Raw genomic sequence first — 72,089 nt, 5'->3', positions numbered from 1 at the left:
TGGATACTTTTGTCATTATGCATTGTCCATCTTTATCTCTGATAATTTCCTTTGCTCTGAAGTCCACATCATTTGATACTAATATAGCTACATCATACACTATCGGAATAGAGCCTTGACTACCACAGAGAAATAGAAAATCAACTCTCCCATTGGTCTCCCCTGACACCACAGATAGGTAGGCTTCATTACTACAAGGTGTAATTAAAATGCCATGTTCCTATTCAGTCTTCTTTTTTATTTTATTATTTTCTATTTTATTTTAACTGACAAATAGTAATTGTATATATCATATTTATAGAACATATTGTGATGCTTTATGTTTACATTCTGGACTGATTTCATCAAACTAATATTTACTAAATTTTTGTAATGAATACACTTATACTCTACTATTAGTAATTTTGAAATATGCAATGTATTACTTTTTAAAACAGTCACTTTTCTGTGCAGTAAGTCAGTAGAGAGTAAGTATTCCTACTTCTCACTGAGAAGTTCAACCATCTGACATACATCTCCTCTTTTCCTATCTATTCTTCTGCTCCAGCCTGTTTTAAACAGCATTCAACTCTCTATTCCTATGAAATCAACATTTTTAGATTCCACACAAGTAAGATCATGACATTTTTGTCTTTTGGTGTCTGATTTATTTCACTTAGCATATTTTCCTCCAGATTCATCCATGTTTTGTAAATGACAGAGTTCCCTTCTTTTTAAAGACCACATAGTATTCCATTTTGTATTTAGTTCATTATTTTTTTATCCATTCATCCAGTGATAAATACCTCAAGTTTTGCATTCACATGTTGGTTATTGTGAAGTTCTGAAGTAAACGTGTGAATGTAGACCATTGGATCACATGATAATTCTCTTTATTGTTTTCTAAAGACTCACCATTCTGTTTTCCATAAAAGTAGTAACCTATATCCCATCACTAGTATACAAGGGCTACCTGTTCTTTGCATCCTTACCAATACTTGTTATCTTTCTTCTTTTTGATAACAGCTACACAGTTCAGGAAATAGGCTGGTAGCAAGTTACAGCCTGCTGAGGAGGTTTCCATTTCCATTTACAGACAAGGACAGGGGTAGAAGCATTTTTTCCTGTGGTAGAGTTGTTATTGCCTGAAGTTTTAGTCCTTCTAAGTCGCTCCATTATCTTTACCCTTAGCTCCAGACAGCAGCCTTTTATTGTAGCTTTTTGTTCACATTCAATGGTATTTCTGGGTTTCTAGTTTCTCCAGCAATAAATATAGAAATCAAAGGGCAAAAGTTAAAGCATGAACAAAAAGAAAAATAAATAATGGAAAAAATAAAACAGGAAATGCAGCCTGTGTTGTTCCTAGTTGTCTCTAGCTGGTCTTCTTTTTACCTTCTAGTTTATAGAATTTTCTTATAAAAATTTTACTTAATTTTAAGAGTATTCAGATTTAATCAGCAGGAAAAAATAGAAAAAATTGTTTTATTTCATCTTCTTGGAAATATAAGTCTCTGGAGAATTTTAAGTAATTCTTAAAATTTTAATTTTAAGTAATTCCTAAGACCTACCTGGACCATTTTATCAGATTTCACTGTGCATTTTTTAATCTCATGGTCAATTAATTAATGAGTTATTTTACAGCTTTCATTACTTCCAACTCAAGGTTTGAGTGCCTCTGCTTGAAGATCCAATTTATGCCTTGTAAGTTTCAGCAGCCAGCATCCTGAATCTGATGTACCACTAGAGTTGAGAGCTTCTGTACACATTCTAAGAACTCCATATATGTGAAAATTTTAATTCACTGAAGGCTTGTATTATCATTGATTTCAGTTTTCTAATATCAAAAAATCTTATATTTTCACGATTACTACTCTGTCCTTGTAAAATCTGTTGTTTTACAATTTAGTTGCACATGAATTGTTTGTAATTATGTATGTGGGGAGGGACAGAAATAAAGATTTAATTGCATATAATATCAGAAAATCCTATCAATGTGTATATGAATTTATAGGCAGAAACTCTGTATATATAGAAAAGAAAACTGATTTGTTCATATAAAGGAAATACAATTACAAACTTTATGAGATTCATCTTCCATTTATAAGATATTACTATATGCACATGTTATTATCTGCATCATTAATGTATGTCAGACTATTTTTTTCTTAAATTCTGTGTAATTGCACCAATAAATTTAATTTATATATTCTCTGTTACCCACGTACAATGGTAATCTGTTTTCAGTTTGAAAGAAATCAGAAGGACTTTTTTGCAGTGTTGTAGTTATACAATACTATTATACCTGCCTTTATTTTTAAACATATTTTAGGATAAAAGCCACACTTTAAATGAATTTGAAACATTGGTGGCTATTTGGAAAATAAAACTGAAGTATAATTTACACATAATAAAATTCACCCATTTTATCCATACAATGTTCTCATATTTTCTATGGGTTTTGACAAACAAAAGCAAACATGTAGCCACAACCACAATCAGCTTACAGAAGGGTTCTATCATCCCCCTCCCCTCCTCTGGCCTTTCTCTCTTGCTGTCTCTCTATAGCCAACTCTTCACTACATACCCTGGGTGGTCCTTCCTACTACCTTCCTTGGTAATAGGAGGCTTCCTATGATTAAAAATTCAAATCCTGCTCCCTTCTTGAAGGGGTAGAGGACTTTTTACAATTCTTTACCCCAGGTTCAATAGGTTGTTTCCTGTGGATTACAATGATAAAAGTTTTCTGTCCTTCTCCAGCAGTGTATGTTTTCTTTTTTTTTATTAGTTGCTCAAGACTACAATGATCTTGACATATCATACATTTGATTCAAATGGGGTATGAATTCTCATTTTTCAAGTGTACAGATTGCAAGATCACATTGATTATACAGCCACGTTTATGCATACAGCAATACTAGTGTCTGTTGTATTCTGCTGCCCTTCCTATCCCCCTCTCCCCTCCCCTGCCCTCCCATCACTTCTCTCTACCCAATCTACTGTGACACATTTCTCTCTCTTTTCCCCCTGACACCATCATATATGTAATTTTGTATAATGATGATTCTTCTTCTTCTTCCTCCTCCTCCTCTTCATCCTCCTCTGTCTTCTCCATCTTCTTCTCTTTTGTCTTATTGTTCTTTTTAGTTATACATGACAATATAGTATAATTTGACTTATTTATACAAACTTGGTGTACATCTTTTTCTAATTAGGATCCAAGTCTTGAGGTTGTAGGACATGATGTAGAGATGCACTGTGGTGTATCCATATATGAATTCTTTTCTCTGGGGAAGCTTCATCCCTGGGATGCTTTGCACTTTCCTGAACACTGGATGCTCCCTCCTTCTCAGACAAGGCTTTCTCCCTTATCTGGTCTGCCCTCTTTTTCTTGAGGTCCCAGGAACCTGCTAATGGATGCAAACTGTCCTGTGTCTGCAGTTTCCAGAAGTTCTAGACTCACAATTGTTCCCACTCTTCCTTCAGCAATTTGTTATACATTTTAGCTAAATTATTCTTTTTAGCTTGTGTGGAAGCCATGTTTTCCTCTGGGACTCTATTTAGGTAAGCTAGAGCTCACTTTCCTCTCTATTTGATAATATCTATCTTTCCTCATATTTTAAAACAGTGAGATGCCCCGTGACTCCAGGCCCCTATTAGGTCAATACATTAGGACAAAATAATCTAGCTTTATCTTCTTGATATAATCAGATTGTTAGGACAAGATCTGAGCTTACATTCCCTTAATATTAAGTGAAAAATGGAAGTGTCTTCTCATTTTAATATTGAAAACTAAGACACCAAACTACGACACACATTTGAGATTAAGTAATAACTTTGGTGTCAACTATACCATCAGATACTTTATGATCTGTGAATATCAGTATAATAAAGTTAACAATTAGTTTTGCTCAATCATACAAAAGTGAAATTTTAAGATGACAAAAATCCTGAAATTTATATATATATATATAAATTACTTGACCACGTTATTTTATCTTTATAGAAGAGGATTTGTTTTGGTTTCAGTTCTTAACATAGAGTTCATATTATGCCATGTTAAACATCATAGTCATATTCAATCTAAATTGCTAGCTATTCATTTGTAATGCATTGTTATGCAATACATAGGTTTGTAAATTATTTTATTATTGTATATAATAATTATTACTGAAAATAATATATTGTATTTTTGTAAATAATTGTATTAGCTATTCTCTTGCAACATATTGACATAGATATATTTCACTGTCACATAATAAAGCAGGCATATTTTACCAAATATTCCATGACTACTAACCTAAAAAATTATTATATTTTAAGGGTGTATTCACCTGGCTGATAAATTTTGCCCACCTGCCCAAAATTTCCTCTGTGAATGAACAAAATATACTGTTTTAATATTCCCTCAGAATGTCAAGCTATAGAATGACCCCTGAGGGTTCAACTTCCATCAAACATTTCACTTGGCAGATGTGATAGTTGAACAAATGGTAGTCCAAAAAATGTTAATTGTTAATGCCATGATATGATGCTACATTCAAATTATGAGTGCTAAACAAGGTATAATTTATGTCTGAGTTCTTTTTAGTCCTGGATGCATCAAAGGTATAGACATCAGTCTGATTTATGATGTTTTAGAAAGAAAAAAAAAGTCCTTAGGATTAAATATTTATATAACTGTCAAATTAGTTCTTATGTGTTACAACTGAATGTCATACACCTCACATGACTTTCTTAATTCATTTTATTATTTTCCTATTTCTCCAGCTATTCTGCCATGGTAGGCTAGCCATGTTTGGCTGATGTTTAATAACACGGGGTACACAATGCATATAATTAGATCAAGCATCCAACAGTTGGAGTTTTCAAATTAACTTATAATTACTTGCACTACAATTTACATCTTCTCAGTATTCTCCCTCCTTTGTCCTTTTCTCAATCATATCTCTTTCACAAACCATTTTATTTCTCCCTTCAGAAGGAAAAGCACTGCTCATCAGTATTAATTTTGCACCATAAGCTGTTGCGTAATTCTAATTTTAGAGCTGAATCTAAGTCTATTACTCAAAATATTTTAGAGATTGTCAAGTTTCTTATATATCTCTTATTCAGACCATCTCTTTAGCATTTATTGTGCTTTTCTCTAAAATTTTATCAACCTTTATTAATTATAATGAAATTATAATGTTAGCAAAATTTAGAATTTATTACATTGTAAATGATTTATTAGAAATATAAGAAAGAGAGAGGGAGAGAGGGTAAGAAGCAGGGGGTGAGAGAGGATATGAAACTTTCTGTCATGAATAAAAAGCTTATGGGGCAAAGTTTAAAAAGAAACTAAATAGAAGCTAAATGCAATCTTTGGGATTTTACAGTCACTGGCTGAAGATCAGACTGAAAATTGGCAATGGAATCTGCTGAGTTATTGCCTGAAACAGTCTTTGAAAAGCTTTGGCTCTGTATTTGGGCAGGCCTGGCTTGAATCAGAGCTCTCCCATTTCCTTGGGTAAGTTTTTCAGTGCCCCTGATCTCATGTGGATGCTGAGGAGAGTTTCGGCCACCACTCGTAAAATGACAGTATCAAATTCTAATATAGTCAATATTCCTTACAAAAATTTTAAGGAAAAAAATGAAAAATACAGCATATGTACTAGATAATATTTGTATGAGGATTAGACTTTCATTAGGTTTTTAGATATCATACTTGTTTTGAAAATGTTTGATCATATAATACATATTATTATAACAAAGATGTAGGAAAACATAAGGACTTTGATAATTAAATATGTAACTGTCACAGCGATTTTGAACACTGATATGTTCTGAATGTTTAAATTTCGGTTGCCTATTTTACAAAAGTAAGAACATACAATGAAGACACTTAAAAATTTAAAAGTAAAATTTGAAAGATTAAAAAGATTTAAAAGTAAAATCATATTTGAAGTTCAGAATTTAATCTCAATGTTATTAGATTATATGAACTTGTTGATCTGAAAATGGGAAAAGTACTGTGAATTAAAGCAAATAAATTCTGCACCAGAAGATAAAAGGAACTGATAGTGTATTAGCAGACCGACACTACTTCTGACAAAATCATAGCAAGGTCTCTCTACATCAAATTTGGCTCTACATAACAAGCAAAGCATATTATTTTATGTGCTCAAAAGAATGGTTAATAAAAAATTGAGCTATCTTGCATCTATCTTATGTGATTCTAAGAGAGTTTTGCTAACTATGAATTTAGAAATAATTGGCAAAAATTGGGTTAAGTATTTCAGGAAGAGACTACACCAACACAACATTCAGATACCTATAAAAAAGAATATGACTCAGCTCTGGCAAGCCTGGGTATCATCCACAAATCTGCCATTTAATGTGTTTCAAATCTTGAATATGAATCTTCCTTTCTGAAAATATGTTTTCTTATCTAAGTCTAGACTTCAGGGGAGTCACTCAGAATGCTTTTGTATGTTCTGTATGATATGTTCATAGAAATAGTCATCTATCCTTTATGGGTGTGGGTCTTATTTCATTACTCTTCATGCTAATAACAATTGCTTGATTGAAATAAATGCTTTCATAAGATTCAGTGCATACTGTAATAAAGAATATTCTTTTGTTTTAATCAGCATTGTTGTCACTGTGATCACCAATTTCATAACTCTGGGCCCAAGGTGAAGCAGAACACATGGAGGAAGGGAGTGGAGGAAAAAAGCAGCTCATGACTTCACAACCAGAAAGCAGAGACAGAGAGCTCCAGTCACTAATGACAAAATAAATCCCAAAGGCACAAACATAGTGGCTTACCTCCTCCAGCCACATCCAACCTACCTATAGTTACCACCCAATTAATCCATATCAGTGGATTAATTCACTGATTTGGTTACACCTCTCACAATCTAATCTTTTCACTTCTGAAAATTCTTGCGTTGCCTCAAACAGGTGCTTTTGGGGAACACTTTCGTATCTATGCCATAAAATTCAAATTTGTGTTTTTTTAGGAAAATTCAGGAGTGTATATTTATCAGTTTATTATTTCTACAAATTGGCTTCTTTTTATATAGAATGGTAGATCATATTACAATTATATTACTATTCACTATAAATTTCCTAAAACTTTATAATTAAAAATAGATTTGATATGCATAATATTCTGCTTAAGTATATTACATATTAAAGGTAAAATCACCTGTGATGCTGAAAATATTTAAAACTGTACTACTACTACTAATACTTTCTGTATGTGTGTGGGGATAATGAACTTAGTTGTGCTCTAACATTGAGCTACTTTTTTATTTTATGTATTTCTTTTGAGACAGGATTCTTCTAAATTGCCCAGACTGGCCTTGAATTTTCGATGGTCCTGCCTCAGGCTCTTGAGTAGCTGAAATTATAGATGGGAGACAACATTCCTTGCTCATAATACTATTTCTTAATTGCTTGAATTTTTTTAAATCAGCCATACACCCTTTCTAGTAGATAATAAGATTTTCTTTTCTTAAATATTTTGATCCATATTTTATGGTCATTTGACACATTGGTATGAGATCATTAATAATATATTTTTTTCTTTTTTTCAATTAGTTTTAATTAGTTATACATGATAGTAGAATGCACTATGATACCTCATACATAAATGGAGTATAATTTCTCATTTTTTCTGGTTATACATGATGTAGAATCATACCGGTTGTGCAGCCATATATGTTCATAGGGTAATAATGTCTGATTCATTCTACTATCCTTCCTACTCCCATACCCCTTCCCTTCCCTTCACTCCCCTCTCCCTAATCTAAAGGAACTCTATTATATCCTTTTTTTTTCTATTTTGGAGAATATTTTTGCAGCTAATCAACTTATCTAATTCTAAAAAAGTTAATTGAAAGTGTGTTTATTGTCATTATTTTACATTTATAGATTACTGTAGGGAGAATTAACATGTTGACAAAGTTGAATATTTCTATCCAAGAACATAGCATGTCTTAAGTCTTCATTTGCATTTAAATTTTTTTCTACATAATCCTTGCACATGTTCCTTTTAATTATCTTCTTGTTCCTTTTGTACATGAGATTTTCCCTCTGCCACATTCTAACTGGTTATTGTTCTATGTAATTAGATTATTTCCTAATATTAGCTCTGTAGCCAGCTTAAGCAAGCTTTCTTTTTGTTTATGGTAGGTTTTTGTTTTGATTCTATAGGATTTTTCAGGCAGACAGTACCATTCACAAAAATGATAATTCTACCTTCTGCTTTCAAGCTTTTAATCTAATTTTTTTCTCCTGCTTAATTATGTTGGCTAGTATTTCCAATACATTGTTAAATAATACTGGTAATAATGTATGATTTTATTTTCTGACTTTAATGACTTTCTTTTATGCTGGATTTTGACATCAATATTCATAGGTGAGATTGGGCTCTGGTTTTATTATTTTTGTTGGGTATTAATATCAGTGTTATATTTCTAAGAATATGTGTATTTTATTTTTTTTACTTTGTTCTGAAATAGTTCAAATAGCACTGAAATAATCTATCAAAAGTTTCACAGAAGCTGCCTAAGAAACTGTAAAGGAGTGTTATTACTTGGGGATTAGCTCATTAATAACATTTTCTAATTCCTCCATGAAAATTGGTCTGTTTAGATTTTTTTTCTATCTGACTAATTGTGACAATTTATATTTCCTAGAAATTAATAATTAATAATAATGTATAATTCTAGTTTAGTTTTTATAAAGTCATTAAGAAACAGCTTTGTTTTATAGTTATGTTGCCTTTTTTGTAGAAGTACTAATTCTCTTATAAACAACATTTCAACCTTCATCATAACTAGAATAGCTGAACATGCACTGACATTGCAAAATACAGCATGGAATTCAGTCAGTGCTTAATAACACTCTGCTTCATTCAGTTAAATCTGTGTATGAAATAAATATGATATCAAACACTGAATTCTTAATTCATAGTAAATTTTATTTTTTATTTCATATACAGTTAGGAGATACTTTTGAAGGGCATCACAAGAAAAAAAATCACTTTCAGGCACTTTCTTGTCTGTGTTCAAGGAACAAATTATTGCAGAAAGAAGATGCTCCATTATTACGAAGAAGTTCTGAGTTCAAATCCCAGTTGCTACTTTTATTAATTTTAGAAACACAATTATTATAAGACTATTTGAGGTTTAGCTGAGGTAAAAAATTATAAAGTGTTCGACAGTAGATAATATACAATGGATGGATGAAGTTCTGGATTATGAGGAGACTTTTAATTAGAGTCTAGAATTATAACTTTTATTTCTATTCCTTCTTCTGGTTGGATACATATTAGACAAAATACCACACACCATTATGTTTAATGTAATGTAATTGCAAGTCTCACCATCTGTACTTGTATCCTGAATTTGCCATTTATAAGAAGACAAGTTATGTAACATATTAGTGTCCAAGTCCCTTGTTCATAACATGGGAAACACATATGCACCTTTTTTAAAGAAGAGGTACTATTTCATGCTCTTAATATAATTAAAATAGTGTCTGATACATAATAAGCACTCAAAAATCAACTGTAATTACTATTTGAGAATTATGAATTTTTCATACTTGGGTGCTAATTCCTGATTTGTTTATGTGTTATTTTAAAATAAATTTAGAGCACAAATTTTTGTTAAATTTTGTTAGTGTAAAAATCCATTAAATCAATTACCCATCTAATTAACCAGATAGCAGCTTATCCTTAGAGAATGAAATGTGTATTGGTAGATACATTTTATAAGAATTCAATAATAAAATATAAGGATAATTACAATCTAATTAAGAGTGGGGTTAATCTCTATGAACAATAAATAAAGTTAAATAATTTGTTAATGCAATTTTCTGATGAAAAGAATTTCATATATTTGAATAGTGTAATAACTGCAATATTATATGCATACACACCTAAAGATTGAGATTATTCACCTACTTCTGTTAATTTTAGAATATATTACTTATATTTATAAATGCATGATTACTCAGGCAAGAAAAAAACTCAGTTACCTTGCTTAAAGCAAGGTAAATTTAAAAAAGTAAAATTACTTTTTTAGTAATTGAACTCTTTGAATGTTCAATTACTAAAAAGAACATTTTAAAAGATTACCTTTAGAACTAAGACATTATGATTTTTTTTATTATTTATAAATTGCATTCAACTCAAAGTTGTAGACAATAAGAATCTATTTAGTTTAGCTGTGGCTGGGAATAAAGGGGAGAGTGGGATGAGAAAGGATTGATCGGTGGCACTAAGCTATGACTAGATAGGAGTAAGAATTACTGACAGGTACAGTAGGGTGACTGTAGATAAAGATAATGTACTGTTTTTCAAAAAAAGTAGAAGAGAGAATTTTAATATTTTCACTCTAAAGAATAAATGTTTGCAGAAATAGATATGTTTACCTTAATTTGGATACTACATAAAGGACATATGTATCAAAACATCATATTACCCCATAAATATGTTCAATTTTATGAATCAGTAAAAATTAATCATTAAATAATTTATTCAAATAGAAAAACAGATATAATATGTTTCATTCAAATTTGCCATTGATCTGATCTGAGGTGGAAATGTCATTCAGATAGGAATTATTAGAGTTAAACAATGAAAGTTATTAACGTCCAATAACTTTAGGTACCTTCATAGAAATCTGAGGTACATTCTCACTTTTACCCTGTTTCACATTTGCTGTGTCTTAAAACTCCAAAGATACTGATCTGTATGAGATAGATGCAAAAAGGCTAGGTTCAATACCCATATGCTTTCCAAATCAGTAAGACATTAAGGAGATGAAAATACATTTTATTCAATGACAATAATATTCCATAAACCCTCAGAAAAAGGTGATGGCCTTCTAATGTAAGTAATCAGCTTTAAAATAATCCATAATTTATTACCAAATATACTGATAATAATTTTATGACTTAATTGGGCCATTGCTGACACCAATTACTGTGCTTCAGTGACTATCATATCTTCAGAACAACCTGGCTATAGACATATACAATAACAGATGTTAATGTACACATCAGGTTGGTTCATCTAAATTTCTTTTTCAGCTAGGAAAGGAAAAATACCTTGCAATCTAGAAACAACAAATTATTATGTTAATAAAATTTTTTTTACTCCCCAATTACAATTTTATTACTAAAATTGCATGTTATAGTTTGGATCTATAATGACTCTTCAAGCCTAATGAGTTGAGGTCTTGGTCTGCAGCTGCTGACACTGTCAGGAACTGGTGGGAACCTCAGGAGGTCAGGCCTATTGAAGGAAGTAAGTCACTGGGGATGTGCCCTTGAAGGCTACACTGGGAATGTTCCTTTTCCTCTCTTGCTTCTTGCTTTTCTTCCCAGGTGTCATGAGGTGAGCAGTTTTCCTCTACCACATGCTCTCTGCCCTGGTGTTCTGCCTCACCATAGGCCCAAATTAATATAACCAAGTGACCATGGACTGAAATCTAAATCTCTTAAACTGTGAGACAAAGAAATATTTCCTATTTTAAGTTGTTTATCCCAGGTATTTTTGCACAATGACTGCAAGTTGACTATCACATTACATATATCTAAATTTGACATGTACAGCTTTCTTGCACTAAACCAACCAAGAAATATGCATAATAATTGAGTTTCACAACCAAGTGTTTAAGCACTTGGCTATATTTATAAATGGTTTAAATAGATTAAAAATTTGACAAATAAAATTAATCTCAAAAATATCCAATTATATATTAAAATGATGCATAATTTGTCATTGAAATATCATTGTTATAATTTTGGAAAATAGAGAACATCTGAACTTTCAAATAAGAAATTGGTTTAGTATAGTATGATTTATCCAAATCTAGAGCATTAGTGAAATAGTATAGAAATATTCTATTTTAAAGTAACAATTTACAGCATAAACATTTTAAACATGTGGTATCATGGTAATACAAAGTTGTAAAATACTGTAAGCATTATATCCCTGTTTTGCAAAATATGGGAAGTAGACTCTACTTCCTACTACGTGGGCTGTTCCTGACTTATACCTTCCAAGCAGTTGCCTTGAGCAGAGTAGCTGAAAAGTCAACATTTCTGAGTAAATGAATAAATAAAACCAAAGCTAAATCCACAGTCTTAGGAGATTAAGCATTTTGCTTTTCAAGGTCATACAAAAGAGAAAGAACCATTTGATGACTATAATTATAAAGGGTAAGAATCTCTTGTAAAGGCCTTAAGATATGATTTCCATTTTGTTACTGTATAATTTTGCTGTCCTGTGAGATAATGTACACAAACAAATTGGTTGCTCTAACATAAAATACAACATATGCTACCTTGCAATGTAGAAATTCTAGCTGCCAGTGAGCTGATTCAACATTACAAAATTATTACATCACTTGCAAAACATAGACCATGCATGCCTAAACCATTTTCTTTTAGGAAGTTGCTTTTATATTTTGGCATAATACTTGAAATGGATGCATCTGGAAAAATTAGAATACTCCTTTATTTGACTAATGAAGAAAATGAAAGGATAATTAAATTCTTAATTACAGAGAAAAGATATAAAATTAGAATATGTCAGATACCCACCATAATAGGACCTGAAAGAAAACCACAGACCTTGCTCATGGGAGCAGAACTGGACCACTGAATGTGAACAAGATCAAGAGTAGATCAGGGAGTGTCCAAAGGTACAGATAAGGGAAGAGGTAGAACTACACAATTAGCAAGGAGATACTTTACCCCTCCTCCTTCAGTAGAAGAGAGAAGTCAAATAAGTTACAATCCCCCTCACAGAACAGAGGAAATAAATGGTTTTCCTTGACATGTATCTCAGTAGTTTGCCGTATAAAGAAAGCTCCGTCTTCCATGACCTTTTTATTCTTATTGTGCTGTTACAAATTAATTTTGCTTTAGCTTTTTGGAATAAAGTTTTGGAGAGAAATTAAAGTTAAAATAATGTTGAGAAAAAGTTGATTATATACACATCTTCAGATTTACACATAGTGATTTCTGTTCCTAAGAAGGCACTTGGAGTAAACATGTTATTAGAACAGATGGAAAGATAATATGGATTGGTGTTTTTATACTGAAATGCATTAAATAGCCAAAAGGTAATATTAATCCCTAAAGTAAATTTTCTGCCTCAGTAAATTTAATTACAACACTGTTCTGGGTCAAAGAATATGATTTTATTTCTATTCTTATTATTTTAAACGCTATACTAATAGTCTTTCTAGTTCACTTGTTTCTTGCTTATCCTATGTGCTCTGACTAGACCAGGGAGAGGAAAGGGGAAGAAGTACACGGAACTTCTTCCAAAGATTTGAAGATTGCTTTTCTTTGTTAAGTGAACACATGTTTTTGACACACCTACAAATGCTTCACTAGTTTAACTGCTAATTACAATACTTGTTGGGATGTTCTAGAAGAAATCAACCATGAGATAAATAAAAATTCAACTTCTCTTTTCCTACTGGTACTATGCTTTTTATTTTAATATGTCATATTTTTTCTATAGAAGTAGATGCAATATTTTCTATTTTCAGACAATATACAAATTCCTAATTTGTCATTTAACAAGTATTTTCTGAGTTCTTTCTGTTCTAGTCTTTCTCTTGTAACAAAAAAAATGCTCATAGACATTTGGTTTATACTATTTGATTAGTAATTATTTCAGTAGTATAAATATACTAATAAAATAATGACACAAAGGCAATTGTATTCATGTTTCACATAAACATTTAATTCCTACACACATGGATATATACATACAAACATGCATACACATGCATACACATTTCTTTGATAAGCTGTTGATATTCCATTAAATCACTAAATATGTAGAAAAAATTTTGAAAAGCAAATTTTTTTGAAATTCTATTGGTAGCAATGCAAAGAATATTAATAAGATTTTATGAAGCTGTCTTGATTTTTCATAAATATTTTGCTAGTTTTAAAAGGCAATTTGAAGGCGAGGGCAAGGCACAAGTTTACAACCCCCATCAACTTTAGAGGCTGAGGCAAGAGGATCATGAGTTTAAGGCCAGTCTGATAAACTTAGTGAAACCCTATCTCAAAATAAACTGAAGAGGGCTCCACTTCTAAAATCTTTTTATAGATTCCTGCCTCTGCTTATTGGGAAAATTAAACTAGTTGTTAACTTAATATTTGGAATGGAGCCTGGTGAACTTTCTATGTAGAAGTGCCTTCTAAGAACTAAAGACGACAGGATTTGATAGGACCCTCATGCCTTTAAAAGTTAGCAGAAAAACCGAGATGGACAATTAAACACTGTTGCATAGAAAGAGTGGTTTCCTGGTGCTGCTTGATAAAGCAGAGTCAGGAAGAGGATTTAAACAGGAAATCTTGGCAATTATAGATTCAAGTGAATTCCATTACTGAGAGTATTAGAGAATTAGAAATGGAGATGAAAGTAGCAGTAGTTCTGGGATTAGAAATCAGAATTGTTCTGGAAACTACAAGCACTGAGCTGTTTCCTACGAGCTAATCTAAGAAAAATACCTTAATTAATGATAAGATTTTAACATATGAACAATGAGAGGACCAAAAATAATACACAAATATGAATATCTGGATATTTCATTTGAAAACAGCTACAGAGCAAGAAACAACATTATAGGGACTGTGGGGAAAGAATATCAGAACAAATAAAAAGAGATCGTAAAGACATTCCCCAAAATGAACTATTATATAAAATGCAGATTTAAGTTCCAGGAGAGTTGTACTTTCCCAGTGAAAGAAAGCTGTGAGTATCAAATTGACTGAAATCAAAAGACAAAGAATTAAATTAAGATGCAAGAGATTAAGATAAAGTATTTTAGAGGGCATAAGAAAAAATAAACTGTTGGGAAGATATAATTAGAGATATGGGGGATAAAATTAATCAGAGTACAAAGGAAAAACAAAAAAAATGAAATGAAAAATTAAAAAGTAACTAATAACATTGAAAAGCCTGTGTGTAAAGATTAAAATAATTCACTATTTCTTTGGATGTTCTATTAAAAACTTCTGCCCTGTTTTTCCATCCTAGGAGTTACCTTATTATTCCTCTAAAACTAACCAGGAATCTTGCCTATCAAGCCTATGTTTTATTTTGTTGTGAATAACACACACACCCACAAACTGTACTTTCCTTGCATAAAGTTAAATCTTTGTTGCCTGATTTTTCTAATAAACTATTAACAGTTATGTTTACATGCTGGCTATAGCAAGTACACTCATACCTAGATACTTGGGAGTTAAGTAAGATGTCAGCACCAGTCATCCTAGATCACCTGTGTGTTGTGGACTCTGGATACAGCTTCTAAGAGATGTTTTTTTTTTTTTTGTTGTTGTTGTTGTTGTTTTGAGGACATCAAAGAGATGAAACCCTATGTTATTGATCTTACTGAAAAGTGAGGAAGTTAGCTATAAATTGAGATGATAAAAACTGTATTCAATGCCAGAAAAATTGAGAAGCCAGGAAATTAGAGATTGAGCAAAGCTAAAACAAAAGGAAGTCCAAGAATATTAAAAATCTAAGACATTAATTTCAGCTTAACCTGGATCTTTATAATCCTTCTTTAAGAGATTATGTATAATCAAATTACATCACAGCTATCATTACAAATGCTATATTAACATGTTTTAACTTCTGGTCCTGAAAAGTTACCAATTATAACCACTACATATTTTTAAATGATAATCTTTCCTGACTTTTTTTGTTTCCTCTTTTTTTCTAGATCATTTCCAAACTCCTCTGCTTCTTATCATCATGAGAACTAATTTGTTAATCTTTTCTTATCATTTTATATATTCCCTAGATAAATATATCCAAATTCATAATTTAAAATATCTGTATACTAATTATGTTCTACTCTGCATATGTAGTGATTCCTCTCCAATGGTCCTGCTATGTAGCTATTTCTGTCTAAATGTTCTACAAATAATTGAAACATAATGTGACAAAATTAAATTACCTCCTCATGAAGTTAGTTTTTTTAACACCTCCAATATTAACTAATGAGACTATAAAATGTACAAAAATTCTGAAATTGGAAATTTCACTTTTCCTCATAATACACATCCAACATAACCTAAAACCAGTTAATAATTGCTCAACTGTATCATATATTTTCTCAATATCTAAGACAGACTTCTTCCTTTTTAGTCTAGATTCCAACATTATCTTTCTCTTCAGTATTATCTTTTCTTTAAGTCTGTTGACTTCTTCAACTCAGCTCACAAACCATTTTTTACATATCTCATAAAAATTCCTGTAAATGCAGAACATGATCTCTACTGCCTATAACCAAGTAAAATCAATTCTTACTTATGAAAATATGATTTCATGAACTTAATCCATTCTGTTTCTGCCATTATTAACTAGCCACTCTGAACTCTATTTTAAGGCATGAATGCACGTTTGTGTGTGTGTGTGTGTGTGTGTGTGTGTGTGTGTACATTTATGCCTTTATACATTCATGCTTACTATATTCTCTCTTTGGAAATGCTAATTTGGCTTTTTCACCTGATCAATTCCTATTCATATTCCCAAGAGGTTGAGGTAAAAATTTGGAAAGTCTTTGAAAATCAACTGCTTGATAGCATCAATTGGAAAATTTACTAGTATAATATTATTCAAATGGTATTAAAATATCATGAATATAGAGAGTAAGTGGTGTGATTATAAATGACTTCTGTTCTCAATATCTACACAAATATGAGTCTGAGTATTTATTGGTACTGTTTTATTATTTTGCTCCCCTTTCTACCTCCAGACCAGTACAATCTGAGAAATAAAGAATTATACAAGAATCATAAGACTTTACACAAACTTATGCACATACAATTTATCCTTTTACCATGTGTTTCTTCAAAATGTAGAAAAAAACTAATGTGATTATGATACACAAAGTTACTTTGAATATAATATGCATTTAAATGCACACATGTTTCTTTTAAAAACATTGTAAGGATGTTTTCTCCAACATGACCAATTAGGGATGTAATCTGTGAAAAAGGAAATACTGGATTCATAAAGTTGGGAGGTTCACCTTGTTAGATCTTGGTAAGCAAAAGTTGAATAAGAGCACAAAAATGTATGACTTTAAATCAATTCCTTTCCATCACGTCAACCCAGAATTCTCTTCATTTTATCCTGATTTTTCTTCATAGAAATTATCACCATTTTACAAAGCTACTCTTGACCCATTTTTTATGTTTTCCTACTCCTACTATATTGTAAACTCAATAGAACTAGGAAACACGTCACCCCAGATTCTAGAATAGTATATTAGACAAAGTAGATGCTTAGTAAATGGGTGTGGTAAAAATATTTGAAAGAATGACAGTTTCCTCTTCACTGTTAATTACTCAAGAATAAGTATTTTAATTACACCCTTTTCTCCTTATAATAATTGTTCTTTCCATGTTGCAGACAATACAATATTACATGGCATGTAACTCAATGGATGAATTTCACAAAAACTTTTTTAAGATGAAAGTAGGCAATTGGGGAGTTGTAACTGAAGTTCATAGAAACTTGCATAGATGATAACAAATAGAACATACACATCAGGAGGAAAATGTGCATAGAAAAAAATCTGATTGGGGCAAACATGGTAAGTTCTAGAAACTAAGAACCCAGTTGTTTACATTCCATCAATAATTTCTTCCTTCTCAAAAGAACTAGTTTCCAAGAAGAAATTTCCTAATTGTTCCCTTCCCCTTCCTGGAGACAAAATATTTAATTAAGCAAGTTAAAAACTAAACAAGTAAACAAAAAAATTAACAGACAAAACCCACATAATGCTTTTCGTCGATTGCTATTTCCAGCAGGTGTCGGGAAGTGAACTTTGCAATTAGTATGCTTTCACCAGTATTCCTTTTATGATCTGTCATTAAAATCGTGTTTATTTTCTCCATGTGAACCAATGTACCAGAATATACTTCGATTCTGTTGATTGTGTCCTGTTTCTTTTTTTCACACAAATACTTGATCTCTAGCATATATCTCATTTTTATAGATTTGTGGATCCCTAATTTTGTGTTTGTCATGAGTACTAACCATAACCAATCCTCCATTTATTTACTTCGTTCATTATGACGTATATGTGACTTACTCAACTTCGTAAGGAAATATAAAAGAGAAATAGGTTGGATCAAGAATTCAGGAGAATTTTAGGAGGACCAATTATAGAAGAGTAGTCACCTAACTGCACTGTCATGTAGAAGGTGAAAGACCATCATTTACCACTGGAGGGGCTGCAGAAAATTGCCCATTATGAAGATCATGGCTAGCTTTTTCTCTTGGTTGCTTTCAGTTGAGCATCTTCTTTTCATCTTACCTGAGACTTTGGCCTGTCATAAGTTTTCCTGAAGCCTAGAATGGCATCTTTGACACAAAGCAGATCGCCAATGCACTGGGGTGAAAGCATCAGCTGTTGTGCCTGGTAAGAACTGTACAGTGGAGCAAGACTGCTAATATTTCCACCTAAGAACTTCCTTTCATTCTGAGACATTTTCAGCTGAGCATTGGACGTGTTCTAACTTAGCATTTTTAAAACAATACGATTAAAGTAAAAATGTAGCATGAAAATACATGAGTACCAATAGTAGGGGACAGGTTTAAGGGAGAGGAAATGTTGAGTAAATTTTGAAAGTCTTTCTGAAGAAGAGAGCAGGCCTAGAAATGCTGGTAGGATCTGAGTGGATGAGGAGGGCAAGTGCAAAATGGGTGATGATCAAAGGAGTTCCCATGACTTGGCCAACTCAAGAGATGTCTGGAGGGCCAGTGAGCAGACAGACCAGAGGACTGAATGGTTGTTCTCAGCTGCAAAGTCACAAGACATACTTTTGGAACTATGTTTGGACCAAATTGTAAGAGGCCACAAATGACATGATATTATAGTGAGTATTTAAAAGAAATCTGAGGGCTCAGTGGAAATGAACTAGAAAGAAAGCTATTTTATATAATCTAGTCCAAGGGATGACATGAAAATAAAAATGGTGATAATGGCATAAATTCATAATCACTCAGTTATTGGTTGTGTTTTTGCTTATAAATAATTTTTATTTCACTAAGGGTATTTTTTCTAGGTGTTAATTCTTTTATTTTAAATTATTTCTTTTTAATTGTAGAGGGAAACAATATTTTTATTTATTTTTATGGGGTGCTGCATTTCAACCCCAGTACCTAACACATGCAAGGCAAGTGATCTACTACTTAGCTACAACCCCAGTCCCAGGTGTTCATTCCTTTTTTTTTTTTCCAGCAGTCTTGCTCCATAAAAACGTTCTGGATCTATCACATTTTATAGGTATCCAAAATTTTGTGATGGACACATTTGTATTGGATGCAATGTGAAAACAAATAGTAAACTGCCAAATAGGAATCAGTGAGTTCTCAGAGCTTTCCCAGGAAGAGACAAAGTATAATACAAAACATACTCCCTTTAATAAAAATAAAAATCATTAACCATACAGTTTTTATTGATTTTCCACTTTGGTATTTATGCCAATGTAATTACAGCGATATTTTTCATTTTGGTATGGCATTCCAAAAAACTTTAAAGGCAAAATTATTTCAAAGAAATCGAGAAAATTGAAATAAAATTTCACAGAAATGTTGAACGATTTCTTTACTAAATAAAATTCTGAGACTTCAAAAAAAAGAACTGTACTATGTTGAACCACAGCTTTAGTTTGTACTGTATTATATATATAATTTTCTAATAATGTAATTTCTTTTTATCATGGTAAAAATTTACCACGTAAACTTTACTATTTTCATCATTCTTGAGGTATAAAATTCTGTGACTTTAATCATTTTCACATTATTTTATAAGCATACCTTCTGTCCAACTGCAGAAATTTTTCATATTGCCAAACTGAAACAACTCTGTACCCATTAATCATTGACTCTCCCTTTCTCACTTTCCTCAGTCCCTGGTAGCCACTTTTCTAGTTTCTGTTTCAATAAATAGCTATTTTATCTATGGGACTTATATAATATTCATCCTTATATAATTGGCTTATTTTAATTAACAAAATGTATTCAAGGTCATTATGTTGTACCAGGTGTCAAAAATCACTTCAGTGTCAATATACTTTAAAGTATTATGATATCAGCAGTGTCAAACATGACTGTATAATATTTTACTCAATCATAGTGGAATTTAGATTGCACTTGAAACACTTAAAGCAGAAATCAATAATTTTAAAAAAAGATGACCAGGCACTACCAATATCATTTTAGATAATAACCATTAAATATTATTTAAGATGAAGTTAATGTTATTCAAGATAAGTTATTTGCTGCAACACGGGAACCAATACCTTAGCATGACAGCCTCAAAGCCCTGGAGCAGCCCCTAGGTCTGGAGTTACAGATGGCCTTTCTCATTCTCTCTCTTCAATCCATGGGAGGTTCCTTTTCTTAATCTAAAATTCTCTTCTTGAATCTATTTTAGAATAATCTTTTCTACAGATGATCTGCAATAATATCTAAAGAAATAATGAGCACTACCCTGAATAAGATACAGAAATATACTGATTTTTTGATATGATTTTGTAAAACTATTTTTAACTATAATAAGCAAACAAATAATGAGATTAAAGGGAAATCACCTAAATACCTCACCAATGTCTACTCCCAGATGCAGCCAAAAATTACTGCAATAATTTTACACTTACTGGTCAAATTAGTTTTAATATGTCCAGAGAAATCACATACACATGCATATGTCAAATCCATACCATTGCCAATCTACCACACCTCCTTATGGAAACATGCTGATGGACAACATATGACAATTATAAGAAAAATATACTAAAAAAGGGAGACATATGTGCATTAGGTAAACTGGAAATGACTAAAATAGGACAGGTGTATCAGAAAAGACAGACAAGATATCTTCTGATAATTTCTACAATGATCCTGGTACCACATTCATAAGACTGTGCACAGGAGAGAAAATGTCATTTGGATTCAGAAGTAAAAAAAATTATGCATTAGAAAAAGAAAAGTTGATATGCTGTCTTAAACACTTAAATCTGTTATCATTAGTTAGCACAGGTTGAATAAATTAATTTTTCTTGAAGGTAATTTTTTTAAGTACTTATGCTCAAGTGTGGCATTACGATTTGCCACAGGTTTGCCACATATACATGTATGTTTTTTCAGAATTAAAGTGTCACTATGATGACAAATTTTATGGGTCAACTTGGCTAGGTTATTGTGCTGCACTGCTTAGTCAAAAACAGTTTAAGATGTTGCTGTGAATTAATTCTGTTAATTAATTCTGTTAAGGAAACCAGATTAACATAGTTTGTGGATACCTTCTATTATATATTTATTAAAAATTTTATTTTGAAGAGATGATCAATTAAATCAAATGCTCTATATAAACCTAAGAATAACTATAAATGTTTCCTCATTCTTTCATTCATTCAGCTATATTCAGAGATGTATTAATGTTAACCCCAGGGTTTTTTTTAAAAAAATACCTGCCACCTTGTCTTTGGGTGGGATGTGATCATTTAATTAGTGAATTGTTTTGAGTAGGTAGTGTTTTTTTTTAATGCTTAGCTGTTTTTTTTTATCATTCTACATATATGCCATATAAATACGACATATTTTCTAATAGCCTGATACCTTGCCACTATAGACACCACAGCAACTCCTCATGGTAGAATCAGAATTGGAGAGGAAATATCCATGTTCTGTTATTGAGAACACTGACTCACATATGAAAATTCTCAATCTTCCCAAGTCACATGAATACATGTCTTCTTTCCCATAAATCTCTCTTAATGACTAATCTTTCCTCTTGTTTTTATTTTAGTCTAGTTTATCAAAATATTTCATTTTCTGTTTTTATTTCTTATTTTCCTAATGCAAAATGATAATTTTGAAGATACCCAGAGGTATATTCTCTAAGATAGGACTTTTATTTAATTTTAATAGTATAATTCCAAGACTTGTTTTTGGAAAATATTCCCATAGAAAAAAATGGGAAAATTCCATTTATGATCTGGGTAAATCAAAATGAGTCTGTACTTTCTACAGTCTTTTAATGTCTGAAGTTATATTGGTAATAGTTAAACTTGAAAGGTATAGAAGGAGGAAGAAAATTTTCTTTATTACCAGGAACTACTTGAAACCTCATATGTGTTTTTCTCAAGAAAGGTAGGGATGACAGAAGAATCACTTACATTTTTTGAGTGCATGAGTTCTTGATAGCCCTCATTTGGAACATTACCCTCTTGAGCATTCTTACACACTCTGACATAAATTCTGGTCTCAAAACAAAGCTAAAAATTAGGGGCCAGCTTCTAAACAAAAAGTTCTAAACAAAAATTCTCTCCTCTTGTTTAATCATAAGTAAATATATCTGTGGCCCAATGTTTATGCCTAAATGAGAAAAAAATTCTACAATGGATTCACTTTAAGAAATTATTGGGGAATTGCAAATTTTCTTTGAGCACATCATGTGAACTAAAATTTTAAGCTAGAAGAGTGAGGAAGATTTGATGAATTCTATCACAACTTTCCCCCTTGGAATATTGACTTATTTCTTTTTATCATTTAGATAGCACACGATGACCTTTCCAAGGAAGTCTTGCATGACCTCTTGCCCTTATTGTTGTTGGATTTATACTATTACAATTAAGTAAAAGTCTTATCTTTCTTCTGGAAGGCTTAGAGAATGTACCTCTAGGTATCTCCAGAATTATCATTTTGCATTAGGCAAATAAGAAATGAAAACAGAAAATGAAATATTTTGATAAACTGGACTAAAATAAAAACAAAAGAAATGATTAATTATTAAGAGAGATTGATGGGAAAGAAGACGTGATATGCATGTGACATGGGAAAATTGAGAATTTTCATCTGTGAGTCAGTGAGATAAATAAAGTGAAATAATTTGTCTTCGTGTCACCATTACCTCAGGAAGCCATTACCCTGGAGGCAGAGATCACATTGTATCCATCATTATACCACCATTGCTTGGCATGATTTCTAGCAGAGAGTCAATGTTCAAGGTTTGCTGAATAAATGAAATGTCAGACATAAAAAATCCTTCTTGGATTAGCATAACTATTATCATAGTACTTATGTGCCTTGACCTAATGATACCTGAACCTCAGTTTGATGTGTTGATGTAAGAAAGGACAAGAATGATAAAATATGCCCAAAGGTATTTTAAGAACTAGTGTAGGAAAATAATTGCTGTACTTAAGATTTAGCTTTCCCTAGAGAATGCTCATAAAACTATCCATTCAACATACACTCAAATAAGAACAATAGAAAATAGATAATAAAAATACATAAATAACAGATAATAAATATTTCTACTGAGTGGGATGAATAATTAAATATGAATGGCCCACTGATTTTTGATTTATCAATCAGGTAATTTATCAGCAAAACAATTTTAGGTAGCACAATTTTTTAAAATTTAAATAGAACTCCTTATTTATCTGTACCTACAAGAAAGTTAATTCTTAAATCCTTTACCATCTAACTAATTAAAGCAAGATGTTCTCTCAAAACAAAAGAATTGGCATTACCAAAAATCTTAACTCTTTTTTTTTAGAGAGAGAGAGAGAGAGAGAAAATTTTTTAATATTTATTTTTTAGTTTTCAGTGGACACAACATCTTTATTTGTATGTGGTGCTGAGGATCGAACACAGCAACAGCGTGCATGCCAGGCGAGCACGCTACCACTTGAGCCACATCCCCAGCCCTCTTAACTCTTTTTTTGATGAATGGCCCTTCCAAATGGTCATAAGTAGTATAAACTAAATTAACAAAACACATTTGACATAAGTAAATCAAAGATGCATGCTAAATTTGAAAATATTATTTTATATGTTGATATAATAGGCTCTAAATGCTTAACAACTGGCAATTAAAATACAGTTTCAATTGAAGATTTTTGTTCTGTTATTGAAATTTACAAACAGAAATAGGGCATCTCTCTCAGTGAAGGTTTCTAGTAAAAACAATTAATTATTTTTGATTATGGATCTCTGTTTCATTACATCATATGTCAAAGTAAAATATCCAAGCAGTAGTATTTTAAAGTAATAATTTGTAAATTTTTCTATAACTGTAGCTATTCAGTAGACAAAGACACAGAATATTATCATGTAGCTGTATGAATACAATAGACAGTCTCTATCCCTTCAATAAAAACAGACTTTGAACATTGCTATGCAATTTGTTAAAGGTACAAGTTTTTATCTCACTCAGAGTTTAATTTCTGTCAATGCACTTACTAGTTTGTGACTTTGGAAAATTGTAGAAATGTACAGACTCTTAGTTGCTTTAACTATAACACATACATAATAAATGTAAATTCCTCCTAGGGTCATTGTGAAATTAAATGAGATGATACTGATAAAGCTTTTAAGTTTTTCCTATTATTATCATGATGCAGTGTATTTATAAAAAAAACTCATGAAAGTCTTAGAATATGATTTCTTTTGTTCTCTATGCTGAGCAACAATTAATTCTTTTGAAATTTCAGAGACATTTATTCCAACAAATTGGCATGAATTCATTATTTTATAAGCAAATATTTTCTGCTACCAATATTCTAGTCTTGAAATTATCATTTTTTTTGAGAAATGACATTTTCTTGTTTTATTTTTGTTTATATTTTTACATGGAACTTTTAACATTATAAAGATAAATACATATGCTTTTTATGGTTTCTTTCAGTGTTTTCATACATGAAAAAGCACTTTTCCTACAAAGAGATTTTAAAAAAGGGATGAAGATTCACCTCTATTGTCTTTATAACTTTTGATATATCTAAATTTTCATGTAAACTCTTAGATACAGTTCAACATTCTCTTTTCAAATATCTAGCCAATTATTCCACCATCAGTGTTTCAACAATTTTTTTATTGGTTCTTTTTAGTTATATGTACATTAGGATTTATTTTGACATAATTATAAAAGCAAAGAATATAATTTGCTCTATATTAGTCCCCAGTATTTCCCCTTTCCTTCTACATATCTACTTCTTCCTCCTTTTCCTTTCCCTCTACTTTACTGACCTTCCTGTTATTTACATATAGACTTTTTTTTTAAATTAGTATCTTATGGATACAGATGATAGTGAGATTCACTGTGTATATTCATGTACAAATCATCATTTTGTACAGCACATGATGATCTTCCCCAAGAAATCTTTCATGACATCTTATCCTTATTGTTGTTCAAGTACTAAAGAGAGCAAGTAACATAATTTGTCTTCATGTCATCCACTACTGGGGGAAGCCATTACCCTGGAGGCAGAGATCAAATTCTATTTATCACTGTACCAGCATTGCCCAGCAAGACGCCTAGCATCTTATCACCTTTGCCAAGAAAAGAATAACTGTTCAAAGTTTGCTGAATAAATGAAATATCTGACAACACTCTATAAGCCTTCTTTCATAGTTTCTGGAATAAAAGTGCCCAGGTTAAGAGAAAAGACGTCAGCAAGCTGGCTGAATAGAGAATTCTCAGCTCTCCTAACCCCTTGGAAACATCAACTCAACAACCATCCACGAATGACCTTTAAGATCTCTGAAATCCCAATCAGAATTGGTATCACCCTCACAGAAACCAAAGAAATGCATTTAAAGGGTGAAAAAAAAACAGTTTCACTTTACCCACATCACCCTCCCACAAGCTAGAATAGCCCAGCACCAGTCTATTAGTTCTCCCATGGGGGAAAGAAAGTAAAGCAAGTATCTAACTTCACCAGATTTTCAAAGTGCTACCCTAAAAGACTTAGTTCTATTGTGTCTTACCCAGACTCTTAAGGAATTGGTATGGTTAGGTTGCTTGGGGTAGCTAGGAACAGACAAAAGGACAAGAGGGTTTAAAAAACCAGCAGACAGATTTCAACATCAGCCCACAGCCTATTATACCATGCTTTCCCATGACCACTAGCAGCAGACTTGCCCACACAAAGGCTTCAGCAGCAGGCTTTCTACCTGTGAATCCCAATAGAAAGCCCACTGAGGGATCTATCTTGCTGGTTCACTTGCAGACTTTGCTAAGTAGCATGCCCACAGATCCATCAACCAGCCTGCTTAGGATCCCCATTTTAAAAAAAAAAACTGCTCTCAAGAAACTGAAATTTATTGGCTGTTTGACAATTTTTTAATGTAGAAAAGACGCTATGTGACTACAAGAGAATATAGAAAACAAAACAAATTCTAAAAAAGATGCATGACTGAAAACAGAAATGCAACAAAGAAACCATAATCAAAGAATAAAACCAAAATTCTGAAGCTGAAAAATACTATGACTGAAATGAAAACTTCAATAACAGCTTCCACAGCAACCTCATGCAGCACTAAATAAGTCAGAACAAGCTCAAACACAGGTCATTCGAAATTATCTAGTCAGAAGAGCAAAATAAAAAATAGAATAAAAAAGTATGAGGAGAGCCTATGGGATCTATGGGACACCACTAAGTGAACCAGTGTACACATAATGGAAGACCCAAAAGAAGAAAAGAAAGAGAAAGGGTAATAAAAGTTTTTAAAAAGAAACGGGCTGGAAATTACACAAATTTGGAGAAGTAAAAGGACTTCCAGTTTCATGAATTTAAAATACTCCAAATAGGTTGACTCTAAAGAGGTCTCCACTGAGACACCATAAAGCCAAAGACAAAGAAAATTTTGAAAGAAACATAAAAATGTAATTCATCCCATGCTAGGAAACCCATTTATTTCTCTGATTGACCACTAATTACCAACTGAATTAGTAATAAAAAGTTACAAACAAATGAACAACAGAAAAGCCCAAGACCACACAGTATTATAAGTGAATCCTACCAAACATTTAAAGAAGGTTTAATACAATTCTTTCTTAAATTTTCAAAAAAAAAATTAGAAGAAACAGCCCAAGTCATTTTGTTAGAGCAGCACTACTCTGAGGTCAAAACCAGACACCACAAGGAAAAAAGTACAGACCCATATCTTTGCATTCTTAGATGAAACAATCATCAATAAATCATTAACAGATGGAATGTAACAGCATGTTGAAAGGATTAAATATGTCATTGCATGACTGAATGGCTATTTATCCCTGGGATGCAATAATTGTTAAACGAATTCAAACATATGATGCAAAATATAAACAGAATGAAGACTAAAATCATGTGATTATCTTAATAGATGCAGAAAAAAATCATTTCATGATAAAGATTCATCAAATCAGGTATACAAGAAACTTAAGTCAATACAATAAAGGTTATGCATAAAAGTCCACATATAACATACAGAATAATAAAAATTGAAAACTTTTCTTTTAAGATGTGAAGTAAGGCAAGAATGTGTATACTTGCAACTTCTGTTTAATATGGTACTGGAAGTCCCAACTGGAGTGAGAAGGCAAGATAAATAAATAAAAGCAGTAGTAAATACTATAGGAGGAAATCTAGATTACTTTGGGCTTGGCACTGACTTTTTATATATTACAAAAAAAGCATGGTCTGTGAAAGGAATAATTGATAAACTGGGCTTCATTAAATTTCTGCTCTGCAAAAGAAACTGTTAAGAGAATGACAAGATAAGTCATACATTGAGAGAAAATATTTGTGAGACATACTCATGATAAAGGACTGCTATCCATAACTATTAAAGTTTAAATAAATTTGACAATAATAAAACAGACTCTACTTAAAATGTGCCAAAGAATGTGAGACATCACCAGAGATACATACAGATGGCAGATAGGCATATGAAAATAAGCTCCACATATTATGTCACCAGAGACATGCAAATTAAAACAATGAAATACTACTGCACATCTTGTATCATGGCCAAAATCCAGAACACTGACAACACAAATGCTGCAGAGGTTATGGAACAACGGAAACAGTCACTTACTGCTGGTAGAAACGCAGAATGGTAGTCACTTTGGAAAAAAGTTTAATGATTTCTTTCAAGGTTAAACATGTTTTTACCATATGATCAGAAATCCTGCTCCATAGCAATTAATTACCCAAAGGATTGAAAAATTTAGGTCTACACAAAAACATACACATAGATATCTATAGCAGCTTTATTCATAGTTGCTAAAACTTGGAAGCAACCAAGATGTCCCTCAATAGATGATGGATAAATAAACTGTGGTACAACCAGACAATGGAATATAATGCAATGCATTTAAAAATGAGCTAAAAGTCATAAAAGACATAAAGAAATAACTTAAATAGTTATTACTAAGTAAAAGAAGCAGATCTGAAAAGACTACATACTATATGATTCCACAGATGTGAAGTCCTGGAAAGGACAAAGCTATGAAGATACTTAAAAGATCATTGGTGGCCAGGAGTTGCATATGAAGGGAAAGCCAGATAGGTGGAGTACAGAGGATTTTTTAAGACAGTGAAAGTACTCTGATTTTTATAACAGTAGATTCAAGTCATTGTTTTTGTAATAAATATGTCCATACTTAGATGTTCAGCAATGAGTGAATCATAACTTGTAAACTATGGATTTTGATGACATGTCCACGTAGGTTAATTAATTGTAAATCTCTACTCTGGTAAAGGTTATCAATAAATATATATACATAATATTTATATGCAGACACACATACACATATATAATATCTCATTTAAAAGACTCTTATCATTGTGTCAGCATGGACAAACCTTGAGGACATTATGCTCAGCAAAATAAACCAGACAGAAGGCAAAGACTGTGATTATAATTAGCTAAGGAATCTTAAATAGTCAAACTCTAAATAACTAGTAGTAGAAAGGTATTTATTATAGGTTGGAGAATGGAGAAATAGGAATATATTAGTCAACAGGTATAAAGTTAAAGTTGTGCAAAATGACAAAGAGAACTACCCTATAGCATAATGCCTTTAGCAAACAATACTTAAAATTGTGCTAAGAGGGTAGATCTGATGTAAGTGTTGACTTTTTACTATTACTTGTTTTAAACTGAGAAAATTTATTTAATATGTATAATATGATGTTTTGAAGTTATATACATTGTGGAATGACTAAATATAGCTAATTAATATATGAACTGCCTCACATAATTGTAATTCTTGGTGAGAATACTTTATATTCACTCTCATAGAATTTTTCAAGAATACAATATATTAACTATTGCTATAACATTATATAATAGATTTCTTGAAATTTTCCTTTAAAACCCAGCAATTTCCCTATTGAGTATATATAAAAAGAGAATAAAATCATTATGTCAAGGAAAAAATCAACCCTTTCATCATAAAATTCATCATAGCTAAGATATGGAATCAACCTAAGTGTCTGTCAGTGGATGATGAATAAAGAAAGCATAGTATATATACCCAATGGAGTACCATTTAGCTATAAAATGAATAAATCCTGTTATTTATGGCCATATGGAAGAACCTGGAAGACTTATGCTAAGTGAGATAGAGAGAGGCATAGAAAAACAGATACTTGATCTCATTCATATTGAGAATGAAAAAAAAAACGATATAATAGAAGTACAGTGTAGAATGTTAGTTACCAGGGCTGAGGTACTAGGATGAGAGGTAGGTACTGGTCAAAAACACAAAATTCTGTTAAATGTTCTTACTACAAACAAGAAGTACCTAAAAATACAGAGGGCAGGAGAGAGCATTTGAGTTAATGGATATACTGATGATATACACTGTGGTGACAATTTAATATACTTATTTCTAAACTCCTCAAGGTGTAGGCATTAAATATGTACAGCTTTTGTTTCTCAATCATGTCTCCATAAAGTGGTTTAAAAAAATTACCCAAGTCAAATTCCTGACTCTTCCATTTGTTCGATGTATAACTTGAGTCAAACTATGTAACTTCTACTTTCCATGGTTTTCTTGTTTGTGAAATGAAATAAATATTTTATAGGTTGCTTATAAAAATGACATGATCATATAAAAGATGCAGTAACAGTGTTTGTTTTATAGTAAGCACATCATACCTGGCATTTAGAGGGGTATTAATTACTCAATGAATCCCAACATCCATCTCCACTATTTTAATTGGACTTATGGAAGGATTATTACAATTATTTATAATTAAATTACAATAATTTATAATTATTAATAAGTATTGAATACTGAGAATGATATTGATGCTTATAAAGTTAATATTTCTATCTGTTGACTATTTTAAATTAGGTAAACTGGTATTTACTGAAGATGCCGTGAGGAACTCATCAGATTTTCAGCATTTAAGAATATGAAATATATGTCTAAAAAAATGTGACTATTAAAAAATATTTATGTGGAATATATTAACCTTAATTTTTTAAAGTGTGCTTTAGAAATAAACCCCGTCGTGTAAAACAGGAAAACAGTGAAATACAATATCTGTCAGGAAAATAAAGAAATGAATAAATCGGCAACACTGACTTATCCAGTACCCGAGAATTCAGTTTGTTACCAGGAAAATGTTTTTCCTAAAGATGAATTGCTCCTGGCAGTTGCTCCACTTGGGACTGTCAGGCCCTGACTTGTGTTTTTTAGGTTTGCTGCCTTGCAGCAGGCTGCTGCTAGCCATTCAGTCTTTGGAGAGGATCCATGTCTTCTCTTCTATTTTCATAATTCCCCCCCCATGGGACCATATCACAATCACTAAAAAAGATTATTGATAAATTTCTGATATTGTATGAGTACCAGAAAATAAAAACTATGTATGTGTGACTGCAAGTTTGTGTGCATCTATGTGTGTACGCCTGTACATACATGCACATCCTCCACACACCTGTATGAGTGTTTAGGAAGGAAAGGGAAGATAAACTTGACTTAGAATGCCTAGAAGGAATGGGAGAAAATCTGCATACAGTTTTCAGGGACAATATACCTCCAGAAAAATTATCAAAGCTACTGTATAACTGAAATGTCCGTGAAATGGAAGGTTGTCCCTAAAGATGATAGATTGCAGCAAAGATCTGGATTGGCCAAAAGTAGGCAGGAATCAAGGCAATTTTAACCACTACTGTGTTAGTACTAGACAGAAAATAATTGTCAGGGAAAAACTGATCCTGATAGATGCTTTTATCCCTCCTCCTTATAATATTTTTTGTCTATTGTTTACAGTATATGTAGATAATTTATGCTCATTTTATGAGATTATGCATTCATTTTAATGCACCATTTTTTTCTTAACTACCTAGAGATAATCACTGTTATATCTTGTTACTCATCATCTAATTTCATGCATATTTCCAAGTATAATTTAAAAATTAAGACTCATCTCTTTTGCAAATGGAAAAGCTCAAATATATAAAGTGTCATATTATTCAACTAATTCTACAGTCTCATCTTCATATCAAATATTGTTTCTGAATGTAAATAAAATATTTTACAATAATTTTTAAGGCACCCAATGAGAAACAGTTTCAGACTTACACAAAAATTGGAAATATAGTATAAAATTCCCCTTAATCTGGTTATCAATTTCCACTATTACTAACATCATATGATACATTTGTTAAAATAGATAAACAAATATTTTAAATTATTATTAAATTATTGTTAATTCAAATCATTTTAATTTCTTGGATCTTACCCAGAAGCATCCTATTTATTTACAATGTCTTCCTAGGTTACTCTTGCATAGGGATAGCATCTCAGATTTTTATTGCGTTTGTGACCTTGAAAGTCTTCAAGAATATTAGGTATTTTGGAGAATGATCTTATACTGGAATGTGTCAAATATTTCTGTCATGATTACACTGAGGTTCTGGGTTTGGAGGAAGAAAATCACAACAGTAACTTTCATCACAAGAAATCAAAAGCATGTAATATTAACATGACTCAGCAATGTTGATGTAGACCTTGATCACCTGGCTGTCACTCTCTGTGTTAGTCAGCTTTTCATCACTATGACCAAAATACCTGATAAACACAACTCAGAGGAGAAAAAGTTTGTTTTGGGCTCGTGGTTCATGGTCTGCCAATTGCATTGCTCTGGGCTTCAAGTGAGGCATCATGGCAAAAGAGCATGGCAAAGGAAAGCTGCTCAGCTCATGGTAGACTGGAAGCAGGGATAAAAGAGAGTGAGAGAGTACACACAGGGACAAGTCCCACAGTGACCTACTCCCTCCAGGCACATCCCCATTTGCCTATAGTCACAACCCAGTAGTCTATTCAAATTGTTAATCCATCAAGTGGTTAATCCACTGATGAAGTTATGACTCAAATTATTTAATCATTTCACCTCCTAACATTCCTGTCTTGCCTACATGTGAGCTTTTGTGGGGACACCTCATATCTAAACTAGAATATTCTCCATCCCTTCACCCCTAACATGGAAGAAAGTTACTACTCAAAATGCACACTCAAGGAGTGGAAACATATGTTCCACCTTTCTCAGAAGAAGTATTTACCTGAGGTACTTGTAATTCCTCTGATAAGGAGATTTGTATCTTCTCCCTAATTTGTTTATTCATTGAAATATTTATTTATACTAGTATTGATTCATATGCTATTATTTCATTTGGGTTATGATCCAATACTAGTTTATATTGTTTTCTCCATGACATACCCCATCATTGTTTTTTGTTTTGCTTTTTTAACGTATTAAATCATGTCAGTAGAAGATGCTCCAAACTTACTTTATGTGTTTTTTACTTTATAATTTAATGCTTTCTTCTTAGAGAACTGGATTTGTATCTAAGATCTAGGCATTAGGTGTGCTTACATATGAATAATCAGGGACTACCCCTGGCCAGTATTTTCTGAGAATGACGGAGAAAGCCAAGGTTAGGCTCCCAGTGCAAGAGCAATTGTTGAGTCAGACATGAACTAACACATGTCAGACAGGAGCCAGTATGAACACTTTCCCTTGTGAGAGATACCCTAGTCACAGGTAGCTTGAAGCATCCCATGAAAAGCACACCATAAACACTCACATCCAGCAACCTTTCACTTCTGGTAAGGCAAGGGTGTTAACTGATGTAGGACTGGAACCCCATGTTAGCTGGAGGCACACAAAACATTTTGAAAGTAGGTACATGAGTCATCTGAATTTCTTAGTTTTGTTAGTTTACTGGCCGTTCTGAGTCTTTTTCCCTTTCCATATAAATTTAAGAATCAGTTTGTCAATAACTATACAATAACTTGAATGTTTCCCTGGCATAAGAAATGGAAATAAAGAATGGACTAATATTTCTGGCCTAGTCAGATACATGAGAGAAAGACAGTCAATTAGGAGGAATAAGACTAGATTTAGCTCCACACCATACTTTGAAATGAACTGTTTGCTAGGTACTTGTTATGTCCATGAAATAATTCTTCTGTCATCACATAAAATTCCCTCTATGTGTGAGAATGCTGGTAGAAAAATAGGACATACTGTAGCAAATAATTTGAGAAGAGATTTAATAAAGAGGTGAATTAAAGATGTAAACAAGGTTAAGGAAAATGACCAGAGGTAATATTGTACCATGGGACTGGTGACAGTAGGAAGTGATTATCACTTCTAAGTCTGATGTTCAAGAGGAAAAGTTATTAAAACTCAAAAAACACAGTTGTAAGGAGAGGAAAAGCTGAAGAGAGTTATCCACCCACATCAAGAGATGCTGCCAACCTACACACTGCTGACAATGAGGGATCCAGAAGAGTAAATACTTTAATCTTTACTGTCTTTCCTTCTTCAAAATAGTGCTTCAGTATTTTGTCTGCATCTAACCCAAAGCATAAAGGGGAAAGAGTTGAAAAAAAAAATCAATGCAAGCATATTAGCTTTGCTATGCTCAGAGCAGGGTGAGAAAAGGTAGTGAGGGCAAAAAGTGACTTATTCCACTTCAGAAGAGAAGACTGAGTCCCCGCTGCTGGGCCCAGTCTACAAGTCAATATGATAACTACAGGAAGCAATTGGGATATTTTCACAGAGTAACACAAGGAACAAAGAGTTATCTAATGAACTCACAGTGAGCAAGATCCAAAACACTAACCCAGACAGGCAGTGCAGTAAATGTAATCAGAAAAGTGTTGACAGAGAGGCAGATCCTAACAAACACTGAGACTCTCCAGGAGATGAGTCATCCCACAGGAGTAAGAAGGAGATCTGATGTTGGGCAGCCTTTTGTGGTCTCTTCCTAGCTAGTTCAGCAATCATCACTGTTTTTGAATCAGGAGGAAAACACAGTTGGCATAAAGAAATGTTTAAAAATTAATTTACATCGCCTGTCTGGGTGCAGTAAAATGAATTCACTCGTAACTACTGGAAGCAGTGAACACTGTTAGCACCCTCTGGGAAACAATATGTAGCAAGAGCTTTAAAATGTTCATTCTCTCTGACTGAAAATAACAAGTTTTATTGGATGTTTCATCATATTTATTTTTAATAAAATCTATTTAGCAAATAACATTGCTGAAAACATTTAAGTGTCAACTTTGGGAAAGAGATATTTAATACCCTGTCCCTGCAGCCTGGTTATATTGGGATTATACTGGCTGTGCTGGTATAGCAGGACTGAGGGAGAAAACTTTAACTTCTGGCACATCTACCACATTGTATCCATAGAAAAGAATTCAAAGGGTAAAAGGTTAACAATAACATACAACAACATTTATCAAAGACAGGAGTCTTAAGAGATGTATGGGGAATTAAGATCCTTAGCCAAGAAGATGGAATAGTCAGGAAAGACATAAATAAAGAGCAGCACATCAAATGGACAAAGGGGAAACATTTTGAAAAATAAGCAAAATGAGAGTTGCCCTTGATAACTGACATATGGTATGATAGTGGGAGTTAGGAGTGGAGATGTGTGAAGACCAATTCTCTAAACTGGCAAGAGCCAGAGACTGAGAAGAATTACTGCTGAGTTTGTCAACAAGGAGAGGAAGACTTGTAACACTGCATCAACCGCAAAAGAGGTCTGAACGGTTAATGTGGGTCAGCCTAGGGTTTGGATCTTCAGAGAAAAGTTCTTAAAAAAAAACGTCATGGTGATATCTAAGAGTTGAAGCTGAAATTCATCAGTGGAATCTGAAATTCATAGATAGAATGGTCTGGGGGATAAAATATGCTTTAAGCTGCTAAATTTTGTATAAACCAACTTTAAACAAAATATATGACTCTTCCTGAAAGGCAAAGCACCTAAACTCTGGCACATTGAGTAGAACTTAGCTAGCAAAAACACTGTAAAACTGAAGTGGCTATTTGCATTTCCAAAAGAGAGTGAGATATCATCCAGGCAATGTGTTCTCTTAACAGGCAATAGTATAGTGGAGAGTGCAAGGACTTAGCAAATAGAAAAGATCTGAGGTCAAATCACCACTGTTTTATCTTAGACAAGTTACTTGATTTATCTGAACTGTCTTCAATAACAGCCATAATGATAAAACTGTGAGTGCTGTCATGAAAAGCTAATAATGTGTATGAAAGAACTTTATGGGCTTCAAATAGCTAACTTAATCACCTATAGCTCTGAATGAAATAACTCCTACGAGTTAGCCATTGTCTGTGGTTATTTTTTTAAATGTTGATTTTTTTAGTTGTAGTTGGAAGCCATTCCTTTATTTTATTTATTTTTATGTGGTGCTGAGGATCGAGCCTGGGGTCTCGCACATGCTAGATGAATGCTCTAATGCTGAGCCACTATTCCAGCCACATTGTCTGTGATATTTTACCATTATTTACAATATTCTCCTATCATGACAAATTTTGCTTACTGACTCAAAGTCAGAAAAATTTATGCAAATTTTGTGTCCATTTACATTTGTCTAGGGAAAAGAACCCTGATAATTTTATTAGTCTTTTGGTGGCTACCAAACTCTAAGATGGAGTCTGATGGACCTGACATCTCTCCATCAGTTCTTAAGTGAATTAATAGAGAAGAATATATGCTTAGACCTTTTGCCTGAGTTGTGTTACGAAGAATTTTAAGGTTCTGAGTACAAGTTCAGGGATACAGCTTTCAAAAGATTTTAATTTAACTCATAGAAGACCAGGTTATTGATTTAACAGATAATGGCTTCCATCTTTAAAGATAATGCTTAAAAGAAAAAAATCTGCTTTTCTTCACATTAATGGTAAAGTCTGTGAAATCTGAATAAAGTCTATAGTTTAGTGAGTAGAAATGTGTAAGTTCTGGTTTCTTAGCAGTGATAAGTATCATGGTTCTGAAAGATATTAAAATAAGGAGAAACTAAGTAAGGGATTTATACGAATACTATACTACCTTTATACCATTTCTGTGCATGTAAAATTATTCTCACCCAAAAATTTTATTTTTAAAATGACAGCTTTAATCCTTAGCAAGAAAAGTGAAGCAAGAGGCATCACAATACCAGACCTTAAACTGTACAACAGAACTATAGTAACAAAACAGCATGCTATTGGCACCAAAATAGACATAGAGAACAATGGTACAGAATAGAAGACACAGAGACAAACCCACATAAATACAGTTATCTTCTACAAGACAAAGGCACCAAAAATATACACTGGCAAAGAGATAGTCTCTCCAACAAATGATGCTGGGAAAACTGGAAATCCATATGTTGCAAAATGAAATTGAAGCCCTATTTCTCACCATGCATAAAACTCAACTCAAAGCATATCAAGGACCTAAGAATTAGACCAGAGATACTGCACCTAATAGAAGAAAAAGTAGGCCCAAATCTCCATCATGTCGGATTAGGTCCTGTTTTAATCAGACTCCTAAAACACAAAAAATAAAATCAAGAATTAATAAATGAGAGGAATTCAAACTAAAAAGCTTCTTCTCAGCCAAGGAAATAATCAATAACATGGAGAGAGTGCCTGAAGAGTGGGAGAAAAACTTTACTACATGCACATTAGATAGAGCACTTATCCCAGGATATATAAAGAGTTAGAAAAACACCAAAATAAATAAATAATCCAGTCAATAAATGGGCTAAAGAACTGAACAGATACTTCTCACAAGAAGAAACACAACTGATCAACAAATTTATGAAAAAAATGTTCAATATCTCTAGTAATTAGAGAAATGCAAGTCAAAACTACTATAAGATTTCATCTCACCCCAGTCAGAAAATGGAAACTATCAAGAATAAAAGCAATAATAAGTATTAGCGAGGATGTAGAGAAAAAGATACACTCATACATTGCAGGTGGCACTGTAAATTGGTGCAACCATTATAAAAAGCAGTATGGAGATTCCTTAGAAAACTTGCAGTGGAACCACTACAGGGCGTCTGGCTGTGGAAATATACAGGAAAGTGTTCCTCTGGTGACTAAACTCCTGGGGGGGGGGGCGTAACATACACCCTGTTTCCAATGCTCAGGATGCTCTGCAGTGTCTCCTAGGAACTAGTAAGATAACTAATACATATGCAATGTGTAGCTGCTGTGGCAATGCCCTGCATGAGGAGTCTCTGTGCTAGAATCTTATCAGCCTGGACCTTGATCTCAGGCACACAGCTCCTGGGAATAAAGGAACTTGCTTGCCAGAAAACTATAATGCTTCACCAAGCCCTGGTGCTCCTGGACCTGCTCGCCTAACCTTAACTTCAGACAATGGACTTTCTTGAGAGCTACACAAAGCTCCTAACATTGCACATTGCAACTATGGTATGTAATTGAGAAATAAGCTGCATAGTGTTGCTAACTCTATAACCTGCCTAATGACACAATAAACAATAAAGTATTACTGATGCCAATGACCTGATATAACCTATTGATATAAGTAAAGCTGACAGGTTGGCCATTCTGCCATTCTGCCATCTTTCCTGCCTCTGCATCTTGTCTCTGTGCCTCCTTTTATTTTCCTTACAAACCACCAATTTGACCCAGCCATCCCATTCCTTGGTGTATACTCAAAGGACTTAAAGTCGGCATACTATAGTGATACAGCCACATCAATGTTCATAGGTTCATAACAGTTCTAAACTGTGGAACCAACTCAGATGCCCCTTAACAGATAGATGAATAAAGAAACTGTGGCACATATACACAATGGAATATTATTCAGCATTGAAAGAGAATAAAATATGGCATTTGTGGGTAAATGGATGGAGTTCAAGAATATCATGCTAAGCGAAGTAAGCCAATCCCAAAAAAACAAAGGCCAAATGCTCTCTCTGATAAATAGATGCTGATCCATAATGGGGGAGGGAACTTTGGGCAAAGGGGAGGGAATTGGAGGGGGAAGGGGGACAGGAAAGATGGTGGAATGAGATGAACATCATGACCCTAGGTACGTGTATGACTGCTCATATGGTGCAACTCTACATTGTATACAACCAGAGAAATTAAAAGTTGTGCTCCATTTATGTACAATGAATCAAAATGCATTCTGCTGTCATTTATAACTAATTGGAACAAAAAAAAAATAAAATGACAACATCCTACTAAGAAATTCTGTGAATTCAGAATCCAAATTTTGTCACAGTTAAGTCATCCTTCCTTATATGTGTATTTCATATCTATAGATTTCAAGCAACTTCTAATCAAAAATATCCAAAAATCAAAAATTCTATCTGTACTGAAAGTGGACATTCTTTCTTCTTGTCATTATTTCATAAATGATACAGAATAATGATTTATACAGAATTTACACTGTATTAGATGTTATAGGTAATCTGAGATTATTTAAAGCATATTAGAGAATATAAACAGCTTATATGCAAATAATACTGTATTTTACATGATGGACTTGAGTATCCACTAATTTTTTTTTTAAGTCAGGATACTTTAGGAATTAAAAACAGGATTGTGTCATAGGATAAAGAACTGAAACAAAGTGTATAAACAAACTAGAAAGCTGAGTGTTCAGTTCTCAAACTTTCAGAAATCTGATGATGTGGAGAAAGGTTGTTTCATAGGCTTTTCCACCACCAATATCTCTCCTTCTGTACTCATTTTGGTTCCATAATTCTATCATGCAACAGAATCAGATTTAAAATCTGAATTAAGAAAATCAAACAAAAAATACAATCAAGTAAAATATTAATATTATTATGAGAGAATATTATACTCAATTCTCTTTGAGTTAATATAAGAGAAAATAGAGAAATTAAACAGAAAATTAAAGGAACGCACAATCTGGCAAAATCATGTACCACAAAAAGCAGGAAAATAAAATCACTGAAGGAATTAAGTTAAAGATACCAGGCTTGAATCATTGAGAAATAAGACAAATTTTCTAGGAAAATTCGCTGTATTAATTGTTTTGTTTTATGGTTCCAAAGAGATGCTTCCCAAAATTTGTTTATCCAATTATACAAAATGTTTTCTAAATTTAATCTCATGTTGAGGAGGAAAAATATTCCCATAAATTAGGGTTCCCTACAACACAATTCCCCACAACTAATGGGTTTTATTTAATAATAAAAAATGATTCTTAATCTCTGGCAATTTTCTCTTTCACATAATTTTCAATGATGAATATTTTAGCTAAACCAATAATATGCTATCTTGCTCAATGTGACTTTTTAAAATCTTTAAGAGAAGCATTACGAGTCTTGTCCTTTTTCTAATAATACTGAGTATAGTTAAATGAATTGAGCAGCAGCTCTCCTATGTTACTAATAGACATGTTCTAGGAAGGAAAAAAAAAAGAAAAGGGTTGACAATTATTAAGTACATCCTATATGTCCTTTGCTATATGAATCTTCTCATTAATTTTTTTTTAGTGAGAAATAAAATTATTGATAAGACAGGGTGTCTGAGGAGCTAAGTAACTGGCAGGACACAAACATTGGTAAGGGATTGTTAGGGAATTCAAACAAGTTTGTCTAATCCTAGACAGTCAGTCCTCATGAACATCATAATCACCATGTTGCAGATACTTGCAATTTAATACATTCAGTCAAGCAGCATTTTCTATTCTCCTTTGTGGAAACCTTTAAGGGAAATGCATAAACAGATGGGAAAGAATTCCAGGATAAGCAATATAAATGTTCAAAGGGCAGACAGCACTTACAATGGCCTGACTTAAAAGGGAGGAACCCAAAAGCTATGAATAAGACTTTTCAATGACAAGTAACATGTTAAATGAATTACTTTGTAAACTATATTAACATTATAGATGGGAAAAGTTTTATAACTAACTTTCAGAGAAACAAATGTCACATGCATTTTGAAATTTTATATTTTGAAATTATATGTTGTTTCTGGATTATCAGAATAATACATCTACCCATGAGGCAATGTTTGGGAAATATAGAAAATAATCATTAAATAAAATTTATAATATTTATAATTTTCAATCCTCCTGCAATAAATATCACTGTTATTGTGATAGATGTCCACCAATATATATGTACAAACTTACATTGTCATGTGAGTATCTCTATATTCGCTTCCAGGATATATAGTGCTTTGAAAATGACAATCTTCCATGTCATGATATTTTACTTTACAATATTTAATGACTATAATATTTCAAGATTTTAAGTTTTACTTTGCAGGAATTGAGTTTATCTTTGTACCTTTAATAAAGAATGATTTATAATATTTGAGAATGCAGGAATTGTCCTCCAAATTTAAATTTAAAAATTTCAACTTTATAGAAAAATTCAATGAATACCACAAGAAGCACCAATATATATCCAGATGCACCAATAATTATTTTGCTAATGTACTTTGGTTTTCTGCATGCTGCAGATCAAACCTAGGACCTTGCATGTGCTAGGCAAGTGTACCACTGAGCTACACCCTCAGTTCTTGTCACATCTACTTAGTCTCTCCTCTCTCCCTCACTCTCTCTCCCATGCACATATCTATCATCTATATTTGCACATTTATATGTACATGTGTATGCCTGAGTCTGTGTATATAAAATACAGCTGGCAGACAATGTGGCACTTTATCTCTGCATACTTCAAACACACAGAAACAGGTAATTTAATATCAGTACAATACTGATAGTTAAATTATAGCCCATACTGAAATTCTTCTTATTATTCCAATATTTCCCCTTATTACTCTGGGTTTATTTGTTTTGATCCAACAGGATCTAATTAAGGACTATGCACTTCATTCAGTTGTCAAGGCTCTTGAGTCATCTTTAATAAAACAAGGAAAAAGTAACAAGAAAAAATAAAACATAAAACCCCACAGTTCCCCAGCCCTTTTGTCTTTTGCGCCACTGAGAATATTTTAATATTTTATGTATACAGGCCAGGCCAGTTGTCTTACAGAATTTTTGTCAATTTGGGTTTGTTTCATTGTTTCCTGATGATTAGAATGATCCAATTTTTCTTTCCAGATAACTACATAGTGATGTTTCTACTTCTGTATGTAAGTTACTAAAGAATATAGAAAATCAAACTACAGGTCAAACTAATTTGTTGTAAGTTGAATTACTGGGCTATGGTGGTATCCTCTCAATTTCTCTGAGGTAAAGAAACCTTTCTCTCCTATGGTTTAATAACCATTTACTGAGACGGCTCTAGGAGACTATGTGAATATCCTATTCGAAAGAAACTGTCCTTTTCCTCAGGATTTCACCATTTATTTATGACTCTTGCCTGAGCCAATTATGATTCGGTTCACATTAAAAGATTAATTTTAAAATTTATCATAAATCTTTACCACACTTCCTCGGGGACATGAACTTTTTTATATATGGTTATTGGATTTTTCTTTTTCATTTTATGTTCTTCAAAACAGCTTTAACAAACATTTTTTTTTAATTGTTAAAACAGTGAGTTACTTCTGAGATACTGTATCTGGAAACTAATATTAAGTAATCACACCTCACCAAATTGAGAGAAATTAGCATATTTTTCTTCCTTTTTTAAACATTGTAATTTCCAACTTTGTTAATTTAATGGGTGATTTAACAATTGAAAGGCTATAGTTAAATATTATTATCACACACATATTGGACACATATTTTCATTTTATGTTTATTTAAGTTTATTTTATATTCATTTCTATTTTCATAAGAATGTCTGAAGTAATAATTTAAATATATATCTGTTTTTCTCCACTTATTTCCACATATTTATCACCATGACTCTCTATTCTTGTGTTGTTCTTTTTTCTCATATTAGGTTAACATATATATTTAAATATTATTAAATTTTTTTGTAGTTGTAGATGGAAAGCATGTCTGCATTTTATTTATTTTTATGTGGTGCTAAGGATTGAACCTAGTGCCTCACACATGTGAAGAAAACGCTCTACCACTGAGCTACAGTCTCAGCTCTTAGATATTTTTAATTTGTACTGGCACATGAATTTTCAGAACCCTTGCATGTAGGAAAATATTTTAAAAATTCACTATCATACTTCATAGATATATTTATATTAGGAATAAAATGTGTGAAATTTATAGGTTTTCTTTAAAATGCTGACAACAGAATTTCCTGTTATTTCTGAGAAGAGTCTGAAACTAGTATAAGTTTTGTTCATTGTCTAGAAGACTGTATCTTCCTAATTTTATTTGTTTTTATTATTGAAGCATAAAAAATATACATCTTTATTTACCATTTTTGAAAAAGTAAAAAAGGCAAAAATATTTTACTTGAGGAACATTTTTATCTAGTTTTTCTAAAGGTTGCAATTCACTTCAATCTCTTTTTCCCACATATACGAACTATTGTCTTTCTATTTTAATTTATACTTTTATTTCATTATACATTTTTTCTTATCATGCCTATAAGACCATATATTAAATTTTTGTTCTCTATTATTTCATTGTTTACATTAATGGTTTTATGACTTTATCATTTAAAATAAAATATTAAAAATAATTTATTACTGTCTTTTGCATTTTAAAAGCTTTTTTCCATTATTTATTTCTAATTAGCTTTTATGTACGTAACCAATGCACTCATCTATAAAGTGGATTTGATTGTGCTATTTTACTTTTTTTAACTTACAATGTCATCAACTCATTAATTTCTCTTTTATCTCAAAATTCTATTATATTTTAAGTTCCTATGTCTTGCTTATGTACTATGATCCTTCTTTCTGAAAACAATATGTTTTTGTAGGGGAGTTAAAATTCCAAACAATTCAGTCTTCTTGTAGTATTACCCCATCCAGGAGTATGAAATGCCTTTGATATTTTTCCATCTGTTCTTTTCTGGTCTCTTTACTGCTAGTTATTTATCTCACAAATACCCTATATGTTCTGTTGTTTTATATAACCTCCAATGAGGTAATGTTTTCTGTAATTGTTCTCTCTATAAAGTGTCTATTCTCTGTATGCCTATTCTTTTATGCTTGAACAACAGTACAGTCCTTAGAAGAAATAATATTGCTAAAATGTCTTTACTAGGCAAAGAAACCTACAGATTCTGAAAGTATTCTGAACAGAAAGAACAATCATGAAATTCCTTCAGAACCATAACAGACCCAAGTAATCAAACCAATCTTGTGCAAAAAGTACAAGGTTTGATGCATCATCTTTTCTGACTTCAAAACATGATGCAAAGATACAGTAATCAAAACAGTATGGTATGAGAATCAAAACAGACATATAAAGCAATAGAACAAACTAGAGAACTCATGAATCAATTGAAGTGTTTGTGGTCAACTGACATTCAGCAAAGTTTTTAAGAACACATAATATAGGGACACCTCTTTAATAAACTGCAATGGGAAAACTGAGTGTTCTCATGCCTAAGAATGAAATTGGACCTCTTCTCAGACTATATGTAATAACCACACGATATGGATAAAGATTTAAACTTAAGAACAGAAACCATAAAACTTACAGAAGAAAACATAGGAAAGAAGTCATATAGAACCAAGATTTTAAAACTTTAGTACAGCAAAGGAAACAATCAACTGAGTGGGGAAAAAATCTACAAATTGGGAGAAAATATTTATAAACTACAAATATGAAAAGGGGATAAAATCCTCAACATATAAAGACCTCACATATCCCAAATGCAAAATAAAATGAATAAATAAAAGCTCAAAAATTGGACAAAGGACATCAATAAACATTTCTCCAAATAAGACATGGAAATGGCCAACAGGTGATGAAAAAGGAGCTCTGCACTATTAACCATCATGGAAATGCAAATCAAAACCAAAATGAGATATAACTTCAGACATGCTATGATGACTTTGATTAAGAAGACAGAAAATAACAAGTATTAGTGAAGACTTGAAGCAAAGGGAAGCATTGTGCCCTCTTGGTGAAAATGTAAACTGACAGAAACATTATAGAATACAATATGAAGTCTCTTCAAAAATTAAAATAGAAATACTACCAAATAATGCAGAAATCTCACTCTGGATATATGCTCAAATAAAATGAAATCATGCATGTTGAAGAGATTCAAAAGTGCAACATTAGTCACTAAACCCAAGATATGAAAACAACCTCAATTTCCACTGAAAGATGAATAGATAAAGAAAGTGGTGTGTTATTTTATCTGTAAAAAGAAGGAAGTCTTGGCATTTGTAACAACATAAATGAACCCGAAGGACATTATGCCAAATAAAATAATCCAGACTCACAAATACTGCATACACTCAAATATATGTGGAATTTAAAATAACCAAACTCATCAAAAATAGAAAGGTGCTGATTAGGGGCTGGAGGGGAAAATTCTCAGTAATACAAAATAAAGTTCTGGAGACCGATTGTACAACAATGTGAATATATTCACCAATACTGTATCGTACACTTTCAATCTGCCAAAATTGTAGATCTTAAGTATTCTCACCATAAGAGATAATAAACTAAGGGAGGGAAAGAGGAAAGGAAGGAGAAAGAGAGAGGAAGTAAAGGAATAATAGAAACGAGGAATGATGAAAAGAGAAGGTAAGAAAAATGTAACTTTGTGAAGGGTGGATATTGTGGCAATTATTTTATTACACACTCACACATATATTAAGGCATTGTTGTTTTGCATATTAAATTATATAAAATTTTGTTTTTCAATTATATTTGACTAAATAAGGGCAAAAATCTTATCTAAAATACCTATATACCTTTTTTTTCTAAACCTAATTCAAACTATTCCAGATAGAGTTTTCTCACAGATTAAAATAATTAAAAGTTATTGTCCCACATGTATCTTAAAGGACCTTACATCTCTGCAAAGTTATGAATTAATACTGTTTATTCACATACACACACAAAAAAACATAATCCTCTTATCAGATATATATATATATGGTAGTTTGAGGCTGGTTGTACAAGCAGTCTAATAGAGAATTCTAAATTGTGGGTGCTCATTCTCTCCCCACATTGTTTGTATGCTTTTGAATACAGTAAGAAATATCATTCCTATTGTGAATTCTCACCCGATTTTCTTGGCTGAACTTTATCTCTCTACGTAGTAAATTATTGTTCAGATTATACTTCTCAAAATGCAAGAGAGTGCTGACAGTCCATGCCCTTTAGCTTCAAGAGTCATTATAAGACGGATGCTAGCATTAAAACTATTGTACATTAGAGTTTGATCCTTTGGTGATTTGGAAGACAATGTTGGAGTTTTTTCTCTCTCATGTTTATTTTTCCTATTGTCTTAAATGATTTAGTTATTAATTGGGAGAGAATGATTTAGAATCTGCTATTCAATTTCCATTTCCATTCATAAATATTTGATCCATTTTAAATATGTGTTTGAAATATGGCACTAAGAGCTGCTGTTACCAAGTCATGGTGTTAAGGTCTTCACAGAGAGGTCAGCTAAGTCATCTCTCAGTCTGAGCTATTCAAATACCATTAATATTGACTCTTCTCCTCCAGAAGTTGATTCTACTTTTATTCTTAAAATAATTCTTTTCAGGATCTTATAACTACTCTAGGATAGACTGTCTCTCTGATTTATAATCTAATTAGAGCCCTTTTACTCTTGTGTCTAGAAAAAGAATCCTGTGTCTCATCTATTGTGTGGGACCAATTCATACACTCTAGTCTCCTAGTAAATCCCAAATCATTTTTTCTACCTTTAGGTCAAAGGAGCACAGTTTCATTTGCTTTATCTCATAGGGTTGTTACCCAAACTTTTCATCAAATATGATTGCTTTCATCCGAAATAACTCTATTTTATACTTCATTGTGATGACCCAAACTGTGCCAAAATTTTTTTCTATAAGATTAGAGAGACATGTGTATCTTCTGAGAGAAGTTATTCCCAGTCTCTTCTTATCATTATTATGTCTTACACAAAGAAAGAATGAAATAACAAGGATGATTTTAATTTCTTTCAAAAACATATTATATGTGTATTGCTTTTGATTTAATTGTGCTTAAATTTCTTAAACATCAATTTGGAAGCAATGCTTCTTTGCAACTCTGATTCAAATTAGTAGTGAAATGTCATTTGTATCTTTCAGTTTGCATTAGTCACACCAGTTAAAGCATATTAAACATTGTATTTGAAAATTGGTTTGGTGTATATTAACCTGGTGACAGTTTTGAAAAAAAAGTTTCATATTTTTATATGTGCTAGGGAGAACAATGTGCTTTGCATAAGAAAATGGAGAAGTGATAGGGTGTGCCAGTTCAAAGGCCTCAAGAACTATTGCACCCTTCTGCTGACTCTCTTGGAACCTGCTACCATTCTGTGAATATGCCCAAGGCAACCTATTAGAGGAGGAGAGACCTCGTAAACCAGAGTCACATCAACCTAGTTGCCCCAGCTGAGACCCCACACAGGAAAGCCAACCACTACCACTTACTGAAGTCCATAGGGGACCCAGCAGAAATCAAAATAAGATGCTCCTAGTGAAGCTCAACCTCAATGGTATACCACAGAACAACAAAAAAAAATCATAATAAATAAATAAATTTAAATTCTAATCCACTCAGTTTGGGGATGGCTTTTTATTCAAGCAGTCTGATTCTGGAAACTAGATGACAGGGTCACTCTTTGTGCTAAGCTTAATCAGTCACTAAATTTTCAAAAGTCATAAAATACCATGATCCAGATTGGGGAAGGCAGTGTGCATCAGCCTGCTCAAGAACATCTTATTATCCTGCATAAATATTAAACAATGACGGTGTAGTGGTTGGTACTCCATAGTTCTTGAACACTCAAATGATACATACATTTCTGGAACATCCTAGAACAAGGTCAGTCTTTTACTACTCGATTTTGTGAAATGTGTCTGTTTATAAGTATTTAAGTAAGAGAAAGCAAATAATTTTTAAAAATCTGTTTAATAATGAACATTTAACATAATACATTTTCAAAATTAAAAAGTCAATTATTAACCCAGAGATGAGTGATATGGAATAAACAAATGATATGAAATTGCCTTAGGACACATAATTTAATATCAACTGCCTCATGAAGAAGTAAGAGCAAGTGAGGTCTTAGAGAAACCATCAACAAAAGTTCTCTTTGGTTGTACATTTATCCTTACAAGATTATAAAGTAATTGAGTTGAGTGGATTTGATTTTCATGTTTATACTCATAAAGAACACTTGCTTCATTAACTTTATTTTAAAATACCCTTCTGGTATCTTGGGTTTTAAATCAGTTGTGATAAGAAAACCTCAATGCAACCTGTCTCAATTTTTATATTAAAATGTTCGTTAAGCCTACATACAAATATGTAAACTTACAAATAATAAAAATAAGATAAAAGAACAATCTAATGTTGAAGATCTACCTGGAGTAGCATTACCAGAAAGATAAACAAACTTTGACTTATAGTAAGTATACTCTGGCTTTATTCCATACATAAGGGTGTCCAAAAATGTGTTTCCTGATGTCAAATCACAATCCATTTCATTATTGGGAAACACAGGACCTTTACCAATCAAGCAGCCATTTCCATCTTAAGACTGATGGTTGATATATGAAGAGTAAATTATAATTCCCTCTAAAAATATTCTTTTAATCCCAAATATTTATTCATACAGGCATCATAGAATGTAATATAGTAATAACTAGATAGCTAGTATAAATTAAATATTTTATGCCAAATCAAATGCTAAATATTTAAATACATTATTCAATTTAATACTATGAGAAATCTATTCTCAGTATTAATCAACTCTTCAGCATTATAAAAACTTCCTGATATAATCAACTTTTAAAGAGAAAAAGTATATATTGGTGCAAGATTTTACAAATTCCAGTCCATGATCTGCCTGCCTCATTGCTTTCAGGCCTATGGCAAGTTAGCACATCATTAAGAAAGCACACAGTACAGAAAAGCATTTACATCACATCCAGGAAACAAAAGAGAAAGAAGGAGTCAGGGCTCCACAGTCCCCTCCAAGGGCACAACCCCAGTGACCTAAAATGCCTCTCACCCTTAAAAGTTCCACCACTTTCAATAGTATTACCCTGAGAACCAAACCTTTAACACCTGGGACTCGGGGAACACTCCAGATCCAAACTATAGCACTCTCATTTATAATGGAGGAAGGAGAGGGCTAGGACACTTTTCAATTTATGTTGGGCCAAATGAAATTAACAACAGCCACCACTTTTACCTAAGGAAAGCATCAATTTTCTTATGATTCAACCTAACACTAAGTGAATTATCCAGACCTGATATCTAAATTTATGTGAATCCCCTTAAATCTCTGAAAGGAACTAACAAGAAGGTTTAAAAGGGTTAAAATTTTTGGTGCACAGTGCCTTTTTGGAGGAACCTGACTTGCTATAAGGCATTTTGCAGAGCATGGAAATAAAAGAATTGCAGAAATGAAAACTGAGACTACTGGGCTTGATTCTGTTAGGAATAGGTCAGATAAGATTAAATGAACTAGCTCTCAAGACTAGCCCCTAGAATGCTTTGAAACTCTGCTATAAAACCCTCTTGAAAGAGGAAGCCCATGGTATGGATGTCTAATTGAAATAAAGAGAGAGAGAAGTAAAATAAATATAAATTAACACTGTATTTGCTGCTCCAGTGTTATAATTGTTTATTATTGTAATTAATAATATTTTTCCATAACAGGATAGGAGATATGAAGTCTTAAAGAACCCATAGGAAAAAAGGTTTAGACGGAGGAGTTTAGGAGGTGTTTGAAAGAGGTCAAAGAATATAATCCAATATGATATTTCTGAAGTAAATAAAACATTGAATTAAATCTGATTTTTAAAAAATTTTCTAGAAAGTCCATGGATTTTGTTATTTATAGAGGCTTTTTATAAAATTGCTACTATATATGGAAGAAGTTCCATACCAGGGAAGGTATAAATAATGTAGTAGCTCTTATAATAGTTAATTTTACTTGGTAAAGTTCCAAGAGCATCTTGCCTTTGAAAATTTGTTATCTCAAAATTATAGGATATTTTAAGCTTCTTCTCCTTATATTGCATGTACCTCTAGACCTCTGACTGTGTTTTTAAACTTAATCATTTAGTACATTTTATTTTATTGGGATATATGTAAAATGTGCCCAAACACATAGAAGTACAATATTACCCCCTTATAAAATGTAAACTATTTTAAAATTTACTTATTTTAACACAATTCTTTCTTGTAGTTGGGTCACATTGAACACAGATTCATCATTTTTGAGGGGCATTCTATCAAATGTCTTGTATAATTTAATAGACTTGATTATTTCCATTTTTCAGATGAGATTTGTGAGGACTTTACAAGATGGAATGATTTATATAAGGTCAAAGAGATTAAAAATCATTCAGCATTTTATGTAATGCAGTTTGATCCCAGAATACCTACTTTTAACAATCATCTTATGACAAAATTTGATTCAGATAGTAATTGTGTCACTTGATATTTTGAGCATTAAACTTTTGAGTTAACGTAAATCTTGGAGTATGAGAAACATGCTTGAAATTACTCTCACTTCACATAGTACTTTTCTAATAAGAGATGCAACTTCAAAATTTTTACTTTAATAACATTCTCAGTGTTTCCTGTGAAACTGATATTATAAAGTCATGAGTATTAGACTAATTAATACTGGCCGGTATTAGACCAATTAATGATGATTAGGATATTTTCAATATTGCTGATAATTATCATTAAATTATTATGTTTATCAGGATATAAGAATCAATCATTGAAAATGTGGATGGAAACCAGGGATATTTGTTACACAAATATTGTAACTGAAACTGCAAAGGTTAAAAAGGAGGAACTATAGATAAAGGAACTTAATTGATGCTAAATTGACTTCTAGATGATGAAGATGCTCTGAGGGTAAGACTTTTTTAATAGCAGATAATTTAAATTAAAGCAAGTATAAGGCAATAAAACATATTGAATTAATCAAGTCAAGGTCATGAATCTTTCACATAAATCCACTTTTTATCCAAAGTTAAGGCTTTAAAGTAGTCTTTCTTTGCAATTCTTAATACCAATACATTCTTTATTTCTCATAAATGCAGTGAAGTCATTTCTTTACACTCTGATTTTATTACTTCTTTATTGCAGAACTCTGAAAAATGGTGGTAAAATTTTTCATTGATTCTAGTTGATTTTCAGATTTGCATATCTTATAAGCTTCATGGGCAGTAAGTACATTTAAATGCAATACAGTATAAGTATAACCACTTATTTCCTATCTGTATATATTTCAGCTTAGTTAATTTAATTTTGTTAATCTGATTGCTTAAAAAGATCATTACCAAATCTTTATTTAGAAATCAGCTTTTTTCCCCCTTAAGAAATACTGCTCTGAAGATGAAATTATATTTTCCTAGGAATAAAAAGATTGTTTTCTTTTATCTCAAGGTGACTTAGAGGCTAAAATACACATAACATTGTTAATATTGGACCTCAGAGCAATTTTATAAGTGCCATTGTTAAGATTCGTTGTGTAAAATTACTCTTTACTTTGTCCTCAAAGAAGATCTGTGTGTGTTTAATCTAACAAAACAGATGACTCTTAAAACAGGAAGAAAGAAAGAGGGATAGAAAGAAAGAAAGGCAGTTTCTTCTCTTAGTCTACTTAATCATCTGTAAATTGAGGTTCTGGGCTAAATGAAATCCTAAAAACTTTACAATCCTTTATATTATATAAAAAATGATAGCTCTAAAGCTTCTGTTGAGATTCTCCTAAAGTTAGTGGATGATAGAGAGTGCATGGAAAAATTCAGTCAATTACCACTAGTAGATTCATTCAGAAACTCTTCACTGACAATGTTGATTTCTGGCATTTGGCTTTCAACATGATAACCTGACCCACTGCTGTTACTCTCCAACAAGATTGCCCAACAGTTTCCTTCCATCCACAACTCACCTGCTCCCCATATACACTCAGAACTGCCTTCTTTCATCAAATTGTTGGTTGCACTTCCTTATGAGATTCCTTTGAATTTCTATACAGACAAATGTAATTCAGTAAGGGCAAAGTCCTGAAGGAAATTTTGGGGTAAGGGAAAATACTTTAGATTACTGATCATCATGCTACATACTATTGCAATTCCTATCTAGCTGTGATTAATGATCTCTATTTTTGAACCCTTTGAGTCATTTACACATCGCTTGTTTATTTTCTACTGCAAAGTGTCTTCCCCTTTTAATATAGAATAAAGTATCATTTTCACAGATACTATCTAAACAACAAACAAATAAATTTCTCCTCATGCTTAAGTAATTCAAAATCTGCTTTCTGCCTTGACAATAAGTGAAAAAAAATGGCCTGAAAAATACGGAAATTAGTGTATGCATTCTACAGATCCTAAATTGTTAAAATAAAAAAGTGCCAGACAGTAAGGATTTCTCCATATTCAGGTTTGAGAATTCTACCCTATGAATAGCAAAGATCCTGGACAAAGTGTTTCCTGCTGTATCTTCACTGCCTGTTTATCTACTAAGGTAGGGACTTTAGAAAACTAAATAGAAAAAGTTATGGATATTAGTAATCTTTGCAGCTTATGCTTTCTTCAAGCTGGCCATGTAAAAGATGAGAAGAAAGACAATATAGCTTTATTTGAAAATTGTTGTCTGCTTAGAGTCAGCAGTCCAAAAGGTCAAGAGTCAAATCACTGTGTACTTTGTGCAGTTGGAAAAGACAACTATCTGTCCCCAAATTGCCATTAGCATTATATGAAAAGACCAGCTATTAAAGACAGAAATGGACTTCTGATCTGCTCTTCAACCCCTTGGGGCTAAAGGAACTACCTCTACCCCTGCCTGCAGGAGGAGCCAGCCTTCGCTCAGCAGGAGTCCCAGTGACTTGCCCTCCTTCTCTCAAAAGCCCTCCACAGGACAGAGCAGGAGGTTTGGTGCCTTTGAGGGGGAGTGGTGACCCCGCCCACCCAGGGCTCTTTCCCTGGCATCAGTTGCTTCTTCCATGGAACAACACGTTGAAGAAAATAACGGAATTTGGGCCTGACTGGTGTGGGAGAGTGAATGGGGTTACTACAATTAAAGCAATAGTTTATGATAATGTTGCTTGAAATTTGGGAAGAGAAGAGAAGATAGGCACACCCATTGATGGACAGTATATCTGAAACCAGATAGAAATGAGGATATGTCAGCATATGTGAAGAAATTCCAGTTTAAATTACATGAGAACTATGGTAATCCTTTAAGAGCTGTGACTGAAATAGGATGGGGTGAATTTGAATAATTATCAAAATATTTTTTATTGACCCTAATGAAAGACCTGTAACCCTATATCATTATTAAAGCTGTTCCAATAAGATACCAATGCAATGCTGGGGGAAAAGACAGTGATTTCAGAGTTATGTGATGAAATGATATTTCAAGACCTAACAGCAATGATGAAACAGTTATTAACAGCTTCCCCTCAGCTAACATTAGGAGCCTATAAATATGAAACAGATTTTGTGGAACTTGAAGTGAAAACCATAGAAAAATTATAAGCTGCCAAGAAAAAAAAACAAGCTTTGAAATTTCAGAGCTTAGGAGAGATTAAAAGCAAGTCATGAAACTATAAATTATATAAAAATATTGAAATCAGGAAACTTGAAGATGACTAGACAAAAGACACATGAACGTATGAAGTGCTGAGGAGAACTTGGTAGTAAGCTAAATTGAAAGTAAGCCGGACTTTAATGGAGAAATGAGTTTATTGCAAACGCTATGATGTTTCTTAGAGGAATTATTAATCAATACATTTGATTTGTTGAGGCATTACATAAGAAAGCTAGGCTACTTTGCTGGGTCATTACATAAGAAAGTTAAAGTAAATATGGGCAAATTCTGACCATCAGACTGAGACGATATCCTCCTGGGATTATAAGTATTCTTTTAGTGAGAAGATGGGTCAAGTCATGGATCTGTTCCTTGTCCAGTTATGGATAATTAACCAGCTCAAACATAAATCCCAGAAAGCTTATCTAGTAGTCAGGAAAATTTTAGGTCAGATACAAAAGTCAGGAGTAATGGTTTGTTTCTTAAGGGCAGAAGTACATTTAAGATCATCAACTTTTCAGAGCTGGTCTGTCATCTATTTTCTTTTAAGAAGGAATTGTCCATCTGGTACTAGTTTGAAGAGTTCCATTTAAATGGTTCTTCAGAAATGCTTAAATTCACACAAACACACAAGTTGAAATTGGTCGGCTAATGTCCACCGAGGACAAAAGGGTCTTTCCTGAGGATAATGAGGACAAGAGATATATTCCCTCATGTCAGAACCTGGGTCAGGCCAAGTGGCTGACAACCACACAACTACAAACAAATTCACTGAACTGGAATGGAGCAAGAAAAATGCATATCACCCAGAGACATAGGGAGTGAGTTTTCTTCTTTTATGGAAGAAAAAGATCTTAGTTCTCAAAGGTAGAGTCACTATGTTAGGGAGAATAATATTTATACATACAAGGGAAAAAGTCTAATTTTAGGCAGTTTATATATATGTACATTTTAAAATTATCTCTCTTTTTCCTTCTTTGGGTGACAGAATACTTTTCTTCCTATCAAGAACTATCCTTTTCCATCTGTTCAGTAACATGAGCCCATTTCTCCAGTATAAGGCAAGGGTAGGCTGATAAGGGGCTGCATAGTGAAATTAGAGTTCATAAAGCATGCCATGCATCAGGCATCATATAACATGCTGGTTCTGCCATCATATATTGAGAGAGGACAGATTTTTGATTAAGGCTTTGGATAATTTCTCTCATTTTATTGATATCTCTATTAGATAAAACATAATTCTCCTTACTTTTCTTAATTCTTCCTTTATGGTTTCCTTTAGCTCCATGCCACACTAGGAACAGGGCTCAAGTCAAGTATGGCAATTTTCCTAGGATTGTAAGTTTCAGATCAGAATCTGGGGCTGTCAGAATGTGTGCAGATTGGACAAGGGTTAAGGAAAAAATGGGACCATAAAGATATGAAGTCAAGGATATGCCCACACTGACCTGCATGGGATTCAGGTTTACAGAAGGCCCAGGTCCAAACTGCCACAGGCACACACGCACCAGAGCTTAGGCTCCAGCACAGAACAGTCTCTTCTGACCAGCAGACCATCACAGGAGCTCAGGCTCAGCCCAGATCCATCCACACTGACATACATGTGACCTGGGAGCCCCAGTCTAAGGGACACTGCAGACATCGCCATTGCCTTCCCCATGCAGTAGCCCGTACCTTTTTGACAACAGACAGGGCTTAGAAGCAGCTGCATCTCAGAGCAGGCATCTCAAAGATAGCGTAAGGCCCATCCTTTCAGCCCCATCTCTGTAAGACATTGCATCCATCTTGGGGCACCTCCACTATTATCTCGAGTTACCTCGGCTATTGCTGCCACCACCTTCAGGTGCAGTAGCATACATTAAGGACACCAGCAGGGTCTGGAAGCCCAACATCAAGGTGAAGTATAGACAATCTGCATGGGTAGTATAAGAATATGGGGTAGAAACTGTAATATCTCAGATCCATACTGAAAGAAAGGGAGACACATAGTCTACAGGAAAAAAAAACAAGGTAGTTGCCCCAGTCCGGCTGCAGCAAAATAACCTGGGGGTGACGAACAACTTGTGTACATTGATACAGCAGGAGTAGGAGCCATTTATTGTAGGAGGGGTATATATACATTACACACAGCTTATCTTAATTAGCAAAAACTAGATTATCTTAATTAGCATAAACTAGATACAGCAGTCAATCAATAAGGAATCTCCACACTTAATGGCTTGCTGGCATTACTTCACAAACCACTCCCTCTGGCAAAATGCCAGGGGCCATCTTGACTTGTTTACAGACCTTAACAGTAGTAAAGTGCCAAAAACAAACCAGGATACTACAATAACAGAACCCATGGACAGCCCAGTTGATGAAATGTCAGAGAAGGGGTTCAGAAGTTTCATAATTAAAATGATCTGTGAGTTAAAGAATAACCTAAATGAGCAAATACAGGTCCAACAAAAAGATAAGAGAGCAAATACGGGTAGCAAAGAGTACTTCAAGAGAGAGACAGACTCTGAAACAAACACACACACACACACACACACACACACACACACACACACTCAGAAATCCTTGAAATGAAGGAAACAATAAACCAAATAAAAAACTCAATAGAAATCATGACCAACAGATTGGATCATTTGGAATAAAGAATGTCAGATAATGAAAACAAAGTATACAATCTGGAAAACAAAGTTCACCACATGGTGAAGATAGTAAGAAACCATGAAAAGAATATTCAAGAATTATGGGACAGCATCAAAAGACCAAATCTAAGAGTAATTGGGATAGAGGAAGGCACTGAGTTTCAAACCAAAGGAATGAATAATCTCTTCAATGAGATAATATCAGAAAATTTCCCAAGCATGAATAATGAATTGGAAAACCAACACAAGAGGCTTACAGGACACCAAATGTACAAAATTACAACAGATCTACAATAAGGCACATTATAATGAAAATATCTAGCATACAGAATAGGGATAGAATCTTAAAAGATTCAAGAGAGGAATCAGATCACACATAGGGGGAGACCAATTCATATCTCAGCAGATTTTTCAACCCTGACCCTCAAAGACAGGAGATCATGCAACAGCATATACCAAGCTCTGCAAGAAAATGTATTCTAACCAAAACTCTTATATCCAGCAAAACTAAGCCTTAGATTTGATGATGAAATAAAAACCTTCCATGATAAACAAAGGTTTAAAGAAGGTGCAACTAGAAAGCCTGCACTAAGGAACATGCTCAGCAAAATATTCCATGAAGATGGAATGAAAAACAATGATGAAAATCTGCAGAGGGACACTAAAGGAAAAACTAATCCTGGCAGAAACCAAGTCAAGTTAAATGCCAAAAATAAACAAAAATTGCTGAGAATACAAACCATGTCTCAATAATAGCTCTGAATGTTAATGGCCTAACCTCACCAATCAAAAGACATAGCCTACCAGATTAAATAAATAAAAAAAGACCCAACAATATGCTTCTTCCAAGAGACTCATCTCATAGGAAAAGATATCAACAGACTGAAGGTGAAAGGTTAGGAAAAATTATACCACTCACCTGGACTGCAGAAGAAAGTAGGTGTTTCCATCTTCATATCAAATAAAGTAGACTTCAAGCTAAAGTTAATCAAAACGAGTAAGGAAGGACTCTATATACTGCTCAAGGGAACCATACACCAACAAGACATGATAATTATAAATATATAAGCCCCAAACAATGGAGCATTTACGTTCATCAAACAAACTCTTGTCAAGTTTAAGAGTTAAACAGACCACAACACAATAATTTTGGGTGATGTTAACACACCTCTGTCACCACTGGTGAGATCTACCAAACAAAAGCTGAAAAAAGAAATAATAGAACTCAGTATTACAATCAATAACTTAGTCTTAACTCACATATATAGAATATCTCATCCTTCAACAAGCAAATACACTTTCTTCTCAGCAGCACATGGGTCTGCCTTAAAAACAGACTATATATTATGCCACAAAGCAACTCTTAACACATATTGAAAAAGTAGAGATACTACCCTGCATTCTGTCAGATCATAATGAAATGAAATTAGAAATCTATGATAAAATAAGAAATAAAAGCTACTCCAACACCTGGAGACTAAATAATATGCTACTGAATGAACAATGGGTTGAAAACATCAAGGAGGAGATTAAAAAATTTTAGAGGTGAATGAGAACACAGATACAACATATCAAAATCTCTGGGATACTACAAAAACAGTACTAAGAGGAACGTTCATTGCATGGAGTTCATTCCTTAAAAGAAGAAAAAAAAATCAACAAATAAATGACTTAACATTATATATCAATGTCCTAGAAAAAGAAGAACAAATTAACACCAAAACCAGAAGAAGACAGGAAATAATTAAAATCAGAGCTGAAATCAATAAAATTGAAACAAAAAAAACCAACTGAAAAGAATTGACAGAACAAAAAGTTGATTCTCTGAAAAAATAAGTAAAATTGACAGACCTTTAGCCATGTTAATGAAGAGAAGCAGAGAGAAAACTCAAAATATTAACATCTGTGATGGAAAAGAAAATATCACAACAAACACTTCAAGAATAAAGAAGATAATTATAAATTATTTTGAAAATTTTTAATCCAATAAAATAGAAAATACTGAACATCGACAAATTTCTAGAGTCACATGATTTGCCCAAACTGAACCAGGATGATATATTAAATTTAAACAGATCAACTTCAAGTGGCAAAATAGAAGACGCCATCAGAAGCATACCAACCAAGAAAAGCCCAGGACCGGATGGATGCAGAGCTGAGTTCTATGAGACCTTTAAAGAAGAAATAATAACAATACTTTTCAATTTATATACAAAAAGAGGCAGCACTTCCATATTTCTTCTATGAGGCCAATATCACACTGATTACAAAACCAGGCAAAGACACATCAAAAAAAGAAAACTTCAGACAAATATCTCTAATTAACATAGATGCAAAAATTCTCAATAAAATTCTGGCAAATCAAATACAAAACATAACAAAAAGATAGCTCACCACAATCAAGTGGGGTTCATTCTAGGGATGCAAGCATGGTTCAACATACGGAAATGTAATTAATCACATCAATAGACTTAAAGATAAGAACCATATGATCATCTCAATAGCGCAGAAAAAGCATTTGACAAAATACAGCACTCCTTCATGTCCATAACATTAGAAAAACTAGGGATAACAGATACTTACCTCAACATCATAAAACCTATCTATGCTAAGCCCCAGGCTAACATCATTCTAAATGGAGAAAAGTTGAAGGCATTCCTTCTAAAAACTAGAACAAGACAGGGATGCCCTCTTTCACCACTTCTATTTACATAGTTCTTGAAACACTGGCCAGAGTAATTAGACAGATGAAAGAAATTAAGGGACAAAATAGGTAAAGAAGAACTCAAATTAGTACTATTTGCTGATGATATGATTCTATACATAGAAGATCCAAGAAATTCTACCAGAAAACTTCTAAAACCAGTATATGAATTCAGCAAAGTAGCAAGATACAAAATCAACACCTATAAATCAAAGGCATTTCTGTATTTCAGTGACAAATCCTCTGGAAGGGAAATGAGAAAAACTACTCCATTTACAATAGCATAAAAAAATACATGGGAATCAATTTAATGAAAGAGGTGAAAGACCTCTATGTCAAAAACTACAGAGTCCTAAAGAAAGAAATTAAAGAAGACCTTAGAAAATGGAAATATCTACCTTGTACTTAGATAGGCAGAACTAATATTGTCAAAATGACCATACTACCAAAAGCACTATACATATTTAATGCAATTCCAATCAAAATCCAATGACATTCCTCATAGAAATAGAAAAAGCAGTCATGAAATTCATCTGGAAAAATTAGAGACCCAGAATCGCTAAAGCAGGGGACATCACTATACCAAACCTTAAACTATACTACAGAGCAATAGTAGAAAAAGTAGCATGGTATTGACACCAAAATAGAATGGTACAGAATGGAGGACACAGAGACAAACGCACGTAATCACAGTTATCTTATATTTGACAAAGGCGCCAAAAACGTACATTGGAGAAAAGATAGCCTCTGCAACAAATGGTGCTGGGAAACCTGAAAATCCATATACAATAAAATAAAATTAAACCCCTATCTCTCACCATCCATAAAACTCAACTCAAAGTGGACCAAGAGCCTAGGAATTAAACCAGAGACCTTGCACCTAATGGAAGAAAAAGTAGGTAGACCCAAATCTCCATCATGCCAGATTAGGCCCCAACTTCCTTAATAAGACTCCTATAGCACAAGAATTAATATCAAGAATTGGTAAATGGGATGGACAAAAGCTTTTTCTCAGCAAAAGAAACAATCAGTGAGGTTAATAGAAAGCCAATTAGTAATTGGGAACAAATTCTTATCATACACATGTCAGATAGAGCACTAATCTCATAAAGAACTCAAAAAATCTTAACACCAAATAAAGCAAATAATCCAATGAATAAATGGGCTAAGGAACTGAACAGACACTTCGCAGAAGATGATATACAAATCCATCAACAAATATATGAAAAAATGTTCAATATCTCTAGAAATTAGAAAAATGCAAATCAAAATTACTCTAAAATTTCATCTCACTCCAGTCAGAAGGGCAGCTATTAAGAATACAAACAACAATAAGTGTTGGCAAATATATGGGGAAAAAGGTACACTCATACATTGCTGGTGGGACTGTAAATTGGTACAGCCAATATGGAAAGCAGTATGGAGATTCCTTGGAAAACTGTGAATAGAACCACCATTTGACCCAGCTATCCTACTCCCTGGTCTATACCAAAAGGACTCATAAACAGGGACCCAGCCACATCAATGTTTATAGAAGCACAATTCAAAACAGCTAAACTGTGGGACCAACCTAGATGCCCTTCAGTTGATTAATGAATAAAGAAACTGTGGTAAATATACACAATGGAATACTATTCATCACTAAAAGAGATTAAAATCATGGCATTTGCAGGTAAATGGAATTAGAGAATATAATGCTAAGTGAAGTTAGCCAATTCCAAAAAAACAAATGCCGAATGTTTTCTCTGATATAAGGATTCTGATTCATAATGGGGTTGTAGGGGAGCATGAGAGGATTATATGAACTCTAGACAGAGAAAAGGGGAGGGAGGAGAAGGGAGGAGGTATGGGGGTAAGAACGACGGTTGAATGAGATGGACATCATTATCCTAAATACATGTATGAAGACACAAATGGTGTGATTCTACTTTGTGTACAACCAGAAATATGAAAATTGTGTATATGTAATAGGAATTATGTCATCATTATAACAAATTAAAATTTAAAAAAAATATTTAAAAATATGAAGTTAAATTTGAGTCCAAGTTTCCCTACAGAAAACCAAGAAGCATCTGATAAACATAAGAATTGAGTACAGATTATGTTTAAGTGATCAAGGTAACAAGTGTAAAGCTTAAATAAACAAGTTAGTGGAGCAAAAGAATGTAAAGAAGTGTGCCAACAACTACTGAATAAATGGTTCCACTTTCTGTTATTAAAACAAAATTCCTGAGATAATTAACTTAAAAGAGAAAAGGTTTATTTCAGCTCACAATTTTGGAGGTGAATGTCCATAATCAATTGGTAACACTATTTTGGATCTGTGGTGAGGCAGAGCATCATGAGGAACATTACATTCAGGAAGCAAAGTGACCAAAAGGAAGAAGCCAAGGTCTCATAATCACCTTTCAAAGGCACAATCACCCCAATATTGTAAAGGCATTCCACCAGGACCCATATCTTTAAACTTATTTCACCTTTCAATAGAGCCACCATAGGGGTTGAGTGTTCAACAGATATAGCTAAAAATAAAAATAGAAAAAAGAAATCATAATGCTAATAAATATTTGGCTTGACTGAAAGAAAACAGGAAATAAGGGACCAGGAGAGAGAAGAAAAGAGACAAAAAAAAGAAAAGAAAAGAAAAGAAAAGCTCAAAGCTTACACTTAATCACATCAGCAATTATACTGTACATAAGGGGATTAAAAAGTCCAATTACAGGCAGTTTGTCAGATTGAATTACAAAGGAAGTCCTGTATATGTGATGTCTACAGGGCATGCACTTTAATTATATAAAGTCATGCATTCATTAAGCATATGAAAGTGGAATTAATGTATTAATTGCAGACAAAGAAGTCTCCAAGAAAAGGAGAATTCCCATAAAGAAGAAAATTTTGATGGTAAAAATATCATTTTAGACAAAAAGATAAGCACATTAAATGTATCGCATATAATTTCATAAAATAATAATATTAGAATCTAAAGAAATTAATTTAAAAATCACAGATTAGAGGGTTTAATACTTACATCTCAGTGATTATTGAAAAACTACACAAAGCACAATTAAAACGGAAAAATTCTTTGAAATTCTATTATTCAATTAGATTTAATTTGCATTTATACAATTCTATACCAACAGCATCATAACTTTTTTTCACATACAAATGGAGCAGTTACCAAGATGTACTCTATTCTGTACTGTGAATTTTAAAAATAAGTTTTAAACATTAAATTATATAGAGTTAATTTTCTTACCACAATGAAATAAAATTAGGAAACAATAAAATTAAGTACACACCTAACATTTTTTATTAAGCAATACACATATAACCTATCCTTGCAATCTACTATATTAACCGAGAAAATTACAGAATCTTAAAAGATTTTTTTAAAAATTGACAGTATTTGATACCCTTCATGATTAAAATACCAAACAAAGTTAGCAGAGATTCTTAGAAAGCTAGGAAAAGAAGGAACTTTCTCAATTTAATAAATGACATACATGAAAAAAAACCCTATACCTAACATCATACTTAATGAAACTTTCAGTACTCCCCTATAAGATCAGGAATAAGACAGATATTTGTTCTTCCCACTCTTTTCAACATTGTGCTGGAAGTTCAAGTTAGTACAATAAAGCAAAACAACAGGAGAAATTATATAAATACTGTAAAGGAAAATGTAAATCTACCTTTGTTCATATGTTGTACATAGACAATGCTAAGATATATACAAAGTAAGTATTAGAAAAAAAATCACTGCTTTCAGTATAGTTTGAGGGTAAAAGTTCAATATAAAAAAAAACAGTACATTTTGAATGCTAGTGAAATCGTTTGAAATATAGTATTTTAAAATATTATTCATAGACTTCTAGTTTCTAGTACCACATGTAAAAAACTTAGAAGTTGTCACTTTTACCCTCACAACAAGAAAAATCTTAGCCTATTGAAAATCATTGCAAAGAACCACAACTTTCCAGAAATAGAAACTCCAAATCAGAAGCCCAAGAATGAAGCCAGTAATACTCATTGGGACAATTCATACCATAAAAGAAATTGCTGGTGGCTCAATGTGATAAAGCTCCAGATTTATGAAAAACAAGGTAATATATAAAACTTTTATTTGTCAATTAAAAATAGAAATTAAAAAAGACAATTCAGTAAGATATGAATTAGACATTCAGACAGACAGAATGAGCTTCATTGTTCAATAATTACTAGCTAAGGTTCTTGTTTATAAAATATAAAATTCAGAATTGGATATACTTTGCATCCACTAGAATGACTAAAATTTCAAATTTTGGTAAAGTATTAGTGGGAATATAGACATCTATCACTTATAAAATTCTGAAATGACAAAATATATTTGTAATCCTTTTTCATACATATATGTATATGACAGCACATACATACACACACACACATATATACACACACAATATTTATTGTGGGAGGCCAACCTTATGGGTGACTGAGTTACACTCCCCAGTTGGGTGCTGAGGCGCTCAGTCACAGAAATGGGTGTGTCTTGCTACAGCCCCATGGGTGAAGCTATGCCCACCTGTTCCTTTGTAATATAACCCCTTGCCCTGTTTAGGAGAGAATCTTCCATGGAAGTGCCTTGTGTGTGTCCCCTTCTCTTACTGTGCCCTTGGGTGTGGCCTACCCAGGTGTCAGTCAACCTGCTGACAGTGGACATCATGAAGACAGACTCAGCCCCCTGAAACCTGACCCCTTGCCTCATTTGAATAGCTTCTCCTCAATAAAAGGGGTCAGCGCATGCTCTTGTGGGCTCTCTCTCTCTCTCTCTCTCTCTCTCTCTCTCTCTCTCTCTCTGGATCCTTAGGTCAGAGAAGCCATCACAGCAACCCCAAAGAAAAAGGTATTTGTGTCTCTTGTGTGGTTATTTCGTGCAGCCCAATTAGTCCAGTTTAACCAGAGTGACCCCTGAGCCTTTTAGTCTAGAGAACAGAAACCCGGCAATTTACATGTACCTGGCATATGATATAATAATTTGTATATTTGGATATTTATATTTAATACCTTTGAATATTTATCAGGGAAATAAAAACATACATAAAAAAGACTGTTCTATAAAAATATTCATAGAACCTTCTTTTGTAATCACCCAAAGTTAAAAACAATCTACATATCCATAAAAAGGTATATAGCATAGTCATATAATGGAAGAAATAGAAATAAAGTACGGCGAACCACAATAACATGGATGAATCTTGAAAGAAAACAAAATGTTGAATGAAAGAAGTCAGACACAAAATGTATGCATGCTGCCTGAGTCCATTTTTAAGAAGTTCAAGAGTAGGCAAAACTAATCTCAGGTGATAAAAATCAGAAGAATAATTGCCTCTGCTTCGGGGGGATTTGTTTTAATGGGGCATGAAGAAATGTTCTCAAGTGATGGAAATATTCTACATCTTAATTGTGGTGTTGGTTATATGAGTGTATTCATTTTTCAAAAATCAAAACTCTGCATTTTACTGTAGGTAAGTTATACATCTATATAGTTACTAAGTAATAGAATTTCTGAATAAAATATTTAAACATTCATTACATTAATTGTGCTTCAATTCCTTAGTCCATGCTTCCTAATATCTATTTTGTATTATATTTTATCAATCTTATATTACTTGTCTTTTGTGTTTAAATGCATTTTTATTTTTCTATTTTTTCATGAAAAATGTAATTTGATTTTTTGCATTACCATCTATCAGTCTGAAGTTATATTTACTCTGCATACATTGTTTATTTATTCACAAACAAATACTTTTCAGCACATATATTAAAATTGTGAATGTAGTAAATAAAATGTGAGAATTGAAGACATCACAGTAACTATAGTATATTAGGGTACAAATTTTGCAAGAAATTGCAGCAAAGTTAATCATCAAAATCATCATAAGGCCTGAGTAGTCCCATCCACTAACAATGTAAAGGCTGAATTCCTATGAGAACTGTGTGAGTGGATTACTAGAAAGCAGATCATTTAAGGATGAGTGAAATTCAAAGTAGAAACAACAAGTACAGATTCATTGTAAAAATTTTGGCTTCATAGAGGAAAGCTATAGGAAAGCTTCTGGAAAGAGATCTAATTCACATAAAATGATTTCATTTTTAAGATGAGAGTTAAGGATCTTCAGAGACTGAGAGGAAAGAACAGCTGGTAAGGGAAAAATTAAAAGTACAGAGACTAAGGGAATATTTTACAAAGCAAAATATCTAAAAGGGTAGAAAGTTATGGGATCATAACCACATCTAGGAGAATTATATAAAAATGATGCATTCCTCAATCACTATCACTTGAAGGAAGGAAGAAAGAATATTGTATTTCTTTTTGAATGATAGTAAAGAAGTGCCCTTCTGATAAACTTCTGTTGTAGATAACTCAATGGGAGTTGACTAAAGAAAAGAAATGCAAAATAGTTATTAAGGAATGATGAGGTTAGAGAATTTATAGTATCAATCTCTGAATTGATGTGACTTTTTACTAGCAACACTGAAGACCCATCAGATAATGATAATAATAGTAAGTAGTTAGATTGGCCCAGGGATTTTAGTTTACTAAGAAGAAATAAGAACAGAACAATAGGAAAGTGGCAAGAGAATGTTTAAGATGATGACAGGAAATCAAAGGCATGAGAGGGCTGACAGTTAAAGCAATACAATTTTACTAAGAAGATAAATACAATCCAAGACAGGGAACAAAGCAAGAGTCTGTTTTATTTTCTGGTGAATAAACCCAAAATTGTGAGTTTCCCTCCTAGAGTCTTCATATGTCAGCAAATTAACATAATAAAATGGGAAAATAAACAGATGGTCCCTGGAGCTGCCCATTCTTTTTCTGAAGCAGATGATAGCTTCCCAAAGGACAAATGTTAAATTACAAATAATGGTAATGTTTGATCATTTAGGTTTAGCAAACATTGATGTGACTGTTATCCACAGCAGAATCTATCACATCACTATAGTAAGTTGTGAATTTTGTGAATCATTTTCCTGCCATATGGGAATCTCTAACTTTAGGAGAAATCAAAGATATTTTGTTAATTTCATAGTTTTGGCAGAAATGATTTACAGAGAACTTTCAAAAGAAAAACCTCAATTTTCCAAAAGTAAAATTGTGAAACACATCTGTTTATCACAGGTACTGAACTATAAGCAGTTTCCATGAAAAATGCTGTACTAAGAGTGATAAATATAGTGGGATGACTAGGTTGCCCAAATTGACAACAGGTCTCAGAAGCTAAGTGAAAGAAAAAATATCTATTTCTCTTTAAAAGCTAAGAATTTATCTTTCCTGTTTATACCTTGGTCTGGCACAATAATAAGTGATAGCTCATCACTTTTTTTTTTCAAATTTAATTCCTGTCTCTACTTCTGTAATCTGGGTTACACAATACACACACCACAGTGTGGGTTTGGTTCTCCTAATCAACCAGGCAGACTTTGAATAATAAACTTGCCATTTTGAATAACTCAAACCTCCAAAGTGATTTTTCTTTCAGTTATTGTTCTGACTGGAAGAGACAAAAGAATGTATTTTTATCTCATATGCAGACAATAGCTTATTTGCAAAATGACATCAGAGACGACACTAGTAAGCCTTTCTGTTTAGTGCCTTCATGCATGCCAGTAGATGCTTCAGTATTTAACTTCAGTATGAAAAATAAAAAAGATAAATAAAATGTTGAATAGAAATAAATATAAACCAGTGATACATATATATTAAAATTAATCTGAGTTTTAAACAGCAACTCTGGAGATACAGTAACATAAAGACACTAACTTTTTAAAAAAAGTAACGTTTGTGTTAGAAAAATGCATGTTGACTCTAAATCACATGGACAGGATAGAATTGTAAAAGATTTACAAGGTTAGAAATGGAGAAAAATTTGAAACCATGAAGCTCATGGACTGTGTTATGTTTTTATACAATTTGTTTCATTTAGTCTACTCTAACCTTTGCCTCAAAGGATCACAGCAGCTCATAGAAAGAATATATATGAAAAAATATGAACACAAAAGACAAACACAAAGTACTTGAAATATGAATAAGCAGAAGCACATGAAAGCTATAAATTTTCTATGAGCTTTGTAACAAAATGAAAATGAAAAAAATTATTACTAGATTCAGGTTTCTGAGAGGAAAAAACAAAAACAATCTATAAAAGATGACAAAATAAAAAACAACTGTTTTTTATATATATTTTTAGTTGGAAATGGACACAATACCTTTATTTTATTTATGTATTTATATGTGGTGTCCCACCCTTACTAGCCAAGTGCTCTACCACTGAGCCACAACCCTAGTCTAAAACACAACTGTTTAAAGAATCAAATTAGAAGTGAAGTTTCTCATGTGGAGTTTTATAACTGGAATAATACATTAAACACATCTGTAATAATATTTCTATAGCAAATATAGTTACATACTATACATTTCCATTTTTAAATAACTGTGAGTAATACTAAAATACAACTTAGTAAAGGCAGTTCTGCGAAGGCAATTAAATATGGTCAAAGCTTGTAACCTTCACATGGTCTATAATGGCTCTGCTTCCCAGGCACTATGAGTCGAGTAGTTTTCCTCCACTATGCACTTCTTCCATGATGTTCTGCCTCACCTTGGGCGAAGAACAATGGAACCAGCATCCATAAACTGCATCACTGAAATCGTAGCCAAAATAAGCTTTTCCTCTTCTAAGTTGTTTTGGTCAGGTAATTTGTCACAGTAATGAAAAGCCGATTAATATATAAATTGATACAAAAAAGTGAGACCATTGCTGTGACTCACCTGCCCATATGAGAAACATATGTAGCTGACTTGTGGGAAGGGTTTGGAAAAATTGGAAAGATTCAGGATGAAGAAGGCTTAGAATGCTATAAACTGAATTTAATCTGTGATTCCAGTAGGAACTCAGAAGACCAACAGGAATGCAGACTGTAAAGACTGTACTTACAGGGTTTCAGATGGGAATGGGGATTCTATTGGAAATTGGACTAGAAGCCATTCATGTTACATTCTGGAAAAAAAATTGTCTATATTTTGCCCATATTCTGAAATTTTCTGTGAGGCTGAATTGAAAGGTGATGAACTAATTGGTATGGCACAGAAAAATCCAAGGCAGTTCAGCTTTCAGGCAATAACATAGGTGTTACTGAATTTGTGCAGAGTTACTGTGGGAATGTGCAATATAAAACAGAGAAGAAAGGTTTAAAAGCTTGCAATTTGGCAAGGAAAAAAGCAAATGTAATATGGAGGCTAAGAAAGTTGTGATTGCTGAAGATATTACTTAAACTAAAAAGAAGCAAAATACTTTATACAGAGACAGTAGAAAAGTTGCTCTGAATGGCTCTCAGGAATCAGTAAGAACACATCTCTTGCAGGATTAATGGGTCAGAACTGAAAACTCAGTTAAGAGACCTTTAGTTTCTAGGTATGGAGCTACAGGATGTAATGTTGGCTTGGCTGGGTTTTTATCTTGCTTTGGTCCCATCCCTTCTTTCTATGTCCCTATTTCTCTCTTATGGAATGGAAATGTTTACTCGCTGCCATTATATATTGGATGCATATACCTTGGTTTTGATCTGTATAGGGGTTCACAGCTAAGAGTTTGCTTTGAATCTCAGAGGACTTGCACTTTTGGGCAATGCAGGAACTGCTAAGACTTTGGGCACTCCTGAAGATGGACTATATATATTTTGCCTTGTGATATGGATATGAGCTTTGGGTGGCCACTGATAGAATGCTATGATTTGGATATGAGATGACTCTCCATAGCTCCCTTGTGAGACAATACAGAAATGTTCAGAGGTGAAACAATTAGAATGTGAGAATTGTAAGCTAATCAATGGTTTAATCCATTAACTGTGGGCAGGTGGGACATGGCTAGATGAAGTGCATCACTGAGGGCATGTCTTTGGGGTTTATATTTGGGCCCTGTTGCCTTTCTTTCTATCTGCTTCACAGCTGCCATGAGCTGAGTAGATTTCCTCTGCCACACCCTTATGCCATGAGGTTCTGCCTCATTTGGATCCAGAGGAATGGAACCAGCCAACCAGGACTAAACCTCTGAAACTATGAACCAAAATAACTTTTTTCTTTCTCTGAAAAGTAAGCAAAGAAAAGCAAATGGTCTGTAATGATCAAATAATCAAATTCAGTTTGTACGTTTAGGTGTATATATGTTTTGTATTAATTTCATTTGTACAATTAAATATTGAGCATACATACAATTATATATTGAAATTATATATCTTTTCTATATTTCAAATAATGATTGTTGTATCAAAGAACTCGTCCCTTGACAGTATTGCCTCAGACAAACTTTGCTTATAGTATCATCTTTAGGAATTTATTCCTCCTCTAGAGTTTAATCCATTTTTCAGAAATCAGGTTAAATGCCACTTCCTTTTTGATTTTCCCCCAAGGCGAAGCACTATCTTGTTTTTCTGTGACCTTAAATAACATATCTCCTCCTTTATAGAATTCTTTAAATTGTAGTGAAATTATTTCCACAATTATTTATTTTATTTAAATTACAAGCTTCACAAAATTATGCAATTTTCCTTGTCTTGGTAATTCCCTTAATTCCTAATGTTAGGATTTAATGACTATTTCTGAATGAAATAAATATAGAAAAAAGCAACCTTAAATTTTTATGAGATTAAGAAAAAGTTAATTAATCAGGAACCAAGGTTTCCAATGTGTTCAGAAATTACCTCAAACCATTTGAAAATGCTTTTTACTATGTGCATTTTTCTGGGGGAAGTTATGTAGATTAGATTTATCTCAAAGGAATCTATGACCATTATCCTTTACGGTAAGAAAAACTGGGGTAAAAGACAAGTATTTGGGGAAGACATTTTCAGTCTTTTAAAAGATAAGTTATGTGTCAGATTTTGTAAGTAATCAAATAGAAATATTTCCCTGGTCCTCATAAATATTAAACACACTTACTATTTAATTATTATTTGTATTTGCTATGGGAGAAAGTACTTCTTTTTTAATTATTTTTTATTTATATAATAGCAGAATGCATTACAATTCTTATTACATATATAGAGCTCAATTTTTCATATCTCTGATTGTACACATAGTATACTCACACCAATTGGTATCCTCATACATGTACTTTGGATAATAATGTTCATCACATTCAGCCATCATTAATTACCCTGTGTCCCCTCCTTTTCCTTCCGACCCCTCTGCCCTATCTAGAGTTTGTCTATTCCTCCTATGCTTTCTCTCCCTATCCCACTATGAATCAGCTTCCTTATATCAAAGAAAGCCTTCGGCATTTGGTTTCTTGGATTTGGTTTCACTTAGCATTATCTTCTCTAACTCCATCCATTTACCTGCAAATGCCATAATTTTATTCTCTTTTGTTGCTGAGTAATATTCCATTGTATATATATGCCACTTTTTTATCCATTCATCTATTGAAGAGCATCTAGGTTGGTTCCACAATTTAGCTATTGTGAATTATGCTGCTATAAACATTGATGTGGCTGTGTCCCTGTAGTATGCTGATTTTTAAGTCCTTTGTGTATAGATCGAGGAGAGGGATAGCTGGGTCAAATGGTGGTTCCATTCCCAATTTTTCATTGGCTGTACCAATTTGCAGATCACCAGCAGTGTATGGGTGTACTTCTTTTTGGTGTTTCCAATGGTCTGCAAACAAAGTTAGCCATGTCATTGCCAAACATATTTCATCCAACCTTTGTTTGCTGGTTACTGAGAAAATGACTGTTGCTTAAGCTGAGGGACCTAACTGTTAAGACTGCTGGTCCAATTATTCATTGATGGGAGATACAGAATGCAGTTATTCCTAGGAATCACTGTACTAAGAATAAATTACTTAATACACGATGAAAGTAAGGACATAATTTAGATAACCTTGTTAATTGAAACACATTTTTCTAGAATTTTAAACTAGACATGCAATTAGCAATTTTTCTATTTCTAATGCCAGTTTACATTTAAAAGTTATTTTTCCCTGAATTTATGGCAGGTAACACATGAATTTAGACAAAGCCCATTAAGTTAATATGACTTACAGAATTGATTGTTCTTACACTATAGCTTGAGACAGCATAAAACAGGTCATGGTTTGATTTTAAAAATATAATTTAAGTAAGTTAATCACAGTCTTTACAACTTAATCATACAAAGCATTTTTCTAAGGTATACAATCTCAGAGTTCACACATTCCAAATTATCCATATATGTCAACATTATCTTCTAGGGAAGATAAAATCCATTCTCTATCCTATTAAGGTTTCTGGTTGGGATTTATATAAGAGATTATCAGGAGAAAAGAATACAAATTTATTTAGTCATTTTTGCATGAACAAGAAAAATGAGGTCCCAAAGAAGCAACTATACCTAAATGTTTATATAGTAGACTAAGCAAAAGTTAACCACTATGGAAAACCAACTGTAATATACGGGAAGGTTAAAAGATGAGTTGTTTTAACAAGATCTATTTATACAGATTTTGTCAGCCTCAACTCCCCACTGTGGCAATAAGAACGATTCTGTTCCCCTGGTGTAGGGAGGGCATCTTTCATGTGAGAACTTCGTCTCCTACTCTCCAGAAAAGAAGAAGAGGTCAAAGTGTCCTTCTTGCACTTGCTATTTTTCAAGTGCCTTTAGCTCAAAATAATCAATATGTCAAGGCAGCATATTTTCGGGTGGCATGTCCTGAACTCCTTCAATCCACACAAGTGCTTATGAGCAGCCTGGTAGCATACTTATGACCTCAGAAAGAGATAGAAACTGAGATCCAATTGCAGCATCATCATTTCCTTGTGTGACCTCCCTTCTTGTGTAAAATGGAAACTCATATATTTTACAGATTACTGTCAAAATTCAGCAGATAACAGTTCCCAGCTTTACGGAGATTCTCTTTCATGCTATTTCTTCCTCTCTACTCTCTATGTGAGACACTGTTATTTTGTATATTTGAAATGTGTGATAATGAACATGCTAACATCACGTTTTTAAATCAGTGCTTCTCAACTTCTTATACTTATGTCACACTTCAAAAATATAAAAAAATTGGCAGCAATAAAGAGATATAAAAGTAAAAATGTTAATTGACTAAAGTTTGGAACTCACCCTTTCTCTTGGTAATTTCATCCAGTTCCATAGTCCCTATGCTTACTGAGATGAGATGCCTACATGTATCTATAAATTGGCCCAGAAACAGATTTAGCTTCAATTAACACTATGTTGTCAAAGTACATCTGCAATTTCCCCCTGGGAATGGTTGCTCAGCTAACAGGAAAATCATCAAAGAGAAAGAGAAAGTAAGGTAGTCGTTCTTAAAATATATTTTACTTCTACATATATCTACACAAACTTAGGGGTTTGGATATGATGTGCTATGGTTGGATTGAATCTTCCAAAGGTCCTTGTGTTAAAAGTCCGGTTCCCAAGGTGACCCCTCTGGGAGTACTAGAACCTGAAGGAGGTGGAATCTTTTGGGTACCAACGCTCATTGGAGGCATACCACAGAAGGGAATTTTGGGACCTAGGTTTCTTACTCTTTCCCTTTCCTTCCTTGTTCATGATGTAGACAGTTTTTCTCTGCCTTGACATGATGTACTACCTTGCCAGAGGTCCAAAGCATAGGATCTTCCCTTCAATCTTGGACTGGACACTCCAAAACCATGAATCAAGTAAACCTTTTCTCTTATAAGTTATCTCAGGTATTATTTTAATGAAAAACTTAAAAAACATGATTTAATTTATGCAAACATTCTGTTTCCCTGAAACTGTAGTAAATGTATGCAAATTATAAATTGGTTAACCAAATGCTTCAGGCTATAAGCAATATTTCTGTTTCAGCATATATTTGTGAGATCAAGCTAATTAAATTTTAAAAGACATATATACTTACACTGACAGATATAGGCTGAGAAACTGCAAAGCCCCAATAGCACTATGCACATAGTTTATGTTAAGATGCATCCTTAAAAGATATACCAGAGC

The 72,089-nt window shown here is 32.9% G+C and overlaps 1 pseudogene; it reads left to right on the top strand.

Moving 5' to 3' along the window:
• Nucleotides 1-18,729: 18,729 nt before the first annotated feature.
• On the top strand, nt 18,730-52,794 carry LOC101964559 (YEATS domain-containing protein 4 pseudogene; annotated as a pseudogene).
• The last annotated feature ends 19,295 nt before the right edge of the window (nt 52,795-72,089 follow it).

The sequence above is a fragment of the Ictidomys tridecemlineatus genome, chromosome 4 (assembly GCF_052094955.1).
Source record: "Ictidomys tridecemlineatus isolate mIctTri1 chromosome 4, mIctTri1.hap1, whole genome shotgun sequence".
In the NCBI taxonomy this organism is placed as follows: Eukaryota; Metazoa; Chordata; class Mammalia; order Rodentia; family Sciuridae; genus Ictidomys; species Ictidomys tridecemlineatus.
Note: the sequence above shows the minus strand (reverse complement) of the source record. Positions and strands in the feature narration are given on the sequence as shown.